General features: G+C 35.2%; 7 protein-coding genes across 9 annotated transcripts in view; 1 reads left to right on the top strand and 6 right to left on the bottom strand.

Annotated features, from left to right (window-relative positions):
• Positions 1-998, bottom strand: part of LOC148570151 (uncharacterized) — a 1227-nt gene extending 229 nt beyond the window's left edge. Inside the window, exons 1-2 of the mRNA XM_088506874.1 lie at positions 573-998; positions 1-245 (exon numbers count right to left, since the gene is read on the bottom strand). The exon at positions 1-245 is cut by the window's left edge and continues 229 nt beyond it. Of these exons, the coding sequence (XP_088363000.1) occupies positions 1-245; positions 573-998 (671 nt within the window). The remainder of the gene's footprint in view (positions 246-572) is intronic.
• A 2046-nt stretch (positions 999-3044) lies between these two features.
• On the top strand, positions 3045-5861 carry LOC107630102 (uncharacterized). Its single transcript, XM_016333143.3, has 2 exons — positions 3045-3807; positions 5269-5861. Exons 1-2 carry the CDS (start codon positions 3355-3357, stop codon positions 5626-5628), a joined length of 813 nt encoding a protein of 270 aa, XP_016188629.1. The 5' UTR covers positions 3045-3354; the 3' UTR covers positions 5629-5861.
• A 359-nt stretch (positions 5862-6220) lies between these two features.
• On the bottom strand, positions 6221-13061 carry LOC107634326 (diacylglycerol kinase 1-like). Of its 2 annotated transcripts, XM_021118557.2 has the most exons (14): positions 12807-12939; positions 12675-12714; positions 11810-12017; positions 11557-11679; positions 11325-11453; positions 10888-10973; positions 10443-10566; positions 9834-9882; positions 9544-9626; positions 8809-8873; positions 8245-8319; positions 7546-7633; positions 7300-7416; positions 6221-6847 (listed from the first exon to the last, which is right to left on the bottom strand). In XM_021118557.2, the coding sequence occupies exons 3-14, from the start codon at positions 12002-12004 to the stop codon at positions 6506-6508; spliced, it is 1476 nt and encodes a 491-aa protein (XP_020974216.2). In that variant the 5' UTR covers positions 12005-12017; positions 12675-12714; positions 12807-12939; the 3' UTR covers positions 6221-6505. The 2 variants fall into 2 exon arrangements, with proteins under 2 accessions (XP_020974216.2, XP_016193346.2); XM_016337860.3 differs by lacking the exon at positions 12675-12714 and having other exon boundaries at positions 12807-13061.
• Positions 13062-35479: 22418 nt separating this feature from the next.
• LOC107632798 (uncharacterized) lies at positions 35480-41316 on the bottom strand. Of its 2 annotated transcripts, XM_021118556.2 has the most exons (10): positions 40669-41315; positions 38771-38890; positions 38561-38657; positions 38143-38178; positions 37610-37776; positions 37425-37527; positions 36839-37035; positions 36160-36496; positions 35988-36081; positions 35480-35874 (listed from the first exon to the last, which is right to left on the bottom strand). In XM_021118556.2, the coding sequence occupies exons 1-8, from the start codon at positions 40971-40973 to the stop codon at positions 36478-36480; spliced, it is 1044 nt and encodes a 347-aa protein (XP_020974215.1). In that variant the 5' UTR covers positions 40974-41315; the 3' UTR covers positions 35480-35874; positions 35988-36081; positions 36160-36477. The 2 variants fall into 2 exon arrangements, with proteins under 2 accessions (XP_020974215.1, XP_020974214.1); XM_021118555.2 differs by having other exon boundaries at positions 36160-37035; positions 40669-41316.
• Positions 41317-57457: 16141 nt separating this feature from the next.
• LOC107632800 (uncharacterized) lies at positions 57458-58753 on the bottom strand. The gene is made up of 3 exons (XM_016336451.1): positions 57991-58753; positions 57794-57915; positions 57458-57673 (listed from the first exon to the last, which is right to left on the bottom strand). Exons 1-3 carry the CDS (start codon positions 58751-58753, stop codon positions 57458-57460), a joined length of 1101 nt encoding a protein of 366 aa, XP_016191937.1.
• Positions 58754-59020: 267 nt separating this feature from the next.
• On the bottom strand, positions 59021-60090 carry LOC107632801 (uncharacterized). Its single transcript, XM_016336452.1, has 2 exons — positions 59962-60090; positions 59021-59677 (listed from the first exon to the last, which is right to left on the bottom strand). Exons 1-2 carry the CDS (start codon positions 60088-60090, stop codon positions 59021-59023), a joined length of 786 nt encoding a protein of 261 aa, XP_016191938.1.
• A 4535-nt stretch (positions 60091-64625) lies between these two features.
• LOC107630103 (centrosomal protein) lies at positions 64626-66176 on the bottom strand. The gene is made up of 2 exons (XM_016333144.3): positions 65841-66176; positions 64626-65105 (listed from the first exon to the last, which is right to left on the bottom strand). The coding sequence occupies exons 1-2, from the start codon at positions 66015-66017 to the stop codon at positions 64929-64931; spliced, it is 354 nt and encodes a 117-aa protein (XP_016188630.1). The 5' UTR covers positions 66018-66176; the 3' UTR covers positions 64626-64928.
• Positions 66177-71375: the final 5199 nt, after the last annotated feature.

The following is a 71375-nucleotide window of genomic DNA, read 5'->3' as shown; positions in this document are numbered from 1 at the left end:
AAATCGGGAATTTTGTTGTCTTTCCTGACTTGATATACTTCTTTGAGATGCCTTTTACGTGAAAAATTTGAGATTCCTCCTTTATCAAACCCTCCATTTATCATATGAATGTGGCGTTCAGGAGTATGCGGGAGATGTTCTTGCCGTCCTCCGTCCTCATCTCTTTTCCTCTTTCTTTGGTCATCTAATCTCTCGGCCAGGTACCTTTCTAACAGATCTTTCCTGGCCTGTTTTTCTATGACATTCTTTAAGTCATAAAAATCATTAGTAGAATGCCCATACAGCTTATGGTACTCGCAATATTCTATCCGACTTTCGGCCTTTTTATGCTTGATAGGTCGAAGAGTTGGAAGCTTTTCGGTGTGGCATATTTTTCTGTAGATATCTACAAGAGAAACTCGGAGTAGGGTGTAGTTATGATACCTTCGAGATTTTTATGAGTTGTACTTTTCTTTTTTCTTAGCTTCCTTCTCCTTATCCCGAGTGGGGTAGGATAGGTTGGGCCTTGGGGGAGACTCCCTAAGTCAAGAATTTTCCTCCATGTTGATGTATTTTTCTATTCGCTCTTGTACTTCGTACAAGAAAGTCGGGTGTCGCTTGGATATAGATTGGGAGAACGGCCCTTCTTTAAGGCCATTAATCAACCTCATTATCACTGCTTCCGTAGGTAAATTTTGTATTTCCAAGAACGTTTTGTTGAATCTCTCCATATAGTCTCGGAGTGTCTCTCCGACTTCTTGTTTGAACCCTAGCAGGCTTAGAGCATGCTTCACCTTGTCATTTTGTATTGAAAATCTAGTAAGAAACTTCTTGACCAGGTCGTCAAAGCAAGTTAACGACCTAGGAGGTAAGTTGTCAAACCATTTCATTGCAGCTTTGGTCAGGGTTGTCGGGAAAGCTTTGCAACGAGTTGTATCAAAAGTATTAGCTAAGTACATCCGACTTTTGAAATTGTTGAGGTGATGCCTCAGATCGGTTGTTTCAACGTAGAGATCCATGTCAGGAGTTTTGAAATTTCTGGGAACTCTGGCTTGCATGATCTCTTCAACAAACAGATTTCACCTCCAAGAGGGCTATTCTCCCGATTTGTACAATTACTTCGTCTTCGGAGATCGGCTTCCAATCTCAAGAGCTTTTCTTCTAGCTCTTTTCATCGTCGTACTTCTCTTCGTAATTCCCGTTCTGCTTCTCGTTGTCGCTCAGCTTCCATCTCGAGTTGTTTTAATCGTCCACTGTGGCCATGAACTAATCCCAGTATTTCCATCGGATGGGGAGGTTCTTCATCTTCGGACGGGTGGACTTCTGAATGAATCCTCCGTGTTTAAGGATTTCCTGACGTTCCTTTCCCGTGGGGGCATTCGTTCTTTCTCGAGGTGCAGGTAATGCTAGTGTTAGGTTGTCATGGTGGGGCTCTGGTTCCGACTCAAACCACGTGTGGCCGTCTTCATATTGGTTGTCCGCCATACGCGGATATAGACTTCCAGGTCTCCGACAACGGCGCTAATGTTCCAGGAATTATCTGAAACAGTAATTTGGATCTGAACGTGAGGTCCAAACTCCTTTTGAGGCAGCATCCGACTTGTGCTGGTGCTGAGATGCTGCTAACCGAGTTTCTTGTGAGGAGGTGAGGGGTGGTACCTATAAGAGACTCCGATGCTTAAGTTAGCAAGGGTTTTGTTTTGAGCAGATTTTTTAGTAGATTGGGACTTGAAATACCTAAAGGGTGTTAGTGTATTTATAGTAGAGTGGGTAACCACCTTTTGGAATAGTTCCACCTTTGTAGGTGGATAACCGTTCTCTTTATTTTGGGAGTTTGTTGAGATCTACCTTCTAGATGAGGTAGAGATAGTAGGAGATATTTAGAGGATGTAGTTACTTATTTAAATAAATAGGGTTGGACTACCTGTGTCCTGCGAATAGGTAGAAGAGGCCACTGTTTTTGGAGAACATTTATCCTTATTAGACATGACTTTATTTTTTGTTGGATAAGGATATGAACAGGTAGTTATTGATATATAAAATTGAATTTTTTAACCTTAAAAATACATACTAATTTTAAAAATATTTTTATAAATATTTTAAAAAATATTTCTAAATTTTTAAAACAAAAAGAATAGGCATATATTTTTTTAATTTACTAAAAAATAAAATATTTATACTTTCAAAAATTAATACATTTTCAAAAGATAAACTTTACCAATTCGAACTAATTTTGAACGTAGAAATCTAAGGTTTATTATTTTTTAGTTTTTATATTTTGCCAAATTTTTAGTTAAGTAATTAGAGTTTACAAATTTATAATTAAAATTTTATACTAGATAAAAATTTATAATTAAATTTTTAAAAAAATAACAATAATTTATTCTTAAAATATTTTATAATTCATCTAATATTGAATAAAAAATAATAAAAACTTATATTTCTTAAATTTTTTAAAAAAGTAGATAAAAATAATCTAATTAAAAATTTTAATTTAAATAAAAAGATTTTATTATAAATTTTTAAAATATAAAAATTTAATTAAAAATTTAATAGAAATTATAAAGATGAACAAATTAATTAAATCGAAATCTAATGCAATTTTGTAGAGATTCGATTAGGTAGGTGATCTGTAATCTCTGTGACTGTGACCTGTTACTTCCCCGCTTCAAAGATTTAGCAGCGCCACCCACATGTAACACTGACAACCCAACGTGCATCCCACCGACTGAACCGTGTCGGTAACGCAAGTGAACCACCATCAGCCTCCACGATACACAGCACAAGAAAGAAACATTCTGTGCATTAAAATAAGAGTTTTTATTAAGGAATCTCCTAAAAGCATTAGTAAAACGTATTATAAAAGATAATTTTTTAACTTTAAATATTAATATGTTAAAAACAAATAGTTTTTTAATTCTTTTAACTAAATAGTTTGATGATAATTTATTAATTTTAATCTCACCTTTAAAATAAAAACAAAAAATTTGCTAACAAGTATTTGCTATTTTAAAAACACTAATTACAAATACCAGCTATAAAAAAATTAATAAAAAATATAGATTAAATAAATAATTCATCCATTCATTTAATCAAAACCCCGTTAGGCCTTAACCCTTTCTCACCCCAAGTTCTTCGCCATCTTTCTTTCTCCAACTTCCATTCTCTTAAAACTTCCCCGTCTAGTATTACCATTTTAGAAAGAAACCCACACGGTACACGCGCACATACTCACTCTATCTTTTGAATCCTCCATTTTTGGTTGATTTTTTCGCGTTCTCACAATTCTTTCCGTTTCTTCTCAACTCACAACCCGATAACTGCCGCAAACTCTTGCGCTTCCACCGCCACCGCGCACTTCTTTCCTTTCTTGCGATGGCGCCGCGTCTCTTCGCATGCTTCAGCAAGGGCGGCCGCAGGGACACTGGCGGAGACGTGGAGAGGCACGTGACGGCGGACCTCACGGCGGAGGAGCAGAAGCGCGGGGGACCAGTTGTGGTGGAGATGTTCTCGTCGCAGGGGTGCGCGACGTCGCCGGCGGCGGAGCTGGTGTTGTCGCGGCTGGGGAGAGGTGACTTCGGGCTGGAGGTGCCGGTGGTGGTTATGACGTTCCACGTGGACTATTGGGATTACATGGGCTGGAAGGACCCGTTTGGGTCCAGCCAGTGGACCGTTAGGCAGAAGGCTTACGTGGAAGCTCTTGGGCTTGATACCCTGCTCACGCCTCAGATTGTGGTTCAGGGAAAAGTTCACTGTGTTGGAAATGACGAGAATGCCCTCATTCATTGCATCACTTCTGCCCCTAGATTCCCTTCTCCTACGTTCCAGGTTAGCAGTCGTATCATTTATTTCTTAATCAACTGAAGATTGAAACATGAGAGGATCCAAATCTAACTTCTACATGCTAGTCCTAATCCTTAAGAATGAGGTGCAAGTATCTTTTTCCATGGGCATTTCTTTTGTCATGGTTTTTTGTGTTATTTTCCGTTTTGTTCTTTTTTCTTGCCATTGTTCTTTCTCCTTTCTCTTGTTCTTTAGTTAGATGCCAAACGTATAAAGCTCATATATTATACCCTTATTGTAAGGCCCTAATAGGTTTTTTTTTCTCAGTGTCGCTCATCATGCCCTGTTTATAGGTTCTACGGATCTAATGTTTAAATTAGCTTAATCAGCTACGATGGAAAAGATATTTAACTTGAGAATGAAATCGAAAATGATTCAAAGTATATCCAAGTAAAGATTTTAGGTAATATTTATGTGTTTGTATTAATAGAAAAATATATTCATATATTTGTTGAAATGGAAGAAGCTTTGCAGCGGACTGGAGCATTTTCCTTAATGAAACATTTTTTTTATGATAATTGTTTCTCAGTTTAATAGGAAAAAATAACAATGTTTTAATAAAATGAACTGCTCATAGTTACTATTCCCAGCCAGATTTTGAAGGAAGATTTGGTTGGGCAAAAACCATTGGTTGAAATATTGTTGATGGTTTGACTATGCCAGTGAATAAGATCAAAATTTTCTTGTCATAATGATTGAAAATTTAAAGATTTCACTGGAGAGGAAATGTCCTAATAGTGTTTTTTCTTTTTTATTTTAATAATGCTCCCTTAAATCAACACCAGCTCCAAAAGGAAAAACAGAATAACAAATGTACCTTAAGAGCCACTGTATCGCTTTGGCCAAAAAGTAAAGTAGAAGGCTTTCTGTTAGGTGATAGATCCTAAACGATGTTGACTTGTGTGATTTTCGATCACAGTTCCTTTATCTCATCTCCCACCGAGTGGTCCCAATTTGCTTACCTAATAAGTAATAATGTCATAGTATCCATGCATGGTTGAGGAAGTTATGTTGTATTTTTCAACACCACCTTCCATGTGTACTCCCTATTCGTTGCACAGCATTGATTCACACTCCTCTACCATAATTTGTCGGACCTATATGAAACTGGTTTCACACATCATTTCGTTATGGGAGAGAACGAATTGACTCGGTCTTTGAAAAAATATTACGAATACCATTTCTCTAATTCTCTTCTGTGAAACTAACCCCATAGCCGAAAAACTTCATAGTTGAAATGTCACAGTATTTGCTCTATAGCATTGAGTGATTCTTTGTAAATGCACTCCAATCCAACTAATTGCGGCAAAGACAAGCTATGTCAATGACAGATTACAAACAGTTAGCCTAGAATATCTTAGTATAAGAAGGAAAAAAATGCAAGCTGCTTTCTTGTTCACTGTTTTGTTTTAATTGTTAATTAATCAAGATTGCTTGTTATATCAGGCTACTTTCACGAGGCCTACACCAGATTCATTGCAAGTGTCTCTAAAAGGAACACTGAGGACCAAGGTGGATAATCAAGGTGCCAATGTGATGGTAGCTTTATATGAAAGTGGTTTGGTCACGGACTGTCCGAGAGGGGAGAACAAAGGGCGTGTTCTATCCAATGACTACGTTGTTAGAAGACTCGAGAAGCTCTGCACTGTCAAAGACATATCCGTGAAAAAGACGGTTTCTGGAACTGTTAATTTTCCGTTGTGGGAAGGATTCAACGGCAGCAAATGTGGTCTTGCTGTTTTTGTACAGAGCAGGTCTTACCAGATTTTTGGTTCACAAAGTTTTCGGCTGCCGGATGGTATATGATGCTGACGTTGATGCATTAGTTGTGTTTATTCTGATTACTATACATTGATTGTTTGGTAGGCTACATATACGTGTAAATAGTGTGTTCCAGTTGTAGGCTACATATTTTGTTGGTTTATTTCCTTAAACTTTGTCATTCCTTGTGATTGATTCTTTAGTTAGGAGATTGAGAGAGAAATTCAGAGTTGTTATCCCATTTTTTTTATTGTTATAACTGGATCTAATATCGAATTCTACGAGTTGCTTTTCCGTCTGATGGTTGCTTTTTTTTGTGTGGAGAATCTATCATCAATGTCTAGTCTGGTATGTGGTTATTCAACAATTTCATATTTAAAAGTAACATGAGGGTGGCTGAGGCATGTGTTGCAGTGGCAAAGATGTTTGTCTCAAATGAAGCCACACCAGGTTCGAATTCTAGTGTAGTTGCTAGGTTAGTGCGTGTGTGAGTGTGTTGTGTGTGTGGGGGGATGTGTGTGTGAGTGTGTTGTATGACCCAAAAAAAAAAAAAAGTAACATTGAGTTCTGAGTTGGCATATACACTTTTAAGAATATTGTTTAATCTAAAATGGTTCAAGTTGTGAGCCATAACTCAGATTAAAGTTGGCAAATACAATTTTATGAAAAATCGACAATGAGATCATAAAGAACCTATAATATAAAATTTTACTCCTAGTCTTATGGTCCTTTATATAACTAGCAAAAATTCCATTTATATCCTAATTAAATCAACTTCTGTACATCACCCTTTTCTCTCCTCCCTCTACTTCATTTTCTACTTGAAAAATTAAAATTGGTAGTTTAAACCAAAAAATAATTGGTGACCCCAAAAAAGTTGAAAACCATGCTTAGATGTTAAATTGCGGTGAGTATAGCAATACTAATCTAACTTAAGCGATTGAATGGCATCGGTATATTTAAATGTGTCAGCTGCACCAAACTTGCGTCGCTGTTCGGAGTTTTCTGATGAAGAGTCATCGGTGGTGCTAAATTCTTCTTCTCCTTGGCTTGTAGCAGGTGTGGAGGAGGAGGAGGGATCATGCATACTTTTACATTGGCATGATGAGGTGGCAAGCATCGTCACTTGTCCATGGTGAGATATTTCAACAACTACTCTGCCATCATCATCCTTAGGGATGGGTTGTTTCCATGGCTCTCCATCAATCCTCATGAATGTGAAGTCCGCTTCACCCTTATGAAACTCGAAACGGATTCTACTCGTCTATGTCATCAAAGAAGGAAGGAAGGAAGGAAGAAAGAGTGAGAATTAAAGAAACCACACATTACCATTTCTTCAAGCACAAAAAATGTAAGAGAAATTAAAAGAATTCTAGAGAACCAAAACAGCTTTACAATGGAACATAATTTTTTTTTTCCTTTTAGGCTGCATCTGGATGCTGTATGTGAGACAGGAATACAAAAGACATAATTCGTTTGGTTGGGGTGACAGAGATTTAGAGATGCAATTTTTCTATCTCAAAGACAAAGACAAGAATTTATGTCTGTCTCTGTCTTTGTCTCGTGTGTATTTCTATCCTAGAAACATTATCCAAACGCAGCCTTTTAATTCCTGATCGACTTCCCTATGGTAGGAGAATAGTTATGGTTTGAGTTTCAAGCTTTTGGAAAGGAAGAAAAACAATGAAAATTATTCCGGTAACCAATGCCTCGTACCTGTGCCAAACGAGTCCCATGCCCCTTTGGTGCAAGCAAAAGAAGACCATGCCATGCGTCTCTAAAACCAACCACCTCAAATAAGCCATCATCCACATAAGGATTAGTAAGGTCCCTCTGCAAGGTAAAAGAATGCAATGATCCAGTCAGTGTCTAGTTCTGCACAAGTTCTTTGATGAAAATTTGTAGTGAAAGATACAAATTGGATGCAGAATTCATCAGAGATGGACAACATTTGGGACTTACGTTAATTGATTTCTTTCTGTTTGGTGTCCCCCAAGGATTTAGTCCACCAGCAAAACTGGGCAAGTTAAGGCAAACAATTGACCGTGTGCTGCAAATAGAAAGTCAAACTCTTACATTAAATTGGTTTTCAAAATTAAAAATAATGTATATAATAAACAGAATCGACAGATTTATTTCCTTTCAAAGTCCAAACACATAATTCGCCAAATTCTACCAGTTGCAATATGCTGAATAAGGCAAATTTGCAGATTTAAGGCTAGTTATTCTAGCAATATGCTGAAGTTTCATGTATAAATTCTGAAACGGATCTTCGGTGGGGAATGAAAGCATTTAAACAAAATTATTCAGAACAGGGCACACAAAAAAGATTTTACGGTATCAAAATATGGGGTGTCCACTGTCTTCTGAAGTACCACTACCTACCATTATTCGCATACAATACATCTATTGAATCAGTTCAAGTGCAACATATTTCGAAAAGAATAAGTATAGAAAATCAATTTTTGATTAGTCAATATTAGCTAATTTTTTTTGTAAAATTATTTTTTTAATTCTGATTTTTTGAAGGTTTTAGGGTGTATGGTTAGAATTTAGGATTAGAATTTAAAATGAAAAAATAATTTAAAAGACTGATTGATATTTGTTGAAAAACATTACTTTTGAGATAATCCGTGAATCTACATTTTAGAACTCTGTTACCTTTGTGGTATATTTAGATCTTCCCACTGACCATGCTTTTTCATTATCTTAACCGTTGCCAGCTGAGCAATTTTCCTGAATGAAAGATTCCAAATTAGACCACAGTGATATAAGGAAAATTATAAAACTAAAATAGAACAAAATTGCAAAAACAAGAAGTGTCCAACAGAAACTATCACCCCAAAACACGATGATATCTGGAACTAGAAGCTATGCCAGTCGCAATTTACTATAAAAAAATCCAAACTACTTAGCTAAACTTGAGTTAATATTCAAAATTTAGCATATCATCACCAATGTTTTATGCTAGACTATATTAGTATAGATATGTTAATCTGGTACAACAACAAATTTAGCATAAAGCATGAGATAAACGAAAGTTTCAAATATCAAATACTCTCTGCATTTCAATTCCAATGGCTGACGACTGAAAATAGTAGGTATTAACCAAATTTAGTGAAAAATCTACTAGTATATAGTTGGATATTATTGTGATAAATAAATTGTACTTATTTTTTGCTAATGAACTAAGTTATAATAACTGGTGATTATTTAAATACCAACCATGCCGAAGATTTCAGAGGAGCGAAGAACCATCCTTGTGTACAACCAAGCCTCAAATAGCAACTCTGGTTACAAAATGAAAAGTAACAGAGAGTAAAACATAAGTCGTATAGCATGAAAAGAATCAAACCATATATGAAGTTTATAAAATAAAGTAAGAACTTGACATATTATCAAGTCACTTTTTTTTTACCAAAGATAGGAGACTCGAATCCGCGACCTCTTAATTAAGTATGGGGAGGAGACTATGCCATTTGAGCTATATCTCATTGGCATATTATCAAGTCACTTGTTAATTGAAATATGTCTTGAATGAATAAATTCCAGTAATTTTATCCAAAATAGACGTTGCATTAAACATATGAACTAAACACTAAGAAACTTAATACACAGATATGACATATGCTGTTTATTAATGTCACGTAAGAATAGTGTGAGAGAATAGGGTGATGCATCCCAACCACAAGAAATTCATCTAACGATGTACTGGTTTGTAAACTAAAGCAAGAAATTGACATTATACTGTCTTGAACGAATAAATTCTAGAAATTTATCTAACTAGACGTTACAGTAAACAATAAGAACTAAAACTTAAGGCACATGTAACATGTGCTTAACCAATTTGAAAGAACAAAAAATGGCAAGAAAGTTGTTGTCAGATCAAACAAATAGAAATAAAAATATTGTGCTTGATCAACTTGAACACTCTTATGTTACATGTGAGTAACTAGGTACCTGATTATATAACTGATGTTTAAACCTTTCAGGATGCAACTTCCTTTCAGAATGAAATTTATATGATACTTGAGCATCCATTCCTGCATGGAACACACACATTAAAAGGGATACTTGCTGCTTACACTAACCTAATACCCTAGATCTCATCTTTTCCCAAGGGATACCCTATTGGCTAAGCAACTTTGGCGACTTAGAATTACTTTCAATGTACACTTATCGAAATTTCAGAAATGCAATTGCGGCCAACACATTTAAACAAAATTATAAGATAAGTTTGATTTTCTTACCAATGCTAAAATAATTCCAAAATCCCCCACGGTAAGTGTGATAACCCTCCTGAGAAAATAACGAGTGACAAATAAGCATCAAAGGGATGGTGGTGAACTTGTTTAGGAAAAGAGAATAACAAGAAATAGCAAGCAAGAAATGCAAAAGAGTAAAGTGAAGTCTGATTTACAGTTCAAGCCTTCCAAGACCCTAACACCCAACGTACCCAAACAGAAACAGAAGAGCTTCAATAAACAGAGAGGGGTCAAAAAATTCCAATCACCAAAATTATTGTTACTTCCTGAAAAACGTCTAAAATGTCTTCCTTAAACGATTTTGCAGTGTATAAATCAGGGACAAGTGTTCTTCAATGGAGAAACAGAGGTCATATTCGAAAGAGAGAAGATATTTCAACAGTGAAGCACTTTTGAAAAACAGAACAAGTTGTCTCATTTATAATAGCACTATTCTATTGCTACACACAACCTCCCAAGAATCTTATATTTTTCTATATTTCCTTCATGGAATTTCCAATTGTTTAATGACAATAAATTCTTGAACTTAGAAGTTTAATGCTCTGCACATGATTTTTCAATGAAAAAAAAAAAAGTGAAGAACAAAGGACTGACCAAGTTTAGTTTATCTGTTGGAGAGACAGGATGACATGTATGCAGAGCATGCGGCAGCTCAACAGGCGCAATATGCTCGCAAGAACCTTCTTTTGGAGTCTTCAATCTCATTATAACATGCCAGCTGAAAATCATTTTGACCACTTAGAAATAAACTCAAAAAAAAAAAAAAAGAACAACACAAAAGGAGAAAAATATCAATAGGAAAATAATTAACATAAGATTCCAGTTATATTAAATTCTGTCATTCTACAGGCGGATAAGACTCCCATTATTCTTTTTGATTTCTTACTACTGAAAATTGCGACTTTGATAGCCATATCATTTTTTCGACTCTTGAAGTAAAGTTGAACAGTTGTTAACATTTAACAATGAACTCAAATAATTGTGCATTTATGTGAAAGGTGTCACTACAATTGGAAACTCAAACAAGTAGGGGAAATACCTGTCTATTTTCAGTTCCTTTGCATCTTTTACTTGATTCAGGAATGACATAACAGCTTCTTTGTCAGTACCAGGATTTTTCCTTCCCTGAACGTACAATAAATCACACTAAACTTATGTCCCAATTCCATCACAGAGTAAAGTCAAAAGTGGGAAATTACTCTTAGATATGAGTTGATTAAGATATCAATCTTGTAAGTCAGGCATTATATATATGACCGCAACCATGAAGAATCTGGTGTCCAAGAAAAAAAACTTGGACAACCATAAAACTTTTTACAAAATGAAAATTGATCCAAGTCTTCATAGTAAGGTAACAAAATGCTCTATGATTTCATATCCAGATGAGGAAAAATTAAAAACAAAGACCATCAGAAAAATCCATCGAGTTATCACCAAATTAGTAGATTTTAGCAGATTGAGAAAATAGGAAATTACCCATCCAAATGAAAAGGGGATATTGTTTCCGGTTCCCAATGGCATTGTTGCAACTGGTGGTGGCCGATGCAACTTAAGATCGGCGACAACTCCGATAATCCAGCTCGCCGTACCATCTCCACCTGCAACCTGATTGCTATGAATATATTAGAGATAAGGAGTAATTGAATTGTTATTAGATACAAAGATTACTACAGCATGCTAAAAATAGAAAGTACATTTATCAACGTACAATTATTCTCAATCTTTTTTGAATTTCAGCAGCAAAAGTATCTCCATTGTGCTTTAACTTTTCTAACTTGGAATAAATCCGATGCAGCACCATATCGGGAGCATTTGATCCCAAATCAAAAACCTTGAAAAATACAGAATCACCTAAATCAATATCAATATAACCAAAGATAATGTGAAAAGTTGTAGCTCAAACAGCATGTCAAATTTAAGTCAACAATTTCAAATACATTGCAACCACAAAAAAAATGTACCTGATTTTTGTTGAGGAGGGAATTGTAGGTAGTAAGAAGCTCGCCACCAAGCTGACCACCACTTTTGGAGTTTATGAAAACTATCAAAGGGCATTCTGGTATGTAATAATCATTGCGAATCTTTGCTCCGGGGACGAGTATGTAATCCGGAATGGAAAAATCCTTCATTCCTCCAATGTTATTCTTGTAAGCCATCAATGTTTTACACCTGAGTAATTTCATCACACAAGATAATATGTATCAATAATCGAAATCAATATTTCCTATCAACCTTTTAGGCCAAAAAGTACAACTGTTCAAATCAATTAAAAAAGAAAAAAGTTCATGAAAAGTTTACTTAACGTTTAAGTCTAGAAGTGTCCAACTCTAAATAATTCTAATAAGGAGAGGATGGATGCATACTTCGAAAAAGAAAATAACTTAGCGGAAGAAAAAGACTTTCGGACACTGAAGTCTTCGTATTTGCGCTTCGATAGTTCAATTTAGTTGAAGTTGATAAACACAACAGACAATTTTTCTTTTATCTTTTTCAGCAACGACGATTGGTGCATTGCTTCATGTCTTAAGCTAAAGACCAAAAAGAAAAAGAAGAAAGTTCCTTTACTGAATCGAAGCACCTCCTAACCAACAGAAAAAATGAAAAAAAAGGCTCACGCGTCTTAACTCTGTCCCTTTGCTCTTTTAACCAACTTGGCGAAAATTCAACAAAGGAACACCGAAATGTCAAGCATTTTATTTGTTAAAAGTTACAACCGACACCAAAACCATCATGCAAATTACGTAAATGCAGTTATTCTAATCGATACGATTCCGCCAAAAATAAAAAGTGAAAGATAAATAAATAAACAAATAAGTTGCAGTTTACTTTTTATTTGTTTAGTTCGCATCAGCCACAGAGGTCTTCGCTGCGATAGTTCAAACAGGTATCGCAGAAAGTGAGACTTAGTTGTAACGAAAAGAGAATCAGATGAATTACAAAAAAGAGAAGATGCTTTACCCAAACTTGATTTTTTTGCTTCTGTAGAGAGAGATATTCAATATCCGACGAATGATCCACGCTAAAATATAGTGTTCTAGTGAATTAGCTCAGAAGTAACTGTAGATTCCTTCTTCTGGTAGAGCAATGCAACCAGCAAGCAGGGAAAAGAGAATTTATTTAAACCAAAAACTGTTTAGCTTTTTGCTCCTTTTATTTGCCTTTCCTTTTTTGGTTTGAAACGAGTTTTGGAAGCTGATTTAGATTTTAAAAATTAGAAATATGTTTTAAAGATAGTTTTTTAACTTTTCTTCATGGTAAAGGGACCCACTGAATATGGAGGGAAAAAAAGAGAATAGATTAAATCGATGACCTGGAGTATTATGCCACGTCAGCAAAATTTTCATATCCGAACGACCGAAACTGTAAAGAGCAATCCTGGTGGTTTTGGGTGGAGTTTCTGACGAAATAGACTAGAAAACTAGACATTAAATAAATAATATTGTTTATGATAAATAATATAACAAGAAAATATTAAGAATATTAACTCGTTTTTATAATTATTTTTTAATTTATAAAAATGTTAAAATTTTACTTTTTGATGTTTTTAAAAAATAATAGATAAATTAAATTTTTTATTTTTAAATATTAAAAAATAATTAAAACTAACCATAATTATTCTAATACAAAATAGTGATATTTCTATTAATATTTAAGTAAATTTAATTATTTTAAATATTATTTATTATTTTTATTAATTTAAAATTATATTTAATCATAAAGTGCAAATATATTATGTCATACTTCTAATTTTATTATTTTTGGGTAGTATTTTGGCACATGTAGTTGTAGGTTTCACAGTCCAACAACATAATTCATAAAAACTAATAACCTGAAAATTTAAGTAAAAAGATTAGATGTTGTGAATATGAATTGATTGTATTCTCACTTTTTAATTTTAAAATGGATGTAAGAATTATGTAAACAGCGTTATTGAAAAGTAAGGTGTTTAACATCATTGTGATGACGGCATAAAGTAAATTAAACGATTTGAGTTGTCAGTGAAATAAATAAACGGTCTAATTTTAGTATGTAAATCAAATTATCTAATTTGTGTACCAAAGTCACCTGTCTTCTATGCAACGGACTGTGTTTCACCTGTGTCGTCTTTCATATTTCTTTCAACAAAAATTCTCCTCTTACACTCTCATTCTCTAAAAGCCAAAGTCACTAACACTTTTTTTCAAAATTTCTTCAAAGAAAGAAATATTTTTCTTTCATAAAAAATATCACATACAATGCCTAGAAGACTCAAAATAAAAGATGTTAATTATCATGAACTTGACATTATTAATTATCTCAACCATCTTAATTATATAAATTATTATTTTTAAATTATTTGATTCAATAAAAACAATAGTGATAATATTATAGATTAAGAAATCACAAAATTCCCAAATCGATGAGTGGAAAGATAGGTTCTGTATAGAGGGGGGGTGAAGAATTAGGGTTCTAACTATGATTAGTGCCTAAACATCGGAGAATGTAGAACTGGAAGTTTTGACGCCCAATTTTGTATTGGACTTAGATGAGGAGAGGAGCCTGGACAGGGGTCATTATCGTTGAAGTTAGGGGCTATAGAGAGGAGTAGTGGGGTCCTTGCCCTCATTGGAGGCCTGCGATCGTGAGAGGTGTGGCGCCAGTGGTTGTCGACTTGGAAGGTGTGCTAGTCGTGGGAAAAAATAGGGGTCGCTCATAACTACTGGTGGTGGTTGTGATAGTGCTTTGAGTGTATCAATTAATTGGCTATGAGAGGCTCTTTTGGCTTTAGAAGTGTTAAAAATAGGGCCACTTAAAATTAGAAGAGGATTGTAATTGGTTCCCTCCACATTAAGGCTGCACACGGATCGGATTAAATCGGATATAATCTATAATTCTATCCGATCCGCACTGCACTCATCGGATAGGATCGGATACGATATCTGCATTTTTTCAAGTTGGATCCGATCTGATCCACATACTTGCGGATCGGATCGGATATCAGATATATCCGCATAATTTAAAAAATTTGTTTTAATGCCTTTTTTACTCTAGAAAATCTAGTTTTTCACCTATTTAAGCCTATTTACTCCTAAAATATTATCAATAAAAGTTCGCTTGAATAACAAAAGAAAAATAATAACACAAGATTTAAGTTTAATTATTCTAAGTTAAAGTACAACATAAAAAATAAAAAAAAAAGATATTATAAAGTTCATAAAATAACACAATAAAATTCATATCACATTAGGGTTTACTTTCTTAAACTATGTTATTTATATGAGATGTGCGAATATGCGGATCTGCAGATTGGATCTGCGGATATCACTGCCAAATCCGCGATCCGATCTTACCATAGTGCGGATTAGATCTGATCTAAACCGATGGCTCTGCGGATCGGATAATATCCATAAAATTCGGATCGGATGCGGATATTATCGCGGATATGCGGATATTATCCGATCCATGTGTGACCCAACTCCACATGAGGGTTGTTAGGGAACGATTGTGCAAAAATCAATTTATTTAGTTTTGAAAAGATGGTTTGTCACTTTAATATGAAAGAAAAATGTGTAAATCATGTTGGTGAATGACTTAATGTGTGGTAACACCAAAAAATTTATCTCACATTAATCTCCGTCAGCTTTTAATTACACGCCTGCATTCATAGTCCTCTTTAACAGGTGTCGTTTATTTATTTGTTAGTCAACTCTTTGGCCATCGTTGGCCACCTCTCTTCTAGCCACTAGAGAACAGACATACATATATTAACATTAGACTGACTCTGATCCACATGAATACTGGTATATATTTATAGCTGTTTATTTTTCCTCTATAAATATCATAAATCTAATTTCCAGTTCTGGAAGTACAGGTTATTTCTTCTTATCATTTATAAGGTAGTAGCAGTAAGACTCGATGTTGGGACAGTAAGGCTAACTTGGTTGTTTTTCTGTAAATGATAAGAACAAAACATTAAAAGTCCTTGGTGGCTATGGATCTGAAAAATTAGTTCTTCAAAAAAAAAAGAGTTAAAATCCAATATTCACTGGCTGAGTGCTAGTCTAATATTAATCGGCATATTCCTATAGAACCAAAGGAGGGCAATAATATCAGTAGTTTTATAAAATGTCTTTTTTTCGCAACTTTTCTCGTCGTTTTTGCACACAGTCCTTCCTCCCACACAAAATCCAACATCCTTTCCGAGAAAGTAACTCGACCTGAGGAACTCTCTCTAAAATATAATATCTTCGAAGAGGAAGTCTGCTTTGAAGATATTAATCAAACTATAGACAACTGAAAAATACCAAATATTCTCCAAGATGAACTATACGTTCCAGAAGAAACCAAACGTGCTGGTAAATATGATTACATAATCAAAATGGCAGAAAACAATATTCCTCTTGGACCAGAGTCCGGTGAGAAATTTCACCTTTTAAACAAACAATCTGTCTAAAAACATATCCGCAAATATAAGTATCTTCATATAGGCTGTGTTCAAGTTGCAGTTAAGCCACTCATTAGAGAAGCTTTAAATGCTTCCATTCTCATGTGTCTAAGAGATGTCAGGCATAATAATTTCCATGATTCCCTCATAGGAACTGTTGAAACAAGTCTAAGGCACGGTCCGATCTATTTTAATTATTTCCCCAACAAAACTGTGAGTTTCTTAGATAGAAATATCTTAGACTCATTCTTTCTTAACATTCGACTTCATGGCCTTGACATGAAGGAAGAATCCATTCCTGCTGCCTTAATCTATAGGATTCAATATAAAGTCATGAATACTTGTAACTCCAGAGTCCTCTTAAAAATAACCGACCGTGAGACAACCCTATTTGTCATGGATATGATAAAGACAAACGTTACTATACCTTGCCTCATCAAATGGGATGAAATTGATCTCCCTGAATCTTGGACTATAGAACGTGCCATACCTACAATGCCTAGACAGGCCCCCAATTACAAGAAACTAAACAAGATGAAACTGGAAAGGTAGAAATCTTCTTTGACAGAAGAAATTCTTTTTCCTCAAGGTCTGAAGCCGCATCTACCTATAGATCTGACTTCACCTCGGCAAGGAGATCTTTCTCTATAAGGTCTCATTCCTCTCTTCCTAATCCACATATTAGGATGACCAACCCTGAAATCAACCTTACAGGGTTACAAACAAATTCTAGTATTCCAAGACCCATCTACCAAAAAGAAGAGGATATAGACGAACAGTCTATCCAATCCCTAACATATTCTTTCTTAAATGATGATGTCCATGTCAACTGAAGAATTTGTTATCAATAGGAAAGCCTTGCGAAGGAACGTCAACTCTGATGAATGGAAACTTCAGAGGAAATGGTACTTGCAAACCTTTAAGGCACTTCAAATTTCATATTTTAGGGAAGAATATTATCATTTCCTCAATCAAGCCAAGATGCACATTCCGTTTTTTGAATGGTTCCATGCTTATATCATAAAGAACAACATAGATTATCCTTTTAAAACAGATATTAGTACATCTCATTCTGCAAATGTCATATCAACCTGAAAAATCCAGGAGGGGGAGTTGGTTAAATCTGAATTTTTTCCAACAGGAAAGTTCATCTTGACAAATAATCTAGATTCTAAACAAAGCCCTGTCATGGCTTTACCCTTCAAAACAAAAAATCTAGACGAACCCATTAGTCCTAAAGATATCAAGAATATCATGGAACAGGCTAATTATACCAACAAATATCTCCAAACTCTAGGTCAAAAGCTTAGCTCCACAAGTTCCAATACTCATGAATCCCTTAAACCTCTGTTTAAACCTTTTAAGATTAGCCAGAAAATTAGACAAAACCTCAAATCTTCTATTTTGAAACAAGAATCAGGAACTTCTGAACTTATACACAAAATAGATCATCTCCTCAGCCAAATGACCATCCCTGACACTCCTCAAACCACAGAATCATCCACAAGAGTTACTAGGCAATCAGCTAAAACATCCATCAATGTTATCCAAGAAGAGTTGCAAGACTCTGAGGATGGCTTAGATTCACCCAGAATCAACCCTATCACGACCAACTCCATTACAAAATGGAAAGATCTTACTAAACCTTATCCACACTATCATCTCTAAATTACTGCTCCTGACCTAGCTTTAGAAGATAGAGAGTTGGGCTTTAACAGCTTCAATGCAAACAACATCTATAAATAGAACATAGATGAAAAAACGGAATACAACATCATGCATATGTTATAACATATGACAATGGTTTGTACGACCTACCAAACTGCCCATGGAAGTTCCGAAGAAGTAATAGCAAATGTTATTGTGTCAGGATTTTCAGGATAGCTTAAAGGTTGGTGGGATAATTATCTCACTAATGACAAAAAAGATGCTATTCTTTTAGCCGTTAAAATCAATGATAATGATGAATCTATTCTTAATAAGAATGGGAAAACCATCACAGATGCTGTTAGCACCTTGATATTTACTATATCAAACCATTTTATAGGAGATCCATCCTTGTGGAAAGATCGGTCTGTTGAGCTTCTATCCAATCTTAAGTGCAAATCCCTGTCCGATTTCAAATGGTATAAAGATACTTTCTTAACTAGAGTCTTCACCAGAGAAGATAGCTAACAATTATTCTAGAAAGAAAAGTTCTTAGTCGGACTCCCAAAATTCCTGGGAGATAAAGTAAGGGATAAGATCAGAAGCTTAACTCCGGATGGAATTATTCCATATGATTCTTTAAGTTACGGCAAATTGATTTCGTATATCCAAAAAGTGGCTTTAAAAATTTGTCAAGATGACAAGATTCAAAGGCAACTAGTCCGCGAAAAGGCCTAAAACAAGAAAGACCTAGGTTTCTTTTGTGAACAGTTTGGCCTACCCTCCTATAGTAAGAGAAAAATAAAACAACCTTCCCACAAAAATTGGTGGCCCGATTAAAACCCACGACAATGGAAACCCAAGAAACATTACAAACCCCATCCTTGACAAAGGAAAGACAAAGAGAAAGAACCTCACAAAAACCAAATTATCTGTTTTAATTGCAAAAAATAGGTCATATTAGTAAGTACTATAGACTCAAAAAGAAGATCAACAACCTCAACCTTGATCCATAGATTGAGGAACAAATTAATAACCTCCTTATCGAAAGCTTCGAAGAGGAATCAGAATATGAATTTTCTGAGAATTTAAACAATATTCAATATGATGACGATATATCATCAACATCTGAGGAGTATTTTGAGGTTAATGTCATCACAAAAGAACAAGATCTTCTTTTCGATGCCATAAATGCTATCTCCTATCCCGAAGAGAGAAAATACTTTCTCCAAAAGTTCAAACAAACTTTAGAAACCAAAAACAAATCCAAAAATTTGGTTATAAAAAACAAGTACGATGTCAAACCTATTTTCAAAAAACTCGAAAAACAAGTTTCTAAGCCTATAACTATTTAGGATCTTCAAAATTGAGATTAATACTCCCAAAAAAGAGATCCATTTTATCAAACAACAACAACACCAGAATTGTTTATCTCATATTTTGGAGGAAGATTCTAATAACATTGAGGAAGAACCTCAGAGTGATCAAACTCTTCAAAACCAAGCTTTTCAAACTACAGATAGTAACCAAATTGTTCAGCTCTCAAAGGATGATCAAGAAGATGAGATAATGAAAATTCTGCGGTTAATTAGTCAATTAACCGTCATAAAATTCTATATCAATAATTGAATTGTCATCCATGATTTTGTTCTAGAAACGGTAGCACTGTTTGATATAGGTGTAGATTCAAACTGTATTTTGGAAGGTTTAGTCCTAACAAAATATTTTGAGAAAATTTCAGAACGCCATAGTACGGCTGACGGTGACTGTTTGCAAATCAAGTACAAACTTTCTGATGCTATAATTAAGAATGGTTTTTTATGGATAAAAACCCCTTTTCCTTCTTGTAAAAGATTTAAAAAAACCAGGTCATTCTGATATCACCCTTTATTAGAACTCTTTTCCCGTTGATGATGTCATACGACGGTATTACTACCTACTTAGGAGGAACTTCAACAACTTTTCAATTTATTTCAACACCCATTCACAAGACCCTCAACATCCTCAAATTCAAAGCTAATCAAATCAACTTCTTAAAAGAAGAAGTCTCTTTTAAGACCCTAAAAACCTAGTTACAAAACCCTAAAACCTAACAAAAGATTAAATTTCTTCTTCAACAAATGCAAGAAACAATATGTTCAGATTTGTCTCATGCATTCTAGAATAGAAAACAACATATTGTGAATCTCCCTTATGAAAAGGATTTTAAAGAAAGCCAGATTCTAACAAAAGCTAGACCCATACAAATGAATGAACAACTCTTCCAATACTGTCAAAAAGAGATTATAGACCTCTTGCACAAAAAGCTTATCAGGCCTAGTAAAAGTCCATGGTCTTGTTCTGCTTTCTATGTTAACAAAGAAGCCGAATTAGAGAGAGGCACCCCTAGACTAGTTATCAACTATAAGCCTCTGAACAAAGCTCTCCAGTGGATTAGATATCTTATCCCAAACAAAAAAGACTTGTTAAATAGACTAAACTCGTCAAGTATTTTCTCAAAATTTGACATGAAATCTGGGTACTGACAAATCCAGATTAATGAGGCTAGACAGATACAAAACGGCATTCACAATGCCATTTGGACAATATGAATGGAATGTGATGCTTTTTGGCCTGAAAAATGTCCCATCTGAATTCTAGAAAATTATGAATGATATTTTCAATCCTTTTTCCGACTTTGCCATTGTCTACATAGACGACGTGCTCATTTTCTTGCAATCTTTGCATGATCATTTTAAACATGTGAAAACTTTTATGCACACTATCAGGCATAATGGTCTAGCAGTTTCTAATTTAAAGATTAGTTTATTCCAAATTAAAATCTATTTTCTTGGTCACATAATTCACCAGGGAACGATTACACCTATAGATAGGGCTATCCAATTTGCAGATAAATTCTCTGATAATATTTTAGAAAAACATCAACTTCAAAAATTTCTTGGCCGCATAAATTATGTAGCAGACTTTATTCCAAATTTGAGCACCCTTTTCAAACTTTTTCATGACTGTCTAGGAAAAAAATCCCTCCTTAGACAAATACTCATACAACGATTGTCAAACAACTTAAACTTAGTGTCAAGGAACTCCCTTACCTTTTCCTTCCTGTTCCCTAAGTTTTCAAAATTATTGAAACTGATGCTTCAGATCTAGGTTATGGTGGCATCCTAAAATAAAAGCTTAATAATAAAGAATGCATCATTGCATTTACCTTCAAGTATTGGAATACTTCCCAACAAAATTATTCGACTATAAAAGAAAAGTTTTAGCAATTGTTTTATGCATTTTCAAATTCCAATCTGATTTACTAAACTAAAAATTTTTTGTTATGGTAGATTGTAAGTCTGCCAAAGATATTTTACAAAAAGATGTAAAAAATCTTGCATTCAAACACATTTTTCCCGCTAGCAAGCAATTTTAAGCATTTTTTGTTTTGAAATTGAATATATTCAAGGAATCTTAAACTCTCTCCCTAATTATCTTACACGTGAATATTTGCAGGGATCACATTTAAATGCCTAAAAAGACATCTTTAGCCTCTTCAAGAGGCAGAGGCATTCGTCTAGCCCTACCAGAGTCAATTAAAAGATCAGGATCAAGTACCCCAACTGAGTCATTTACCCACCAACCTACCTCATCAATCCAACAACCAACTGGGTCATCTATCCAGCTCAAAGATATAGTTAAATCATCAACTCAACAACAAAACACCCAAACAAATCAAAGCCGACTATGTCTTTCCAATCCAAATCCTACTAGCCTTACAAGGCGCGGGGCTAACAAAGTTATATCATAAATCCTAGGCTGACATATGTGATAGCTCAGATGATGAAATTGATATTTCAAACTTACTAACCCAAGCAGCAAATCAACAAACAATTTGCCAGAACCCAAAAGGCAAAGCCATTACCAAAACCAAATTACCCGACCAAACCCATCCTCTAAACCTTCAACCTTCAAAAATCCAAACTACATATATTTCAAAAAAAATGTTCTCAACTGTTTTATTAATTGAACCAAAATTTTGGAAAAAAACACCTTATAAGATAATCCCAAAAGTTTTCTCACCAGGATTTCACTTTAAACCAACAATCCTTACCAACATAATACAATTCTACGAATTTATACTCGTAGATTCTGATTCAGTATTAATAAAACATTACAAAGACCCCAAAGACTCCACAAATATAACCCACTCAACAATCCAAATCCTAAAGGTTCTTATCCCAACTCAATTTGAAAAAAATCCAAACAGTATTACTAAATTTTCACAACCATTTGACCCAATGGGATATTCTTATTGGGATTACATGGATACATGGACAAGAATTTTTTAGTTTCAAAACAAGCAAAACAGGCACTCTTGGCTCATTTATTTCAAAAGAAATGTTTACTATCACTTTTCAAATTGATTTTCTCAATAGTGGGATTATTTCGGCCCACCACCTGAATTTTTACCCCACCTGCCGATGAGGGGATCAAAGTTTTTACAAAAAGATTTGACCAATCAAAATTCAGTATCCCTGTTGACTTGAAGTTCTTCTCTATATTTCTCAATCAAAAAGCCTAGATTGTAGCAGCTCTTGCAGAGTCCCAATCCAAAGAGTCATTTACCAAAAATCTAAGGCATATACTATAGCTACTTCAAACTGAAGAAGACCAAGAAGGAAAGCAAGATCCAAACTCCTCAACAGCCTCTTCCAGCGATTATAATCAAAATGAAGATGACTGCTTTGGAATTAATCTACACGAAGACTAGAATTGTTCACAAAATGTTGTATTCCAATTTGTAAAATTATTAACCAATACTGTAGCTATAGTATAGGTCAACATTACCTAAACTGTAGAAACAGTAAATTTTTAGGTCTATAAAACCATGCTTCAGCATCATTCTGAGGCAGAGTTTAAGAAACACAAGAATAGAGAGAGAAATTAGAGAGAGAGGCTCTGAGAATCCTTTGTAAGCCTTTTACTCTTATCTTTTCTTTCTTCAATCATCTTCAATAAAAAATTTTCAGTTTTTCATTTTCGTGTTTTCAATAAAGTTTCTGCATCTGCATATGTGTGCGGACTACCGCCACATCTAACTTCATACTAACCTGCATATGCATGCGAACTACCGCCGTATCTAACTTCATATTTAATTTCTGCTCTTGCATCTGCATTCATATAATTTAACACTGTTAACTATATCTTCTTTCTTTCTCCTTATCCCTCCTAGATCCACTTCGGGGCGTCTCTGGTATGTATATATATATATATCTCATTTCACTCACATAAAGTTACTATTGTTACTTTTTATTTTATTGAAAAAAAATTTTTTGTTCTCTTCTCCCTCTTTTTTCTTTGAAGAACAAATAGAAGGATCCCTTTTGAGGGTCGCTGTCGCCACACCAACCACAAATCAGCGGTGGCCCTCTCCCCTTTTCTTCCATTTCTCTCTCATTCATTCTTTCTTTATCTCTATTCTTTGTTTCTTTCTTCTTTTCCTAATCTTTGATCCTTCTTTTTCCTTCTCTTTCGTCCACCTTTCTTACCTTTCTTTTTTTTATTTCATTTCTTCTCCGTTCTTATTCCTTCCTTCTCTTCTTCTTTTTCTTTCTCTTTCTCTCTTTTTCTTTCTTCTCTCTCTTCTTTTTTTTCTTTTTTATCTATTATTTCTTGCCTGATTTTATCACTAGATTTTAGTTTTTAATAATCTTTTTTGGTGTTTCATCTTTCTTTTGTGATATTTTTTTATGGTGATTTCTAGTATAATAGAGCATTTTTCTAGATCTAGAAAAAATATATTTTGAAAAAAAAATTTTGTTCATAAAAATATTTTTAGATTCGAAAAATACACATACCTATTCAGACAAGAAAACATATCCTATATATTACAACACATTTGTGTTGATTTACAATGAGAAAGACTCCAACTTGTCTTTATTTCCATTCATTAAGATTTTTTATAATCAAATATTATACCTCTTTTCAGTTTATAGTTTAACATAAAAGATATTTATTTATTTTTTTTAAATTTAGAATTACTATTTTCTCTGTTATCTTTAAGTATTATTTAACTATTTCTATGAATGAAAATATTTTTTAAAATTTGTACTATTTAAAATAATACTCTTACCATAAATAATCACATAGCTGTGAAAAATAAAGAAAAATGTATACTTTGTTACAATGATAAATTTAGTATTATGGACAGATAAAAAAATAATATACAGATTATATTATTCATATAAGCATTTAAATTTTATTTAAAAGTATATTATATTATTAAAAAAACTTAAACATAATTATTTTTATCTTTGACAAACATTGTTCTTTTAAATTTGATAAATTTTAAAATCAAATTAACTTTAATTTATGAATTTCAAATTTTAAATAATTTAAAACAAAAAATCAAAAATTCAAAGAAAAAAAATCAATTTTTCATCTTCTTCTCTTTCTAACTTTGAGCAACTAGGGGTGTACATGGGTCGGGCTACACCGGGTTTGGCTTAATCCAAACCCAACTCGAAATATAGACCGAGTCTAATTTTTAGACCCTAACTCGATCTTAGACCCGATGAAACTTACGTACATTCGGGTCGGGTGAAAATCGGATAAAAACCGGATGAAAATCAGGTCTTTATCATGTAAAAATCATCTAATCTCCAACCATTATTTCACAATTCACATAGTAAAATTCACTTAAAAAAATATAACAAGAACCAACATTTTCTAAAATTAAAGCATAACCATAATCAATACTAATATGGTCTAATAACACCAAATATTTAAATCAATACAAATAACACAATATTATGCATTAGTCTAAAGTCTTATACATTTTAAATATAAAACATTAACTAATAATCTTATAATAACTAATAACACAAAATATTAAGGTTTACAATATTTAAATTACACATAAGAATAGTCATCATCCATCACTAATAACACAAAATATTAATTGTGTATGACGACCGGGCCACCGGATCGAATTCGGGTGACCCGAACTATGGCCCAGATTCAACCCGAAATAATGATCGGTCTATTTTTGAGATCCTTACCCATTCTTAAATCCAATGAAATCACACTAAATTAGTCTCTAAAATGTTTGAAATCGGATCGGGTCTTCGAACTAAGTCGAACCATGTAAACCCCTATGAGCAACCATAACGGCCTTCGCAATGGAAAAAGAAGAATCTGTGAAAATCCAAATAACATTATCACATCTCTAGCAATCTAGCACAAGGCTGAGTGCATGTGTTGTCTCTGCCGCCAAAGCTGTGGTGGTGGTTGCGTCTTTAAAGTTAGAAAGGAGATGAAATGTTTGTTTGTGCGTTATTATTTTGATAAAAAAAAATTTTTTTTAATAAAAAAAGATATTTTTTTATATTTTAGTGTGTTTGACAAATTTCTAGTAGTAAAAGTAAAAGCACTAAAAAATTAAAAAAAAAAACATCTTTTTTGAGAAGTTGTAATTTACATCTTTTTTTAAAAGATATTTTTTTCTTAAAAAAATATATATTTTTCATGTAATAAATAAACAAAAAAATACTTATATATTGTTATATCCAAACATAATTGATAGATAAAAAGAATTTTTTGTATGAGATACCCAAACATAAAATTACTTTTACTTTTCCATAAGATCTTTTAAAAGAAGATAACTCGAAAAAAGATCTTTTCTTAGAAACTCACCCAAACAAGCTGGATAATTTCTTTCTCAAATTATTTTTATGTTTTTCATTCTAAATTATTTAAAATTTGAAATTAAAATACTTAAGTTAATTTAATTTTAATATTTGTTAAATATAAGAGAGTAGTGTTTGTCGAAGATAAAAAAATGTTTTAATTTTTTTAAGTAATTAAAAGAATATTTTTTAATTAATTATAAAAATATTTTAGTATCACTACTATATATATTTTTAAATAAATTAATGAAATACTAATGTGAATAATATAATTTATTATATTATATTTTTATTTATTTATATTTTTATTACACTTATCGAAACAAACACAAAAAGGGATAATGTTTTAGCTACAATAGAGAAATGACGATGATAATAAATTTCCACCCAAAATATATATTAGTGATCGATAACAATATACTAACTTAATCACCTCAACCGATTATCATTCCTATATTTAATTATCAAAATTAATTACTTTCTTCTTTTCATATTAATTAATTTTTTTATGTTTGTTTCTATATTAAATTAATTGTTTTTTAGAGATTCGAACCCACAAAATCTTAAGTGAATATGAAGAGATTATATCATTTGAACTATAATTTATTGACAAATTAATTGTTTCTTTTAATTTTAATATTATTAGTTAGTTTATACTTATTACACTTCTTAGATATTTATTAAATTGCAAATATTAGTAAAGATCATAATTATAAAGAGAGAAAGTATATTTTTTTTTTGTGACTAGAGAAAGTATATGGTGATTAATAAAAGATATTTTCTTTTAAATTTATAAATAATTAATAAAATTTAATAATTTATATAACTAAAATAAGGAATATTAATTTGAAAAGAAGAGGTTATTTGAATTTTGAGAGTTATTTTCTCCCCTAGTTTGGTTGAAAGTTCGAAGAAAGAGAAATATGTTTCTTTGTTAAATTGAATACACGAATGTAAGGTTGTTTTTTTTTTTTTTTTTTTTTTTTTTTTTTTTTAATTTTAAAGTGCGTCTCGAAGAGTACATTAGGAAGAAAAAGAAGGAGAAGAAAGTAAGGCTTTTTGCCTCCTTCATCATTCCACGTGAATACGTCTGTTGGTGAAAAATCATTTAAAATAACAACACTCCTTTGACGCGCTTAAGTCTAGACGTATACACGTTTAATGACTTGCTAAATGCCGAAGCCGGATAAGCACTCCAATTCCCCTCCCTCCAGTCCTGGGACTAAGCTGATGTTGTTCAATCAGAGTGGCAAATTGGTAATTGTAGTTGATTGGATAGCAGTGGTTGACAAAAATAGTACAATGTATATGGGCTTTTAAGTCACGTGTTGATCTCTCATTTTTCTGGAAGCAAAAATGTATACGTGTTTTTTTTCTATATTTTTTAGAATAAAAAATAAATGATAAAAGTTGGTGACTAATTTTTTTTATATGAAAAAGATATTAATGTTTTTTATTAAAAATGAGATTATTAGGTGTAATTATAGATGGATGGATTTTGTAGGTAAGAAATCAATACACGGGGGCGCGTTGCAACACGTGGCAACATTTCAGCCAAATTGCGTATTGAATATTTTCACAATAATGTAATACATTTCAAATTTCAATATTCAAATAAAACATTATCTCTACTTCCATATTAAAAATAATTTCTGAAGTTTTGGAATTTTTTATTTAAATAAATTAAAAAATATTTTATTTATTGAAATAAATAATTTTAAAAATATTTACAAACATACGTAACATGTCTTATCTCGTTTACACTAGATGCGGTCTATATATACATGTCGTTCACCGCGATATTCCGGGTCTTATTTTTAACTTTTCCACCACTTTCTCCTCTCTTCTATCCTTTTCTGACCATATTGTTGAGTAACACTAAGATGATGCGCGTAAATGCACATGATCCGAATATCAATCGACTGAACGCGACATGACACATCGCCGAACAGCCTACTTCGCAGTTAGTTTTGTTATCTTCACGTTGTTATTGCATATATGTATAGCTATGGCTAGCATACTTGCTAAGAATTAGAATATAATTTATGGTTTAGGTGGCTGAATGTATCGTTAGGAATAGATCACTAATAAGGTATAATTTTAGGAATGTGGTTCTATTTTTTTTTGTAATTAAGTTATTAAGTACATCATTATTAATTTAGATATTAAAATTGTGGTATATATTTTTCTTGAAGTTAATTTATTAATTATATGTTTCTTAATTTATTAATTTAGTTATTAATTATTTAAGTAAAAGTTATTTTTTAAGTAAACAATGATGTAATTTTGTATTTACCTAAATTAAATTATTAAGTAAAAGTTTCTTCATTAGATTATTAATTACTTTAGTAAATATTTTTATTTTAATTAACGTATTGAGAAAATGTTTATTAATTAACTTAGTAATTATTAACGTAAAAGATTTTATTTAAATAAATTCAGTTAGTACATATTTGTAAATTTCTATTAAATAAATGTATATAATAGTTAACTCAGTTTGTTATGTCAATACTCATTGGAACTTTATTTTTTTAATTGTGATAATTTAATTTTTGTCAAAGGTCTCGCCTATTTCTTTCTTGATGAGTGAGTCACACACTTTCACCACTGGACGCCATCGTCCCGTATTTGAGAGAGGCTGGCTTCGGCGACATGACACCTCTCAGGGACTTCGTTTTTGACAACTCCCTGATCATGGCATTCATGGAGCGCTAGTGTCCGAAAACCCACACGTTCCACCTATCATGGGGTGAGAGCACCATCACCCTACAGGATGTTGCGTACCACCTCGGGCTACGCGCGTACGGGAAACTAGTGGGGGATGCTACTGTGATTTCTACAGATGGTACGGTACTGAGACATGGGAGTTCTTGGAGCGACTACTTGGTGCCAGGCCTCCAGTGGTTCAGCAGCAAGGAGCTCAGAGAAAGGAGTCTTTCTCGTTGAAGCTGACATGACTTCGAGACCGAGTCCGACATATGTCTGACACTACTGATCCAGACACACTCCGACGGTATGCGAGGTGTTACATCATGTTACTGATTGGGGGTTACCTGATGACAGACAAGTCGAACAATCTGGTCCATCTATGGTGGCTGCACTACTCGCCGACTTTCAGACGTGCTCTGGTATGTCTTGGGTTTCGGCGGTGCTTGCATGGACCTACCATTCTCTGTGCTTTGTAGCACACCGAGGCACGACAGACATAGCTGGCTGCACTCTGCTGTTGATGTCTTGGATATACCAGAGATTTTCGCAGTGGTGTCCACCTGACCGACAGGTTTATATGTATCCTATGACAACGAGGTAACCATCCTTTATGGTTTGCTTGTGTTCAAAATTTGTAACTCATTATGATGTTCCGTAAATTGAATTCGCGTTATTCTTGCAACTGTTGACAGGTTGATAGGGTTGACGCAGCAGAGCAGGGACCAACACGAGATGAGGGTCCTTCGATGTCCTCTGTCGCTAGATCAGTTATTGATGAATGAGGTTAGCACTAAGATTTTACTCTCTTGTAATTCCATGAATTATTTAGCCTTTGATGTAGCTTGTATTACTTATGATTATTTCACAACTATCGTTACAGTTTGTGTGGATGCCGTACAATGACCCTATACTGCATGTTGTGTGTCCGCCATGGTTTATTGATGAGGCAGAGTGGGGCACATGGATGTCTGTTGTCTCCCTCGTCTGCTTCAACATTGTCGAGTTTCACCAGGTTGACCGGGCGAAGTGCCAATTTAATGGAGAGCAGCCGGTGTCGGAGGCACCGATCAACGTCAACAGGTTCTTGACATCCATCGGACGAGACGAGGATGTCTGGTGGCCTGACAGACTTGTCGACTGGTATCACTGTTGGAGGACATGATTCGCAGAGGACCACAGGATCTCCATTCAGCCGTGCTTCAATTATAGACCTACACAGGAATATTGGGATTGGTACCGGGACGCCTGTGTTATGCACCTCTCAGGCCAGAATGTACTTGATGATCCCAGACTATTCTATTTACTTGCTGATGTCCAGTCTACTGCCAGTTAGCCAAGGGACGTTCTTCACCTTCCTCGGGACGTCCCCAATCGGTGTCGACGTACTAGGGAGGTTTGGGAGGACACTTGGCGGCCTACTAGGAGAGAGAAGGGTGCCAAAGAGCGCGGAGCAGCCGCAGGGACTAGGAGGGATATGGTCAGGCCTCGCAGGGAGCTCTTGGATGTGGTTATCTATTCACATATGATGATATAGCTACATCTTGAAGGTCTACGAAACAGACTATAGCAGCAAAATTTTCTAATCATGCTAAAATACTTGCAATACATAAAGCAAGTTGCGAATATTTCTGGCTTAGAGGTTTGACTCAATACATTGAATCGTCATGTGGACCATCTAATAAGAAAATAACTTCAACTATTTTGTATGAAGATAATGCAGTATTGATGCGTGAGTATCTTTCTCTTATTTTCTGTTTATTTTAAGTTAGAATTTAATGAGTTTAAGTATATTTTAGTGTTAAAATCCTCCTTGGATGCTACTTTGAGTTTTTTTAGTGTTTTAATTATTTCACGTGAAGTTCGGATCAATTTGGCAGAGTTTTGTGCAAGAAAAGAGAAGAATTGAAGCTGCCTACTAGGGCACTAAACGCCAAGTTGGTGTTTAGCGCCAGCAACTCAGCAACATTAGAAGCGTTCTGTCCCCTTTTAGCGCTAAACGCCAAAGCTGGCGTTTAGTGCCAGGCAATCCGGATCACAACCTCATCAAAGGAGCATCTTTAGTTGGATTTAGCTTTTAATTACTCTGTTTTATTTTATTTCAGTTATTTTTATTTACAAATAAAATCTTTTAGGTTTAAAATTTATTATTTTATTTTAGTTTCAAATCAAATTAAATTAGATATAAAAGGAAAAAGATTCACCCTTCAGGAAGATCTTCTCACTTCCGCACTTTCATACTTTCTGAACCCTAGTTTTCTCTCTGAAGCATGAGCCACTAAACCTCCTTGGTTAAGGTTAGGAGCTCTGTTTATTTTTATGGATTGAGATTATTACTGTTCTATTTTAATGAATGCATTGATTCAGTTTTAAGGATCACTTTCGTTCTTCATCTTATGAATCTAGGTAGATCGGAAGAATAACCCTTATTCTATATGCGTTCTTGTGATTCTTGGAAGAGATATCTCACCTGAACAACAGCTTGAAAGTAAATTCCTCCTAAATCATTAATTACTTGAACTAATCGGAATACGCAACATATAATCCTCTTAGCTTTGGCTAATTAGGATTTTTGTGGCCATAAACTAGAATTGAACTTAACCCTCTAATCGAAATTAAGTGACCAAGACATTGGCGGTTAACTAGGTTAAATGAGACTAAATCACTAAGACATTAGGGTTTAATCACTAACAGTTTGCCATGAAATGAATCTTGCATGATTAAAATAGTTGGTAAGAAAACTTAATCCGAAAAAGTAAACATCTCTGATACCTTAACTACTTTCTCTCGTATATTTCACACCACTCTCACTGTTTGTTTTCTTATTCTCTGAAGTAATGTTTAATGCTTTTTGAACCCCAAAACATCACTTTCTGCTTGCCTAACTAAGGAATCATTCGATCATTGTTGCTCAGTCCATCAATCCTCGTGGGATCGACCCTCACTCACTTGAGGTATTACTTGGGACGACCCGGTTATAATTGACATCATTACAGCTCTTGCTATCATCACGATGTGTGTTCAAGAGCAGCTCAACATACGGCCGGTTATAATTGACGTTGTTACAGCTCTGAACTACCTCGCATCGCAGAAGTACGATCCTCAAAATTTATCCTGTACAGGGCTCTAGAAGCGGTCCAAATTCTTCGAAAGCGAGAAGGGACGGTGACAGTAATGAGAATGAGTCAGAGAAATCTGTAAACTAGGAAAGGTAGGTTAGATTGGTATATTTTTATTTGTTCATAATGTGATTGTCAGAAAATCCTTGCACTTGACAGAGCCAAGAGTGACAGACTGGAGCCCCTGCTAGACGATCAAGACAGCAATGAAGGAGATGAGTCCATGAGGAAGAAGGAAGAGGTTTTGGTGGGGTAAAAACTTAGGTGCAGTCGACTTCACGTGAAGTTGATAGCTGAAAGTAGTTAAATGACTTGACTAATTTGACTAAATTTTTATCTAATGACTCTCAGTTATGAACTTCACGTGAAGTTGACTGCACCTGAGTTTTCACCTTTGGTGGGGACCAAAGAGGGAATATAATTTGATGATGATAGGAGCAATACGACGTCAAAAATTGGAGAATCTTCTTTAAGGAAGAGAAAGGAAAAGGCTCCCACAACCGGTCCGTTTGATAACAACCGGTTCAGTTCCAAAATACATGAGGACCACTTCCATGAGATTGTGAGCAAGAAGAGGGTGATTCCAGAGGCCCGATTTAATTTGTAACCGGATGAGTATCCAGAAATCAGGGAGCAGATTCTGAGGAAGGGTTGGGAGTTCCTGTACAACCCTGTGACTGATGTAGGTGTTCTGATGATCAGGGAGTTCTATACTAATGCTTGGGTGACCTACAAGCATATCAAGGACGTAAATCCTGAGTTCAAGACCTGGCTTACTATGCTTCGAGGGAGGATCTTAGAGTTTGGTCCAGAGAGAGTGAGGTAGATACTTCAGTTACCACCATCCAGAGAGGACCCTCACTCTTACTCTCACAGGCTCACCAGTGATCAGAGGCTGGACCAGATCCTCACGGATATATGCCTCCCTAGAGCACAGTGGAAGAGAGATGCTAGAGACCAGCCATACCAATTGGGGAGGCCTGATCTGAAGTCGATTGGTAGGGGGTGGGTGGAGTTCATTCAGTGCTCCATCATCCCTACGAGTAACCGATCCGAGGTTACTATTAACTGAGCTGTGATGATTCACTGCATCATGTTCGGGAATAAGGTGGAGGTACATCGTGTGATCCCTCTGGAGTTGTACGACATAGCCGCAAAGGCCTCCACTTCTACTAGGTTGGCCTTCCCTCACCTCATCTTCTGCCCTTGTGAGGCTGATCGCGTCCGCATTGAGCGAGACACCCCTATTGACATCGACAGGCCGATCACTAAGAGGGGGTATGGAGTATGCCAAGGAATTTGGGCGAGCACCGCCTCAGGAGCCAGTTTCCCCTCCTCGGCAGGAGCAGTCTGAGATGCCTCAGGGATCTTATTTTTCCCCTCGTGACTATTGGGATCAGTTGACAGCATCTGTGGGCAGCTGACGTCTCTGTTGACCAGCTGAGGATAGAGTATCAGAATCACTCGGCCCTCCTTCATCATCTAGTGGAGGAATAGCAGAGTCAGAGGAAAAAAATTGAGGAGCTGAGACGCTGGAGAGGATTTTTGGGAGAAAGCAGCCACCAGGACTGACGTGATTGAGTTTCATTATCTGCTGCTCTACTTATTTTCTGTCTTTCAGTATGATTTCATGTTTTCTGTTATTTGTTTAAAGCTTTTGCATGATCATTAGTAGTGTCTTATTGCTTTCTAGTTTACTTATTTGTTTTTATATTCTTTGTTTAGTTTAAAAAATGTCTCATGTATTGCTCACTGAGCTTGAAAAATAAAAAAAAAATAAAGAAAGAAAAGAAGTAGTAAAATGCATGAGACTTGAGTTATATATATTCTGAGTGTTCTGGTTACTTTGATGTGGTGGTATTCTCTATAATTTTGAATGTATGAACTGAATAGTGTATAATTGATATTGAAGTTAAGAGTGTTGACTCCTGAGGTATAGGAACTTAGAGAAATATTATGGATTCTCTAAAGTGAGTAAAAAATTGGTCCTTGAAGCACAATAAATAGCAAAAAAAAAAAAAAGGTCCAAGACGGCATCAATGGTTAGGAAGGTCAAACATAATTAAAAGCTCAAAGAGTTGTTTTCCTAACCATATGCTTGTGATGTAAATGTGTCAAGTAACCCTTGAGACAGAGCACTAAGAGTCAAGACCAAATGCAATTACAGAATATGCCAAAAGGCTCTGAGTACTACTGGCTGGGATAAATTAAAAGAAAAATTAGACTTCAAAGAGCTCTCTAGTTAAGTGTTTGTGGTGTTTTTGTGTCAAGCTAAACTTGAGACAAAATATTTAGAGTCACGGCTAGGCCCAAGGTGCAAAGTAGCAAAGGAAAGAAAGGAAAAAGCTGCGTTCAAGGATCAATCAGATCTTAAGGAATAAAAGAATCCATAATATCATCCGAGTTCTAATTTTGAAGGATATCAATATTTCTGAACTTCAAAGGATAATGAGATGCCAAACCTATTCAAAATCACAGTACCATCAACTCCACTCAGTAATTGGACAAGAACTTAAATGAACACTCAAATCTTAGGCATTTTCTCTTCTCAATCCTATACCGTTTTTAGTTGCTTAAGAACAAGCATCTTTCTCTTATTTTCTATTTATTTTAAGTTAGAATTTAATGAGTTTTGATCTTATTTTAGTGTTTTGAACCTCTTTGGATGCTACTTTGAGTTGCTTTGGTGTTTTAATTATTTCAGGTAAAATTCAGATCAGTTTGGCAAAGTTTGTATGGAAGAAGAGAAGAAGAATTCAAATCTGCCAAGCTGGCGCTAAACGCAGACCTGGGCGTTTAGCACCAGCAACTCAGCAGCGCGGGGAAGCTTTCTGCTTATTAAGGCGTTAAACGCCAAGTCTGGCGTTTACCGCCAGTAAGCCAGAGACGAATGGGAGCTTTCTGCCCACAAGGGCGCTAAATACTAGATCTTGCGTTTAGCGCCAATAATCCGGATCACATTCTCACTAATAAAGCATCTTTAGTTGGATTTATCTTTTAATTACTCTATTTTATTTTATTTTAGTTATTTTTAATTACAAACAAAATCTTTTAGGTTTATAATTTATTATCTTATTTTTAGTTTCAAATCAAATTAGGTTAGATATAAAAGGGAAACGATTCAGCCTTCGGGGAATCCTCTCTCTTCCGCACTTTCACATTTTCTGAATCCTAGTTTTCTCTTTGAGTCATGAGCCACTAAACCTCTTTGGTTAAGGTTAGGAGCTCTGTTTATTTATATGGATTAAAACTATTATTTTTCTATTTTAATTAATGTATTGATTCAGTTTTAAGGATTGCTTTCATTCTTCATCTTATGAATCTGAATAGATCGGAAGAATAACCCTTATTTTATATGCGTTCTTGTGATTTTTGGAAGAGTTATCTCACTTGAACACTAGTTAGAAAGTAAATTTCTCCTAGATTGTTAATTACTTGGACTTAAAGAGATATGTGACATATAATTCTCTTATATTTGGGTAATTAGGGATTTTGTGGCTAATAAACTAAAATTAAACCTAACCCTCTAATATATATTAAATGACCAAGACATTGGCGGTTGTGATCTTTTTTAGCTTCCATCCCAAAGCGATGTCGTATTTTATTGTGCCATGTTAGCATTTAACTGTACATGTCAGCACTATTAAAGAGATATGTGACATATAATTCTCTTATATTTGGGTAATTAGGGATTTTGTGGCTAATAAACTAAAATTAAACCTAACCCTCTAATATATATTAAATGACCAAGACATTGGCGGTCGTAATCTTTTTTAGCTTCCATCCCAAAGCGATGTCGTATTTTATTGTGCCATGTTAGCATTTAACTGTACATGTCAGCACTATGTTAACGATCGTCCAATTAGAGACCAACAAATATTTACATTTTGCAACTTAAAGGAATTTATTTAGTTATTTTAAAAAATTAAAAAACAGAAACACTTTAAAAATTTTAAAGATCATTTTGGACATTACCTCTAATTATATATATATATTCTCTCTTTTATTTTTATATTTACTTCTCTTCTCTATTTATTTATTTTACGACACTTAATATTATTAGAAAATTCAAAAGCAAATTCTATAAAAAGTTACTGCATGAAAAAGAATATGATCACATTTATTCATCCTGCTATCTACACATTGACCCCTATGACACACATTCACCGCCCACATCAACCCGCTATTTATTTACATAAACTTGTATCCTTCTTTTTTTTCATCATGCTGGGAAGGAACGTCTTCTTCCCAGAGCCTCCTCAATGCAAGCTCTACCGAACGCAAGTAAAAAATAATGACTGGTCCTTCATTTGCAATTTCTATATCTGCAGAGAGCTCGCCTTTTATTTCCTCATTTTGCTCCTCTGCTTTGCTGATATCTGATGGACCTTCCGGTTGCACTTTCAGTCTTTGGATTACTTCTTCTGAAGTGCCACCAGCCTCAAAAGCAGCAACCACTGCAAACACAAAGCAATATCATCCAATCACCACCACAGTTTCTTTCAAATATCTTGGTTACATTTTCTGGTTGTGCAGCACTGCTCTAAATTAAACTAAATAAGATTTGTACCTCTTGATCTTTCAAAACCCATTTGTACAGCTTTTTCAATTGCAAAATCTGTTGCTTGTTTCTGTCTCTCTCTTTTCATGGACTCAATATCAGCCTTCATTCATGGCGGTGAGAGTCAGTAGAAATATATTTTAGTAATACGAATTTGTTAACACATAATACTAATAGTAACCTGTAAAGTAGAAATAGTTTCTGGATTTTTTAAATCATCCAATGCTTTCTGCTTATCATTTTCATTTCTTTTAAGGGCTTCAGCCGCAAGCTCCTCGTCAACCCTGCTATATTTAGCAGTATCAAATAGGACAAATATACTATTAGCTAGTGGACAAACCTGCCAAAATACAAATGTGCAATGATAATTATAAATTATATGCAACATAGCTGTTTTGGGCTTGGATCCGAGATCTCGTCCCAATACTCGGTTAACACATCTCCTCTAAGCAAGGAATAAATATTTCTTGAACTCAATAATTTTGCTCCACAGGAGAAGCTAGAGTCCATCATTCATCCTGTCCATGTTTAGGTAGGTTAGAATCTTGAACTGTTGTTCTGATCAATAACCAATTGAACATAAATAGCTACTGAAAAGTTCTTGATATATATTATGCACTAGATATTTTGGTTTAAATTACAAGAATAACTGCTTCACATGTTACCAGATACCAGAGTACCAACAATACATTTACAAATCATACTCGCCCAAAGGAAACCAATGCTTTCAATCTCTTTATATTCACAACTTTATTTGAAGGTGTCAACCCGTACAGCTTTCCCTCTCTGACGAAGGAAGCTATCAAGAAACATAGAAATACCTTCAAATTAGAAATTAATAAATACTAAGTGACACCCACCAAAATTTCTTTCTTCTCTGGCTATCATCATTGCATTTTTGCACTTCCTTTATTTCTTCCTCAATAAGGAAGTCAATGGCAACCCCCACATCTCCATTACACATTTTCAGTGCTCTATTTGCTTCCTTTTGGGTGAAGCCAAACCTTGCATCATCAAAGCTCATAAGAAGCATTATGGGGTCAACCGGGCCTTGATGCTGCCATAAAACGAAACATTGTTTTACAAGAAGAAATAAAAGGTATTTGACTAGCTCTTTCTCCCCTTATTTAAAAGAGAACACAGTGGTGTTTATATTAATCAATTACATCACACATGATAATTCCAGATGTAGAATTCTTAATGCTACTGACGGTTGAGCTTCAACTGGTCTTTGTGATAGGAGTTCGGGAGAAGTAGGCTTTAAGCATTATAAATCGAAGAGGTGAGTATCTTTTTCTATTACATTAACCTTCAAAATCATAAATTGGGCCCAGTTTGCTTATAACTCAATTCCCCCTTTTCCAGTCAGTACAAGTAATGCCGTGATCAACAAGTTAATGTTGAAGTTTTTCCAGACATGATTATTTCAATATGTTATAGACAAACCTGGATAAATTTTACTTTTGCAGAAAGTAATGCTTTTCTTGATTTCTCTATCTGGCCACTATGATATGCCACAACCCCTTCAAGCAAATCTAGTCTCAAATGCCTATTTACAGAGTACCTTAAATTAATCTCATTTTATAATTTCTAAGGAAAAAGAAGTTGGAAGATATACATAAGCAACTCACAGTTTTTCTAGTAGTCTGCGGCAAACAGATTTCTTCACTTGATCGCGTTCAATTCCTGTCCTAGCTATCTCAAGATGCTTTCCTGCATCCGAGAGCAACCTGATGTCTCCTTTCATAAAGTAGCACCACACCATGTTTATGTGCAGAATCGGAACAATATAAATAAGCTGAGATGACAGAGACAGGAAGGATTTCCAATTCAGAATGAGAATATGTAGAGGGAAATACTTAAAAAGAATCAATGGGAAATAATTACACAGTGATGTTAAACAATGTTTCCATGGTAATATATTAAAAGTTGTTAATCATTTTGCTTCAAATGAAACCCCATCTACTCAATCTTTAATGATTGAAAGTTTTATTATAAATGCATATCTGCAACAAACTCACTGATCTGGTGTCCACAAAGTACAATCTAATGTCAATAATGCAGTTAAAAAGTGACACAAAAATCGCACTATGTCATGGCTTGTCTTAAATGATAACTGGCAACTGAATTCTTTTATTTTCTCAATATATACTGGGTCACTCACCTTAATGAGATTTGGATCACAAATTGAGAATGCCTCCTACATAATAAAATAAGTCTTCAATGACGGAGTTAATTGTATTGGGTAAACAACAAAAAGAAAAGAGAAAAGAAGTAAATGATTGAGTTAATATCTTTCAGGAAAAAGAAAAGTAACTTATTTCAACTGAGACGCCAATTTTTGCAGCTCCATAATAAATTCAACCATATTAATCAAAGAATCAATGGCGTTAAAATTTAAAAGTTCTATGCTACATATCAAATAAAGATTGCATTTTGTTCAGAAACTTCTTAGCCTATAACCTATATCTTAATGAAGGCAGATAATAAGAGAAGACAATACTTATGCGAAAATGTGCACTATGCCAATTTTGAAAACACATTTGTAACCAATATACTGCTCTTGTTCATCAGGAACTGACCTCTCCTAAGCTAAGCGCTTCTACTGCACTATTGTAAAGTTCACATCCAATAAGCCTCACCGCTATTGCATGAAGCCTCACTCCCATCATTACTGCCCTGCCATATGAGAGCTTTAAGTACATAAATGGTGGAGAAAGAATATGGGCTTTAACACCCGACATTTTCAAACAATTCATTATAGAAAGATGAAAATTCCCAAGATTAAATACCTATGCTCCATCTCAGAACTTATATGCACTAACTCTCCACTTTGATCTTCAGCGTCTCTGTTGAAGTCCTCAACAGGTATTAAACATGGATGCTTTTCCGCCATCACAATTGCAGCTGCCCTGTATTTTGCATAATATATTAGAATCATTTAGCATTCATTAGAATCATTTAGCACATCTGAATATTTATTATAAGATATTATGTTTTTATTATTTCGATTCTCTTAGCACCTATAAATCCCCTTATCTATTGTATTATCTTACACAACTTGAATATACACAAATCTTTTCTCTGCTGCTCTCTCTTACCTTTTTAACAGCATCAAACGCAGCTAAGCTTCGGAAAAATAGTAATGCATTCAATGTAAAATAATAGATGAAAGTTGATTTGCTCAACAAGACAAACACCAAGAGATTGATCATTGCAGTTGGTGCAGAAGAAACATCACTGGAAATGCAGAGATGCTTCTCATTGTTTATGAATAATTAGACATCATGGATTAGCTTGAAATATTAACAGCTCACTCAATTGCACAATTAGAATTGTGATAAAAGAAAGTATATTCTAACTTGTATACAGCATATTGATTAATGGTAATGCTATGGAGACAAAAAAAAAATCCAAAACTTGCTTTATTTAGAATTTATTAATTGTAACGACAATTAATAAATGCTAAATAAGCCAAGTTTGAGCTGTTTTGGCTGATTTTTTATTGTCTCCCAAACATGTCAAAGTTCCCGCTAAGACCACACATCCAACAATCAAGCGTTTGTCTTTACGATGAATCAAAATTAGATTGACAAGAAAAGAAACATTGTTATTCAGAAAATGTACTACATACTTTTTTTAAACCCTTATTCCTCAATGGTGATTGACAATCCAGAAACCAGGTGTACAAACAACAACTGTCAAAGATTCTCACATTACACAAGCTCAAGCACCAGTTTTGATTAGCTGTCGTAACACATTATCTGCATTATGTGCCCAAAAAAGGAAAGAAAGAAAGAGGTAACAACACTGGGAGTCATGCACTTTTGATTAAGTTTATCAAAAGGTCTCTGCTCATTGCCTTGATCCATATTTCTCAGTTCTCACAAACAATTTGATAATGCATCATAGAAAATTTTTGGAACAAGGCTTGTATCCACCACAGTATTTAGTGATAGTCATATGACATCATAACAAGTAGCTTTACATATAGGATAAGAGGGAAAACAAAAGAAACCTATGTTCCAAAGCAAGAATTCATGCAGAGCAAAGAGGGGTTTCATAAATGTGGGACTCCCATTGAAGCAAAAAATTCAGTAATGAACAAGTTGGTTTCCTTGCAGGATAAAAAAGTGGTATTCTTTGATTTTCTTGGTTCAGAGCTATTGTCTCCAGCAATGATTTTAATAAGGTTGATTTCTCTAACGGTGGTGTCGGTATCTAAAAGGAAATCATGATCAATTAATAAAATTTATCCAGCCTAGAAAATCGGACAGAAGGCATTCAATTTTAGATTTTAACCCGCACCGAAAAGCTTCGTGTTCCTCTATTTTGCCGGTGATAGAATTAATAAAGCTTTAATTATTGCTCTTTCAATCAAACCATACAACACAAGAAAATAAAATAAAATAGTTCAATTCCTTTCATCCTAATGAGGGATTCTTTTCCGATGCCAGCTGCACCTCAACTCTCAAGAATCATCCTTCCATCCTAACATTGAGTTAAAATCTTCCATGTCTACATTAGTCATCAAGATGGGCACGAAATGCCTAACATTGAGTTTGAAAATATCTATTTGGTAACAAGAGAGAAGACATGCGCAACTCTTAGGAGTAATCAAGAGTCGGAAAATCCCTAAACTTCTGAACAAAACAATTAAAGAAGAAGAAGACATGATTGTGAGGGGTACCTGATTTCCTCAAGCCTACTAAAAAGTTCTTCTTCTCTTCTGAATGCGTCGCTTTCTTGAGGAGAGATGCGAGAGGCGAAGATCTTAGAGTTGATCTTGACGCCCAGACTGGCCAAGTTTCTAACGTGGCCGGCATCGGCATCGTAGTCCTTGAGGACCATGCCGGCGAATGTGAGGTTGATGCAGTCAGGGGAGCAGTTGGCGCGCATGGCCACCTCTTCCCGGAGCTTTGGTACGGTCCAGGCGTCGACGGTGACGTCTTCCAGAACCCCCGACCAGGTCCCTCTAATCTTCAGTCTCGCCATCCCAAAAAACTTCAATCTGAAGGGGTTTTTGAGCAACGGGGATGATGATTCCTTGTTTACTTTTCTTATGCTTGGTGTTTACTGGGAGAGAATATCGGTTACTTGAAGGTGTACTCCCAAGCTCGTAACTTTTTTTCTGTGAAAATTTCCCGCGCAAACTGCAAGCATGAGATGTCGTTTGGTTAGTTGGTTTACTACCGACTTAACCGTATTCTTACTTTTTACTACCACCTTTTTTCAAAGGCTTAAAATTAGCTAAGCACTTGATAGCAGATTATGAGTGTTGATCGAAAAAGTATTTTCTACAAGAGTGGGTCAAATCAAAATAAGCTAAGTATGGTGTTTCAAGAAGACAGGCGTGGGTTTGAAGTTAAAGGTAATCGGTGCTGGTGTGGATTTCGATTGTGTTGTCAATCGAATAAGCTAAATCGAATAGAAGATTTTATTCGAAGGGATGAATAAGGCTTTCGAAAGAATTGATCGATCAGCAGTAAAAGTGGGAAGTTAATGACTTTAATTACACGAAGAGTTCATGGAGAATAGCTACAATCATGCAGCGGGAACGGTTAGCAAGACTGCGCTTCAGAATTTGAAATGCCATATTTAATTATAATTAATTGTAAATTAATGAACAGTTATGTAAGATTAGCCTATAAATACTAGGAGTTCATAGTGAATGGGAGTTGGAACTTTTACTCAAAAAAACACTCTAGCACTCTCACATCCCAGCAAATCCCTGCAATCAAGTTTTCTTTTTCTGTAAGGTTCCTTCCACCTTCTTCTTTCTTTTAATTTCAATTTTATTTGTAAACTTCATATTTCACTTAATCATATTCACTAAGTGTTATTTACATTCTTTATCCTCGCTGTTTAATTTATCTTTCAAAACTAAGTGTTATTCACTAAGTGTTATTTACTAAGTGATATTTTATTTTTATTGTCAAAACTTGTCTAATCGAAGACGCTTTAATGCACTTTTAGAATCGAACCACCATCGATTTGCTAAAAATCGACAAAACAATGACCAGTAGTCAATAGATGATGATGATGATGATGATGATGATGATGATAAGAACAACAAGACTAGTGTGTGTCTATATATATAGCTATTAAAATCGGTTATTAATATATCTCTGTATAAATATATATCTAATTTAATTTATTTTTAATAATTTTTTTATTTTTTGATATATATTTTATATTAATAACTAATTTTAATATATATATATAGTATAAAATTAGGTGAATATTATCCAATTCTCTCTAAAATAACATGTAATTTACCTTTTATGACGTGTCAATTTTTTATTAGTTGATATTTTAATTTAATTACTAATTATATTAGTAATTTAATATAAATTACTTAAATTTAACTAAAATTAATATTTTAACTATAATAAAGACTATTTATGATTAAATTATTATTTAAAATAGATCATGATATAATTTTTAAAATATTAATATAGAAACTCTTCTGTAAATCTTTTTCGCCGAAGAAAAAACACTGTTAGGAATAATATCGATAAAAGAAATTATTGAAGAACTATTACAAATTTATTAACTTAAACATTGGTTCTAATTAACAATTAATTAGGTTATATAGCTAGAACAAATTAAAGCATAGAAAACCCATCTCAGCACGAAGGTATTTTAGGTACAGTTTCAGAGACTTTTCAAGGTTTCGATTTGATAAAAGAAACAGTGGCCAAATAAAAAAAGAAAGATCATTCTTAAGGAAAGAAATAATTCATCCTTCATATGTATAAAAAATTGTTATTATAATAACATTTGGTACAATATCATATTTAAAAGTACATCTCCTTTCAATTTGATAATTTTATAACAGTAAGTGTAAGTTCTAATTTTTGCAACAATAAAAATTCATTATTGCAAATGATGTTAAAATGGAGTAAAACTCATGAGAAAGAGATAAATTTTAAGTTATTAGTATAATAAATTAAAATATCAACAATAAAAAATTAACATATTAAAAATGATAAATTACATGTTATTTTAGAGAGGGATGGATAGAATTCACCATAAAATTAACATATATTATATATATATATATATTAGTATAATAAATTAAAATATCAACAATAAAAAATTAACATATTAGAGATGGTAAATTACATGTAATTTTACAGAAGGTTGGATAGAATTCACCATTTTATATATATATATATATATATATTAGCCTTGTATGTACCCTCTACTCAAGCCACACACATGTAAATATTTTTATTAATTTTATAAGGAGACTTTGCCATATAGAAGTAGAAGTGATGATATACTTTAATATTATAATTTTTTGTGTTTTTTAAAACTGTGAAAAGTACACAAATGGGAGGGTCCGATTTCTGAACTTCAAATTTTTAAATTTTTTTTTAACACAAATCGGATGATCCGATTTGTGTACCTCTCAGAAATTGGACGGTCCAATTTATGTACCTCTACAAATCGGACGGTCCGATTTGTGTACTTCTAGAAATCGGACGATCCGATTTTTATACCTCTAATAAATCGGACGGTTCAATTTTTACTTCTCTAGTTAAACGATTTCACATTTGAGTATAACACCCCAACAATCCACATTTTAAAAAAACACCACTACTACTCCAATATTAAAAATAAAAAGTTCTACATACAACTTCAAATCATTCAATTGAAGCAATAGTCACACGGTAAAGGTGGCAGCGTTTTATCTCCTTAAATTTTAATTAAGAATTTAACTAATATATATTTTTAGGACATATTATAAATTTATTATTAGTAAAAAATTTTAAATATTTTTTTTAATAAATATAAAATAAATATATTAAAAAATTAAAATTTTTATATTTTTAATAATATTTTTTATTTTTTAATTTTAATATATATCTTTAAAATATATGATAGATAAATCTTTTAATTAATTTTATAAGGTAATGTTGATTATTGATCGCTGTCATTTGATTTTTATATTGAAGAAGTAGATTAAAAAGTACTTATTCTTTGGATTCAAGCACTTTTTTTTTTCTTAATTTGCCTTTTTCTTTCTCTCTCTTTCTCTTTTTAAATTTATAAAAAATCAGGTACAGTTAATTTTATATAAAGTTGATAGTTAAAGATCATTAAATAAATTGACTAATTTGACTAAATTTTTATCTACTTTATGTAAAATTTACGTAAAATTAACTGCACATAAATTTCCTCCTTTTAAATTACTTATTTTATCTTCTTCTCATATTATTCAACCATTCTATAATATAATTATTTTTTTCTCTTTTTTTAGATATTATATTGGATATATATTAAAAATTAATTATTAAATTAATTACATATATTTTATACATATATAAAATTATTAATTTATCCTTTTTCTCTCACCATCATCTATCATATTTTTCTCATCCTTCATCCATTACACTCTGTTCACCTTTTCTGTCATCCCCACCTCCACTACAGTCTACAGGCACTACTACTACAACCCCAATTTTCATTTCACTCGCTACTACTCCTAAGTCTCCGTTATTGCACACGACACTACAGCAATCACACCCCACAAATCCTAAACCAATCTCTCATACTCCATTCAACATTCACAACGCTTTCATTCTCCACACAAGCTCTTACTCTATCGTTCGTCATTAATCGTGTCCGGACATCAGCCATCTGCATTCACCAAGTCTCGAAATCCACCGTCCATGATTCATCGCGCCTTAAGGTCTACCATCTCTTGTCTTCTCGAGCATCGCTACCTTCGACTGGCCAATGTCACGACTGACCCATCTTCTATTTCTTTGAGTTTTGTGTTGTTGTTCTCTTTTTTAATCCTCCTCTTCATGGTATCATTTTTTGCTTTTATATTTTTTGTTTTTTTTTCTTGGTATTCTTGTGTTTTTTGAAAGTTTCACAATATCAGTTCTAATTTAAGATGAATATTTCCTAAATGGTGGTGATGAAGATGCTAGTGATATTAGTAGGTGAAGATGGTAGAATGGAGTGGTGGAAGAGAGATGGAATAGGGCAAAAGAAAGAGGTGGTTTGGTATTAACGGTGGTAACGATGATGCAGTGGATGATGTTGGGTGCGCACCTGGGTGGTGGCAATGGAATGCAATTAGGGAAAAGAAAGATTTAATTACTCTTTCAATCTCTATATTTTTTTTAATTTTCATTAGATTTCTATACTTTTTCTTTTCAATTAAATTCTTATTTCATATCAGATTTTGTAATTAAATCCTTATTAATAGAAAACATTAAAAAAACGTTTATAAAATATAAATTTACTGATTTACTCATATCCTCTACTATCTACCCTCTTCCATCCTCACCACCCTCACCATTCCCCCATCTACCATCTCCTCACCTTCCTCTTCACCATCCTCTACCAACAAGCTCCTTTTCTTTCATAGTAAAATTTTTGCCATAATTAACACAAATTCAGAACCAAAATTTATACCATAGTCAACTTTTAACATAATAAAAAAAAAAGCAAAACACATAATCAGAACTCAAGTTAGAATTTTTTAACATAATAAAAAAATAGCATAATCAGTGAACAGAAATAAAACCAATTCAAAAACAGAAGTAGTAGAATGAAACATAAACAAAAGTAAGATGAAGTGTTGAATTCGATTCTCCTGGAATCTGAATCGAGACTTATAGGTCCAATAGCATCGGTCCAAGCCGCAAGAAAGCTGACACCAGGAGATTTTGTAGTAGGGTTTGCGGTAGATGGGATGTGGGATTTGATCATGTTGCATTCATCTGAGTCCACGGTGCATGTCAGGATGAGGTGAGCGTCGTTAACAAGACCTTCACTGTTGGAGATTCCATTTGTGAGGATCATTCCAACTCCACCAGCTTTTTTCACTACCAAACCCTTGGCAATCCTAGGGCTACTTTTCCGATCGCAAACCACGATTTTGCCTCTCACTAATCTCGGATTCAATGAATTTTTTATGCAGAGTGAATCAGATAGAACACCAAATTTTTCAGGATACACTACTTGGTACATTTTTCCCTTCAATGGAGCTCTAGCACAGAGCAAAACTCCGAAAAATATCTTTTTGTTGTCAAAATTCACCATTTATGCTATTGTTCATACCCTGGCCCAACGATTAAGGCCCAGGGTCCAAGTAAAAAGGCCCAACCCAAAGGGTTGAACCTCACCCAGCACCAAAACAGCTGCTACAAAGTCGGTTCGCGCCACGACTTGCTCTAAGGAAGTCGAGAACGAGGGTTAGCTGGCAGATAAGCACTCATTTGAATGAGTAACTGCCCCTAGAATCTCTCTAACCACTTCCACGAGCCATATCTTAACTTCCCTAAGATAAAGGGACGGTTAACACCCTAGAAAAGTGGCACTACTCCAACGGTGGTTATTGGTTCACCACTATAAATACACTGACACTTCTCAGGTATCTCTAAGTTCCAATACATTCTAAACCTGCTGATACCCTTGCTGACTTAGGCATCGGAGTGTCCTTGCAGGTACCACCCCCCATTCATTCATACTCGCAAGTCGGACGGAGGCCCCCGAGACACAGACTCTTTCAAAGGCTTCCTCCCTCAGACGATTGGGCCAACCAACGCCATCCAGCCCATTAATCTCCGGTTACCCATCGTAACATTGGCGCCGTTGCCGGGGACCCGAGAGATCAACCAGTGATGGCAGAGAGATCCCCTGAAGAGGGTCATGTAGAGACAGATTCTGAACAAGAGAATCTGAACACCGGAAACAATGAGGCAGACTTGACCCTTCACCAGGAAGCCAATGACCAACACAGGGAAGGCACCTCCGGAATAAAAAATCCGAAGGTGAATTCTTCAGAAGGACGCGAATCAGAGAAAGAGGGACCATCCCATGCAACTGAGCTCATGGGGTTAGTCCACAGTCGCCTCGAACAGTTAGAACAGGAACGGGAGCGACAAAAGGAAACTGAAAAGAACCTAAAAGAGGAGATGAAGCGACGAAAATAGTTAGAAAAAAAACTCTTAAAGTTAGAATCCTCCCTCAAAGGTCAGAACTCCCGTGACTATAGAGAAGAGTCGCCCTTAGGGGGGAAGATCCTTTCAGTGAGGACATAATGAGGGCAAAAGTTCCGAGAAACTTTAGAAGCCTCGATATGGACCTCTACGACGGAACCACTGATCCGAAGCATCATTTGAGCAATTTTAAAAGTCGGATGTATCTGGCTGACGCTTCTGATGCTACGCGATGCAAAGCTTTCCCGACAACCTTGTCGAAAGCAGCAATGAAATGGTTCGACAGCCTCCCCCCGAGGTCGGTTACCAGTTTTGAAGACCTCTCAAGGAAGTTCTTGATGAGGTTCTCTATACAGAAAGACAAAGTAAAACATGCACCAAGCCTCCTGGGAATAAAACAGGAGGTCGGAGAATCCTTACGAGCCTATATGGAAAGGTTCAACAAAGCATGTTTAGAGATTCAAGACCTACCCACAGAGGCAGTCATAATGGGGTTAGTCAATGGGCTCAGAGAAGGTCTCTTCTCACAGTCCATATCCAAAAGACACCCCATCTCTCTAAGTGATGTACAGGAAAGAGCTGAAAAGTACATCAATATGGAGGAAAATGCTAAGCTGAGAGACCTGAGTTGGCGACCTGGGCACCCTCCCGCAACAAAAGAGAGGGAGAGGGAAACCAAGAAGAAGGAAGAACTCGGTCTCGATAGACCAAGAAAATATCACTCTTATACTCCTCTGAAAGTTTCTATAGTGGATGTATACAGAGAGATTTGTAACACCGAAAGGCTGCCACCCCCTAGACCCATTAAAAATAAAATGGGGGGGGGGGGAGCCGCAGCGACTACTGTGAGTACCATAAAATATATGGTCACTCCACAAATGACTGTTACGACCTCAAAAATGTGATAGAAAAGCTGGCTAGAGAAGGTCGGCTTGACAGATATCTCATAGAAAGGTCGGACAGTCATGGGAAGAGAAAGTGAGATGATATGGATAGAAGAGACCCACCACCACAGACCCCGGAGAGACATATCCATATGATCTCAGGAGGGTTCGCGGGAGGGGGACTTACCAAATCCTCTCGCAAAAGACATCTCAAGAGAGTCTACCAGGTCGGAGGAGAGTCATCCGACCTCCCCACCATTTCATTCACAAAAGAAGATGGGCAAGGAATAATCCCTGGACACGATGATCCAGTGGTAATAACTATGATCCTAGCAAATGCCCATCTCCACAGAACCCTAGTAGACCAAGGAAGCTTAGCGGACATTCTTTTCAAGCCCGCTTTCGACAAACTAGGGTTGGATAAGAAAGAATTAAGAGCCTACCCCGACACCTTATACGGACTAGGCGACACGCCAATAAAGCCACTAGGATTTTTGCCCCTCCACACCACTTTTGGAAAAGGGGAAAAATCAAAAACTCTGAGCATAGACTTCATAGTCATCGATGTAGGGTCAGCATATAACGCTTTAATCGGCAGAGCTACCCTTAATCGACTTGGAGCAGTGGTATCCGCTCCTCACCTTTGTATGAAATTCCCGACCTTAGCGGGGATAGCAACGGTAAGGGGAGATCAGAAATTGGCAAGGAAGTGCTACAATGAAAGCCTAAACCTGAGAGGAAAAGGCAGAGAAGTTCACACAATAGAGCTCGGAGGCGCAAGGGCCAAAGAGAAGCTGCGTCCACAACCGGGAGGAAAAATCGAGGAGATATAGGTCGGCGAAGAGGAGGGAAAAAATACTCACATAGGGGACAACCTAGGGGAAACCCTAAAACAAGGGTTGACTAAGCTCCTAAGAGATAACTCCGATCTCTTCGCCTGGAAGGCCTCCGACATGCCTGGGATAGACCCCGAGCTCATGTCCCATAAGCTCTCGGTTTACCCGGAGTCCCGACCTGTACAACAAAGAAGACGCAAGCTCGGCCCAGAACGAGCCCTAATAGTAGAAGAGCAAGTACAAGCGCTCTTAGAAGCCGACTTCATTAGAGAAGTCAAGTACCCAACATGGCTAGCTAATGTAGTGCTAGTCAAAAAACAAAATGGTAAATGGAGAATGTGTGTCGACTATACCGACTTAAATAAGGCCTGTCCCAAGGACCCTTATCCACTGCCAAGTATTGACACCCTGGTAGACTCCAGCTCGGGGTATCAATACTTGTCATTCATGGACGCCTACTCAGGGTATAACCAAATCCCGATGTACGAGCCAGACCAGGAGAAAACATCATTCATCACGCCCAGAGCTAATTTTTGCTACGTGGTCATGCCGTTTGGATTGAAAAACGCAGGAGCCACATACCAGAGGCTGATGAATGGGGTGTTTGCCTCTCACCTTGGGAGCCTAATGGAAGTATACGTCGACGACATGCTAGTAAAGACCAAAAAAGAAGTCAACCTCTTGGCAGACCTCTCACAAGTCTTCGACACCATAAGGTTACATGGGATGAGATTAAATCCCGCAAAGTGTGCCTTCGCGGTAGAGGCAGGAAAATTCCTAGGGTTTATGCTAACACAAAGAGGGATTGAAGCTAATCCCGACAAGTGTAGAGCTATCCTGGAGATGAAAAGCCCGACTTGCTTAAGAGAGGTCCAGCAGCTGAATGGCCGACTTGCAGCCCTCTCCAGATTCTTGGCAGGATCAGCACTAAAATCCCTTCCACTGTTCTCTTTATTGAGAAAGGGATGTCAATTTGAATGGACTCCTGAATGCGAGGAGACGTTCCAGGAGTTCAAAAGATTCTTGAGCCAACCTCCTATTCTGACCCGACCTGTAGCTGGAGAAGACCTCGTCCTATACTTATCTGTAGCAGACAAGGCCGTCTCATCGGCCCTGATAAGAGAAGACGAGGCCGGTCAGCACCCTGTATATTTCATCAGTAAAGTCCTACAAGGCCCTGAGCTAAGGTACCACAAACTAGAGAAGTTCGCCTACTCCTTAGTAGTAGCCTCACGAAGACTACGGCCTTACTTTCAAGCTCACACAATAAGAGTCCGCACGAACCAACCCATGAAGCAAATCCTCCAAAAGACGGATGTTGCAGGGAGAATGGTTCAATGGGCAATTGAGCTCTCCGAGTTCGACTTGAAGAATGAAACTCGGACGACGATTAAAGCCCAGTGCCTCACCGACTTCATCGCAGAGTACGCAGGAGACCAAGAGGAAAAACCAACTACATGGGAACTCTATGTAGATGGATCCTCAAACAAAACAGGAAGTGGTGCAGGCATAATACTGGTGGATGAAAGAGGAACCCAGATAGAAGTTTCCCTCAAATTTGAATTCCCAGCTTCAAATAATCAGGCAGAGTATGAAGCCTTGATTGCTGGATTGAAGCTGGCGGAAGAAGTCGGTGCTACAAAAGTGATGATATACAGCGACTCGCAAGTAGTGACTTCCCAGATAAGTGGAGAGTATCAGGCAAAGGACCCAAATATGAAAAGTTACTTGGAAAAAATTTTGGAACACCTTGGGCGCTTTGCAGAAACCGAGGTCAAACACATAACTCGGGATCTAAATAGCAGAGCAGACGCTCTATCCAAGTTGGAAAGTACCAAGCCAGGAGGGAATAACAGAAGCCTGATCCAGGAAACTCTCCAGAAACCCTCCGTAGTAAAAGAAAAAGACAAGCAAGAGGTCCTTGAGGTAGTCGGATTAAACCTCGGATGGATGAACCCCTTGGTCGAATATATAAAATTCGACATCCTCCCCGAGGAGGAGAAAGAGGCTAAGAAGATCCGGAGGGAAGCACAACATTACACTTTGGTGAGAAATATCCTCTACAGAAGGGGGATATCAACACATTATTAAAGTGTGTACCGACCTCAAGAACCACCGAAGTGTTGGAAGAAATCCACAGTGGGATCTGCGGAAATCATCTCGGAGCAAGGTCACTAGCCAGGAAAGTGATCCGAACTGGATTCTACTGGCCGACCTTGCAGAAAGATGCCACGAAATTTGTGAAAAAGTGCCAACCATGCCAGATGCATGCAAATTTCCATGTGGCTCCCCCGGAGGAGCTCATCAGTATCACTTCTCCATGGCCTTTTGCAAAATGGGGAATGGATTTATTAGGTCCTTTCCCCCAGGTGCCAGGACAAGTCAGATACCTGATCGTGGGAATAGATTATTTCACAAAGTGGATAGAAGCAGAACCATTGGCCACCATCACCGCACAAAGAATTCGGAAGTTCCTCTACAAAAATATCATCACAAGGTATGGGATACCCCATTCCATTACTACAGATAATGGAACCCAATTCACCGACTCTACCTTTAGAAGCCTAGTAGCCAGTATGAAAATCAAACACCAGTTCACCTCGGTGGAACACCTGCAAGCCAACGGGCAAGCCGAAGCGGCCAACAAAGTCATACTGGCAGGACTGAAGAAAAGATTACAAGATGCAAAAGGAGCCTGGGCCGAAGAGCTCCCACAAGTGCTATGGGCCTACAGGACAACCCCCCAATCCGCCACTGGAGAAACACCCTTCCGACTAGTCTATGGCGTAGAAGCCATGATCCCAATAGAAGTCAATGAGCAAAGCCCAAGAGTGATTCTCCATGACGAAATCGGAAATATACAGGGACACAAAGAGGAGCTCGACTTGCTCCCCGAAGTCCGAGAAGAAGCTCATATAAGAGAAGCAGCGTTGAAACAAAGGATGGCTACAAGATACAACAAAAAAGTTATTCGAAGAGCATTCGCCCCGAACGACTTGGTATTGATCAGAAACGACATTGGAGTCAACAAATCAGGGGAAGAAAAACTCGCTGCAAATTGGAAGGGACCATACAAGATCAATGAAGTCTTAGGAAAAGGTTATTATAAAGTAACCGACCTGAACGGAACCGAGTTACCAAGGTCATGGCATGCTTGTAATATGAAAAGGTACTACAGCTAAAAGCGAACTCTACTCCCTGATGTACTCTTTTCCCAACTTCATGATTTTTTCCCAAAATCAAAGGGTTTTTTCTGGAGAATGGTTTTTAACGAGGCATCATAGTAGGGGCTAAGGGAAATAGATTGTCAAAAACCCTTAGTAGCAATGAAGTACCTCCCCAATTAATAAAGATCTTTTTTCCATCTTACAAATATCTCTTATAAATTCTCTTTTGTTGTTTTCTCTTCTTTTCGACGAAACGCACCGACTTAAGCTCGACAAAACGTGAAAGTTCCATGAACCGACCTAGATGGTCGTCAGGATAAAACGACGAGGTACAAGTCGGTGTAAAGAGGTTATATAAGTTGATCATGATAAACTCGGAAATATCCCGACTCATAAGTCGGAATGGGAAACCGAGTAAAACAAAAATGAATCACGAAAGTAGCCTAAGTCATAAAAGCTCAATGAAACGAAAATGAGTACTAGGAATAAAAAAAGAGAGATAGGAAAAAACCCAAGAAAAGGATTAAAAGGCTGTCCTAAAGACCCTTAAAACAAAAAGGGTCAGAAAAGCAGACAAGCCAAAGAAAAGGTTTTTTCAGAAAAGATCAAGGGGAATTCGAAAAAATCGCAATCAGAAAAGCATGCACGCATAAGGTAACTTAAACCCTTATCCAAAAAAGGGGTACTTATTTCTTAACTTAAACCCTTATTAAAAAGGGCATTATAAAGTGTTTTGTTTACGGCCTTAAAAGGCCAAAAAATTGTTCAAACACTAACAAAAACAAATAAAGAGTTTAAAAAAGAGGGGACCCACAGGCCAGGCCCCCAAATAGCCAACAAATCACTTTTTTGCAAGAGGAGTAGACAGATCACCACCACCAGAGGCAGGAGAAGCACCACCAGGACCGGGAAGAGAGGCATCCATAGGAGATGAAGAGGAAGTCGGAGGAACTGTAGAAGAACTCGGAGCGTCCTTAGAGCGAGGAGGGGACTCTATAATTCTCTGCCCCTGAGTCTTCAATTCTGACTCGGAAATAATCTCGGGGACAGGGGGATCCACAATGGCACCATCAATGACAACTTTATCAGGATCTAAAGGGAAAAGATCCAGGCCAGGAGCAATGACTCCGACCTGCTCCCTAAAGATCCTCCAAGCCTCCTCAGCACCATCAGCAATAAAGTCCTCCAACTCGGTATAGGCCCTCTGAGAATTCAGCAGCTTATTTTTCACAGACACAAGATCGTTAAATAAACTTTGGTAGTTGTCCTGTGCTGTCTTCCTCAAGCTCACCTCCATGTTGCATTGGGCTTGCAACATCCTCTCCTTTTTTCGGAGGCTATCCCTCTCCTCCTTCAACTTGGAGACTTCCTCCTTCAACTCCCTCTCCTGCTCTTGATATAAAAGAAGCCTTCCTTCCAGCTCCTCGACCCTCGAGGTCATCCCTAAAGAGCTGAGAGGAGCCTTCTCAAAAATATCTAAGAGTTTGCCATAAACCCCCGCCGCCTTGAGGCTCCCCTCAACCAGAGTGGTAAGGTGGCGCCGAACAGAAACATCATCCATGCTTATACGAGCATGGGGATAGATGTTCTTTCGGACGAATGCAAGAACATCCGCCTTAACCTCACCAGAAGAGCTAGACTCTAAAGTCTTGCGCTTCTTCTTCTCTGGCTCAGGAGAAGATCGGGCGGAGGGGGGCAGCTGAGAGAAAGCTGAAGAAGAGATCACAATAGGCTGAGAGGGAGTCCCAACGTTCCGAGGAGGAGGAGGAGGAGAGATAACCGCCCTGGCACCACCAGTCCTGGCGCGAGACCTTGCTTTAGCCTCCTGGACTCTCTGGTAAGACTCCTGAGCGTTTGTCTTCGTCATCTCTGGAAAAACAATAGATAATAAATTAAGACAAGTCGGAAAGGTCAATCAGACAAGTCGGTAATCTAACAAACAAATAAAAGCTACCTAGCTGTGCCTAGACAAAGGTCGGAGACCCCTGGAGAAACTTTTTAGTGTCTAAGTATGGGGCCCTCCCCCATACTTCTCGGAGGAACCCCACAATGGCCGCTTCTACCTCATCCAGGTCATCCAGACCATATTTCTCGCAGGGGGAGGCCTCTAGCCAGTACAAAGGGAAGCGGGGAGAAGAATTATCATCCAGAAAAAAGGGGTGGTGACCCTCTAGAGCTTGAACTTTGAAAAAGTAATTTTTAAAATCATGGAAGGATTCGTCAAAAAGGGTAAAAACTCTCCGACCCTGTATGGCCCGGAAAGATACCTACTGTTACTTATTGTTCAACCCACTGAAGGGTTTGGTCATGTGAAAGAGATAGAAAAAAATCTTCAAAGAGGTCGGAAACTCCAAAGCCTGGCTAATAAATTGATAAATTTTCAAAAAACTCCAAGAGTTGGGGTGAAGTTGGGTAGGAGCAACTCGACAGTGATGCAAAACTGACATCTCAAAGTCTGAAAAAGGAAGAAAAACACCTAAACGGGTGATCATACACTCATACATAAAGAAAAAATGAGGGGCCACCTCATTAACCCTCCCAAAGCAAACCCGGTCTTCAGGACCCGGGACCACCAACTCATACTTCGGCTCATCCTCCTCAGAAGTACAAATTCGGTGGTGAGTACGAAGGTTGGTGATAAACTCAGTATCGACTGAGGGTTCCTCTCCTAGGACCGTGACATCAACCCACTGAGAAAGAACGTCTACGGAAGCCATTTCTTTTTCTTAAAAAGGTAACAAAAACCTACAAGGGAAAAAGAAAAGGAAAATCAAAAACACGGTCTCTAAAGGGAGGGAATACGGAACTAAAGTCTACAAACCAACCTATCTAAAAAATAAAGGCATGCAAACAGAAAAGCATGTTACAAAAAGAACTAACCTTTATCTGAAATAAGGGTTGGAGGAAACGAAAGCCTTCGAAGATACAAGAACGCAGCACGAATGAATGAAGGAGGAATTTGAAAAATTGCAGAAACAAAACAATGAAAGAGAGGGAAAGTATTTATAAGTACGTTAGGGGCACAATGGTAAAAACGGGACAGTCATTAATGAAAATGCACCGTTACCAAGACCATCAATCCCTACGCACATCCCTAACGGACACGACACTTGATTAGACGTAACTGTCAGAACCAAAAGGTCACGAAAAGACACGTCGGTTTCAGAACATCACGTCGGTCCTCCAACAAGTCGGTTACAACCCCGAGTAGTATACTCGAACCCAAATCTTAAAGAGAAATTGGGCTCGAGTAGGGGCACTGTTCATACCCTGGCCCAACGATTAAGGCCCAGGGTCCAAGTAAAAAGGCCCAACCCAAAGAGTTGAGCCTCACCCAGCACCAAAACAGCTGCTACAAAGTCGGTTCGCGCCACGACTTGCTCTAAGGAAGTCGGGAACGAGGGTTAGCTGGCAGATAAGCACTCATTTGAATGAGTAACTGCCCCTAGAATCTCTCTAACTTCTTCCACGAGCCATATCTTAACTTCCCTAAGATAAAGGGACGGTTAACACCCTAGAAAAGTGGCACTACTCCAACGGTGGTTATTGGTTCACCACTATAAATACACTGACACTTCTCAGGTATCTCTAAGTTCCAATACATTCTAAACCTGCTGATACCCTTGCTGACTTAGGCATCGGAGTGTCCTTGCAGGTACCACCCCCCATTCATTCATACTCGCAAGTCGGACGGAGGCCCCCGAGACACAGACCCTTTCAAAGGCTTCCTCCCTCAGACGATTGGGCCAACCAACGCCATCCAACCCATTAATCTCTAGTTACCCATCGTAACAGCTATCAAGTTTTTCCAATTGCATCTTTATTTCTAAAATAAACTATTGATTAAATGTTTTGGTCACTTTACCAGACAATATATATATTTTAGGGGTCATTTTATCAGAAACAAATGTTGAGGTACATTTTGTCAAAAACTAAATTTTTCAAGTACCAAAATAACTATTTACTCACAATAAAAAAATACTGGCAGGTATTGAAGAGTAATCAAGTGCAAATCTAATACAATGACCACGATAACGCAGAATTTTAGTCCTTACGAGAGCACAACAAAGTACAAGAATTGTTTTCTACAACTGATGTGACCCACAAAAATAAAAATGTAAAAACCAATATCAGATTCCACGTTTTGCAATTAACATTCTACACCCTATCGTTATTTTTTGAGGTTCCTAACTTCCTACACAAGAAACGTAAATTTAACTGAAACTGGAGTCCAGCAAAGAGAGAAAACATATAAAGTTCATGTCTTAAAGAGAAATTACTCGTGAAAAGAGAATGATTCATTACTTGCTTTTCCAATTATAGTTAGGAATATATATACATTCATGAGTTGTGCTAGCTGGCATACAACTAATTGTAATGCTAAAACAGAACTAACAAATTAACTAACCTGACTACATCATCAACTAATTATTAACTAACCAATTTATACAACTAGTTAAATTAAATGTGGTCCACAATATTCCTACTCAAATTGGCAGGTATATATTGAACATGCCAAGCTTGAAACCAAGCTGCTAAATTGAGCTAAAGTCAACGGTTTAGTGAATACATCAATTAGTGATGGATTCTAATAATCAACATGAATGAGCTTGATGAATCCTGCCACTACATTTTCACAAATAAAATGGCAATCAATCCCAATGTCTTTGGTTTCTTAATGTAGGGGTGAAAACATATAAGGCCTACAATAAAATTTACTGTCCTAAACTTGCTATTGGCTATTCACCATGTATTAAGTCTAACCGCCTATTATGAAATCTAGTATGGAGCCTAAAATAGTAAAACCTATTAAAAGATCTGATAATTTTAAAAAATAAAAAATAACAAAATAAATAAAAAATGAAGAAAAAGCAAAGATATTACATAATTAAAATATAAAAATGTATATATGTAAATTAAAAAGACAAGAGCCTAGTGGATAAAAATATTTAAATATCATAAAGGATACTAGTTCAAAATCTCATTACATATATATTTACAGATTCAAGCTGCCCTAACAGGCCAAACAAGTTATTCCGTAAGTCGCCAATAAGTTATAGCTCAAATGGCATAGTCCCCCTATACTCATTTAAGAGGTTGCGGGTTCGAGTCTCCTATCTTTGGTAAAAAAAAAGTTATTCCGTAAGTCTAGATCCGACCTATTAAAGAATTTAAGCTTTTAATGTGTGTTTGGATTACAGTTTGCAAACGGGAGTTTGCATAGAATTGATTTTGCAAACTTGATTTTGATGAAAAGTAAGTTTGTGTTAAAGTGATTTATGTTTGGCAATCTTTATGTCAAAATGGATTATAGTAAAGTAAATGTTGTTTGGATTATACTACTCAAAATCACTTTTAGATGAAAAATTACTAAAATAGACATCAATTAAAATAATTTTTTATATTATTCTTTTATTTTACTTTAAATATTTGAATAAATCTTATTAATTCATTTTATAATAAAGTTAATATTTACTTATTAAATTAAAGTAACATATAAAAATTGACAAAATATATTTTAATACATAAAACACTAATAAATATTAAATTAAAATATAAAACACTAATGAAATACATAAAAAATAATATCTTATACAAAATTAGTACATAAGAACACTATTATTTCTACTGCATGTGATTAATAATTTGATCCCTAATCGAATCTCGAACACGGTCCATTTCTGCAGAAGAGCTAATGGTTAGAGTTTGATCTGAACTTTCACCAACATAACTATTATCTTCTCCATCAAGAATGTTTGCATGTTCATATTGATTAAACTCCATATCGGTTTCAGAATGTCTTCTAATAAAATTATGAATAGCCATTGTTGCACACACTATCTGCACTTGAGTTTCAATTTTGAACTTGGGCATGTGTCGCAAGATAGCAAATCTATTTTTTCACACTCCAAAAGTCATTTCTATTGTGCATCTTAAGCTTGAGTGATAATAATTAAATACTTCATTATGATTTGTAAATCCAGAAGAACGCCTAAAATCTGCAAGATGATAGCGCTCACATTTATATGGACCAATATATCCTTTCGGTGTTGGATAACCGGCATCTACCAAATAATATTTACCTAATGAAGAAAAAAAATAGTTACATGATAACCAAGTAAATATAGTTTATTTGTAAGAAAATGATAAAAATTAACCTGGAGGAGGATGCGGAAAATTCATGGTAGGAGTTGTAATAGCATTATCAAATACACGAGTATCATGCGCAGTGCCTTCCCATCCAGGTAAAGCAAAAATAAAGCACATGTCCCAATCACATATAGCCATTATATTTTGTGTTGGATATCCTTTTCTTCCAATAAATTTGGGTTGATCACTTGGGCTAACCACACATGGGATATGAGTACCATCAATTGCTCCTATAGCATTTTTAAAAAATGGCCAATATCGTTGGTCATTTTTAATTTTGCCATGAACATTCTGAAACTCAGGATCCGATGGCTTAATATATTTAATAGATAATCTCAAGCAAGCAACCAATACCTCATGAAAATGTCTACTAACTGTCTCTCCAAAATGTTGAAACCTTTCTTGTATCATCCTATTACCCACTCCATGACCAACCGTATTTAAGAACATTGCAACCATTTCCTGAACTCCCATTTGTCTTGTAGATTTTAATCCTTGTTCAACTAGTTCATCACAAAATTGAAAGAAAACATGTTTTTCCATCCGAAACATTTCATAACAACGAATGCCATGGCCACATAAAATTTCTTGCACCCATAAATAACCTGTTTGTTCACTAGTTCTGCATGGTTTTTTGCACAGATAATTGACTGTATATTGACTAATTAATGCAGAAACATTTTCAATTTCATCTGTTTCTTCTTCTATAATGGAAAGTAATTTTGATTCTTCATGTTGTTCTTTTTCATACTCTTCAAACAAATACTCCATGTTCATTCCAAATTAATTAACAAAAATTAAGTCCTACATAAGAATATAAATAAATTCTTATCAAAACCAAGCTAAGAAATAAATTATATATAATAAAAATAATAATTAAGTACCACAAATATTATATAAAATGATAAATAACTAAATAAGCAACACACAAATTTTTCTATTATCTTATCCTAGCATAACAAAAAATTCATGGATAAATTAAAATGAAGTACAATAATAACTTAACTAGTTTTGCATAAAAATCACAAAAAAAAAATATTAATTTTGCATGAATGGTAGTGGATTATATGCGGCATGTTTGAGCCAATCCAACAATCTTTGCTCATATCCTTTTAAGGATACAAACATTTCTCTAACAGGTTTAAACATCATTAGTTGACAACAACGACTATGAAAATCAGGATCACTAGTGATCATTTCCATCTTTTGAATCTCAGCCATTACTTCCCCAATAGATGCACCGGGTACTAGAAATGTGGACACAATAGTTGAGCGTGATTCAGATGCAGAGACAATTCTACTTATTGCATTCGCAATTTGCTTTGAGGCAGGGACTTTAAAATTTTTTTTCTGTTTTGTTGTTTCACAAACCACATCTCTCTTTCTTTTTCCGGTACTCTTTTGACTATTATTTTCTTGAGAAGAGCTAAGATTTATGTGTTGAAATTCAGAATTAACTCCCAAACTAGCATCTATACCTTCTTCACTATCTCCGGAACCTTCTTCTATATCAACATGACCTTCCTCAAAGTATGGTCGATATCCATCACCATATTCTTCTATGCCACTAGGTAACATCCCAGATGAGGGAGCCCAAGCAAATTTACCATCGGCTATAATATCTTTAAATAATATAGTTAACTCATCTTTAAAAGGAAGTCCTTTATTTCTGAATTTTCCATATAAGGGATTTTCCTGCATGTGTACAACTAATCAACACAAGACTTATTATCAAAATTAAAGTTAAAATTTTTGCTTTAATAACAAGTTACTACGTACCAATTGTTTTCTCTCCCACCATTCATTTGGTGCATCAACGGTATGTTTAGTATAATCCCATCCTAAACCCGTTTCTTTGCCAAAAAGCTTGTACCATGCTGACCATTCTTTCTTAAGATTGTCCCACTTATTTTTTAATTGAATCTTATCATATTGTTTTCCAGTTTTTTCATTAAATTGAGACAAAGCATCTTTCCAACCTTTTTTTTTGTAAGAGTGGTTCCATTACGTTGTTGTTTAGCAACTTGATCTAAACATGCTTGGATAAATTGTTTAGTAGTCTCCATGTTCCATGCTGCTTTTGTCTTTAGAGATTCATTGTTACTCATTGTTCTATTAGAAAAAAAATATAAATTTTAGATATATATATATATATATATATATATATATATTTAGTCAAATATGTTAACTTTTTTTTTAAATTTCAGGTAATAACGTGAGAATATTAATTTAATATTATTTTTATACCGTACTCTCAATAATTTTATTTTTATAAGATTTTTTTTGGCATCCAACATTCATAATTTTATTAATACTTATGAATAATTTTTTATTTAATTTATCTTTTTTAATGGGATCAATTAATCTATCTTATAAAAAAAGTTACAATAAAATATAATATATGAGAATTATAATTATAAATTTTACATAGTCGAATAAAAAAAAATTTCAACCGAAACAAAAATAAAGTATAATAAAATATAAAATGAGAACTCACGTAAATAAAAAACAATAAAAATTTTATAAAACCAATAATATATATCATATGAATAAAAGAAATATAATAAAAGATAAAAAAAATTTATATGAACTATATCAAATAAAAAAATAAAATAAACTTCGCATAAGATATAAACACAGTGTATAAAATAGAAAAAAAATAAAATTCACATGAACAATAAATAATAAGAATACCATAAAAAAAGTAATAACATACCTGAGGGCTGAGGGATTAGAACACTGAAAAAACAATATAAAAAAAAGTCAATGATAAAAATAAGTAAAAAATAAAAAAGAACAAAGTCAAATAAAAATAAAAAAGACACTTTACATATTAAACATAAAGAACAGTAAATAATAAAAAAAATTCATATGAACTACAAAACAATAAGAAATAAAAATATAAAAGGGAGTACTATACATTTTATAATATTAAATAAAAAATATTTTATAATTTATTTTAGTGTCGTTAGTACTCTTTAATTTAGTATCATTTATATAAATAAAAAATAATAAAAGTATCATAAAAATTAATAAAAATAAAAATTTATATCAACAATAGTTGTCATATAAATAAAAAAATACATAAAAATATAACAATAGAAAATTAAAGATAACATCATAATACTAAAAAATGATATGAAAAATATTTATCATATAAATAAAAAATACAATAAAAAATATAAAAATCAAAATATGAAAGAAAGAATTAAAAATAATAAAAAAATTAAAATCTTTACTTTAGCAGTGATGAAAATAAATCTGGAAAAAAAAATCTATAAGAAAGAACATACAGAGAAGAACGAAGAATACACAGAGAACTAATTGTGAAATGATGTGGTTATGTGCATCCTTTTTATAGAAGAAATGAAGGGTACAGTTGGTAGATATGGAATAAATTTCTTACCTAATTCCTCCAACGGTAATTAATTTTCCCAACATGAACGCAGAAGCTTGAATTTCTAGCTTCACGTGAACGTACGTTCAGAGGTGAAAGCACTTATGGGTTAGGGGTTCCAAGAAGTTGCCAAACATGATATTGGAGCGTTCAAGACGCTCAAACGTGCTTTTTTATTCCTCAACGTGATCCCCAAACACACCCTAAAATAGATTGGATCTAAACCTACTTTCTGTCATACCAGGCCAAACACAAGCTAGACTAGAGGCTTCCTAGCAAGTCGCCTGAACTTTTTCCGCCCCTACATTCATGGAATTTTGGATTAGACGCAATGTGGAGGATGGATTGGGAGTCACAGAACAACATGGAAGACTAAATCTCGACCTGAAAATCCAAGAAGAGTCCGCTTAGCCAAGTCTGTTCAGCAGCTACTGCTGCCATGGCCCGATACTTAGATTCAACAAAGTACTTAAAGGCTATTTGCTGCTCCCATGATCTCCATGATATGATGGAATCACCAATGAATACAAAATAACTTGTTACACTGCTCCTTGCGTCAGGGCACCCTGCCCAATTAGAATTAACGTAGGCCATAGCCTTATTTTTTATTTGGCAAAAACAAGTCCTGTCCAGGTGTCCTTTTAAGGTATCTCAATAAATGGTGCTAGGTCTAAAGGTGTGTAGTGGTTGGCCGAGACATGAATTAACTGAAGGTGGATACTTTGTAAGTGATATCAAGGTGTGAAATAATGATATACATCAGCTTCCAATGATTCTTCTACAGCTTACAAGATCCTCAAGCAAATCCCTAGTAGATGCACTCAATCTCAGGTTAGCTTTGTCTGGAAGAGTGGTAGGTTTAGCTTCAACAAAATTAGTGTCTTCCAGTAGGCAGAGTGTATTTGCTTTGAGTTAAGGCAATGCCCTCCGAAGATATAGCCAATTCCAATCCCAATAAGTATTCGAAGTCTCCAAGAATTTTCAATTTAAAAATTAACTGAAGCAATCTCTTTACCTTGTTCAGCATGTCCTTGGAAAAGCTAGCTAGGATGAATTATTCACATATACTAACAAGTTTCTCTAGTGTCATGGGAAGAGAGAGTAATCATGCTTTGATTGATTGATGTTGTTGTTGAGAAATGCTGGGGAGAATTCGCAAAATCATTGTCTTGAGGCTTGCTTCAAACTATAAATTAATCTATGCAACTTGCACACAAGACATAGACCTGTAACCAAGTAGCATATTCATATACAAACAACAAACAACAACAAAGCCTTGTCCCACTAAGTGGGGTCGGCTAGCATATTCATATACACTTCAAATAAATCTCCTTCAAGAAAACGTTGTTGACATCAATTTGGTGAAATACGGTGAAATTGTTAAAGATCCTTTGTTCAAGGTCACGGATTCAAGGTGCACTGCTCTGAGAAAAATGAGTCTTCAAATCTTGCAACAGTAATGCAATTGAACTAGATGATGCTCGCTGCAATATGCCAATATCCTTGGAAATGGAATTCAGTAACCAAATTGTGATGATATCGTTCGTCCATTGCCATGTTTCTGTAAGCACCGGATCTAGAAACCGAATCTGGCTTCACCAAGGAACCATCAATAAATCCAATTTTGCCCTTCCCATAAGAACAAGTTGCATGGATTAGCACCATGAGGTTTAGTTATCTTCTTGAAGAGGCTACGAGACTAGCACAAGCCCTAGATAATCACTGGACTGGAGCACCTAAGCCTCAAGAATTGGCGAGGCAAGCGTTGCAACTGAGTTGACGAGTTCCCATAAGAAGGATTGCACCGGAAGAGGTGGACATGGAGCAAAGGGAAGAGAACGAACGGTAGGGGAAATTGAAGAGAGAGAACATTTTTTTTCCCCATAAAGTTTGCTTTTGAGGGAAAGTTGCAGAAACGGGAATGGAAAATTTCTTCTGAACCAAATTGAGACTAAAACTTGTGAAAAGAGAATGTGTTACTTGCTTTTCCAATAACAATTGGGAATGTATATACATATATCAGAGCTGTACCCGTTGGCAAACAACTAATTGGTATGCTAAAACAGAACTAACAAACTAACCTGATTTCATCGTCAACTAATTATTAACTAACCAATTTATACAACTAGTTAAATTAAGTGTGGTCCACAATACGCATGACAAAAAATTCATTTGATTGTAGTGCTTACACAATCTTACAGCTTTAATTTTAGATAATTGGAGGATCACCAAGCCTGAAAAAGATGGTGATAGACGTTGCCACAACCTAAACAAGATCATAGAGTCACAAGTTCAAAGTCAACACACATATATAAAGACATGGCTTTACATGATTCTAGATCACCAATTTCGCATAACTTCCCCCAAACTCCATGATTAGGGGCGCATAGTTAATGCAGAAAATTTATGAGCACCAAGAATATTAATCAAAAGATAGCAGCAGCAATGATCAAGATAGTCTGACTGCACATCTTAATGCTATACACGATTCATGGTTCTTACACAAGCCTCTGTTTTACCTATTCAATTTTAATGGCTATACATATGACCAAAAAATCATACAATGCTGCCAAGTAAAAACACTATGGACAAGATGAAAAGTTCTAACTTCAAACCCTAATTATCACCAAACCAAAGCACAATATAAACAAAGCAATTAAACACTGCAAAAGCTAAATTTAAAATTTAATGAAAGTCATTCCTCTGTGAGCAAAGACAGAAACAGCATTGGAAGGAGAAACAAACCAGATAAGTCATGGTGAAAGGGTTGAACTAAAAAGGAGAACGGCAATCAAACACATTGGAAGATGTGGAGAGAAGCAGATCTAATGGCAAAGAGACCCGCCCCAAAACAAGAGAATGTCAAATCAAACCTCAGCTCATCAAAATATTGATGGACAATAGGAAAGAGGTGTAATAGATTTTTGGAAATGTGTTTGTAAGGAAAGAAAATCCAAGAAAGTTGAATGAAAATGGTAAAATAAATGAGTTCATCAAGAACCCAGAAAGGTGCGGAAAAATAGAAGCTTCAAGGAGGATGGAACATTTGTGATACCATGTTGAGAATTAGGTGATTAAGGAAACAGAAATTTCACTAAATGGCGGAAAAGGTTCAATATACGAGTGCACCCTTATATAGGATGGTAATGTAACGAACTAGTAACTATTCCCAAATATCTAACTAACATTATAACATGTCTAAAAGTCACGTGCGGTGTTGCAGGCAGTAAAAGGCAAAATGATCCAGACGACTGAAAAAAGATTGTATTACGCTCAAAGAGAATAGTAGAAGAATTTCATAAAATCACTAGCCTGAACCTAACTAATATATTGTTTGCAGAGAACCCTGGGCACTCATTCCCATCTAACAACATCTGCTTTGGTTTATTGCTTAAACAAACAAATCCAAGGACAAAACCAGAGAAAACTAGAGCAGAACAGCATCAGGTACATAATAAATATTTGAAGCCTTTCTTCCAAGTTCTACATAATGTACAGATAACTCAAAGTATTTGCAATATCTTGCAATAAAACACTTATCTACTTCCGCTAATCCTTGCTGGAGCCGGTGTCAGTTTTCTCTGGTACCGGTTGAATCCTCACATAAGGTTTTCTGGTTAAAGTCTCCCCTCTTAGAGCAGCAACATAACGATCATTCGTGTTCTCCTTCCGCTGTAGCTCTCCAAGGTATTCTGCCAGTCTCTCTTTATTTACTTGTCCCATCATCTGATCCGAAGTACAGAAAACCCAGCATCAATAATAACACACATAGAAAACTGAAGAGATAACTGAAAATTGTGCCACATTGCAGGAAAAAAAATACGAGATCTTGTTTTCATAAAGCAAATAAAGAGATGACACATTTCAAGAAACAGATAAATATATAGCTGAATGTATAGCCAAACAATGCTGTCCCGGACCAATATAACATTAACCGATAACTGGCAGTGATTCCTGCAAGTTCCGCATATTTGATGCAGTTATGCTTAACTATTTGTTTTTCCAATCTTACTCCTTCACCAATTTTCCGGAATAGTATGCTTGTGCACCGGGGCAGTCGTTTTATAAATAGATGATTCCAACTCATATAAGAAAGATAGCCTTAAAGGGATTCATCGAACCAATTAATCCACATATAAGCTTCAATAAACAAAATAGGAACTTTACTAGTAGATTGCCATATCTGCTAATAAAGAAGCACATTTAACATTGGTTCTCCTGTAAACTTCTAAAAGTAAAATGGAAATCCCTGTTGAGTGGTGCTGCCCAAATCAAAGACTTTGAAACAGGGATCGAGAGGTGAATTACAACAAAAATACTGAAATGAATAATTTTGTTTTCATTTCAGCAAATTGACCATATCATATAATGTAGGTTAGGTTAGGGAATCAAATTAGAGGCTCGTTGTGAAGCAGTTTGGAGAGAAATAAAGGGAAAAGGTGAAGGTAGAGAAGGACTTGCCAGTGATTCAGGGCGAGCACTTCTGCGAAGGTGGGATTCGAGCTGTTCGTTACGGGTGTTGGTTGCCTGCATGACGCCGTAGCCGATGACGCCCGGAACGACGCCGCATACGGTGGCAAAGGCTAGGAAGAAGGGTTTTGATTCGCGAGTCCTTCGAACGATCCATCTCCACGCCATTGGCGTCTCGTCACTTGAGACGGTTGGTTAGTTTTTAGGAAAAAGGGAGTTTGCGCGTTGGAGAGGGGTTACGACTTACGACTGATGGAGTGGGCTTTTGCTTGGGCAACAACAGCGAAGGCGGTGACCAAGTGGCAAGTGCTTATATTTGTGCATTCCACGGTACGCATATTATTTTAACTCTCACTCGAGTTATTATTAGTTCATTGATTTATTAATTCAACGGATAAGTAATCAGTTAAACTAATAGAATCAGTCTTATATAAAGAAAAATAATAATGTTTTATATTTATGTAAAAAACCTAATCAAGTTAAATCTCAGTTTAATCTTTAAAATTTGATCTGATGTTTAAAATAATCCCACAATTTGGCTCCAATTAAAATCCCAAATTTGCAATCGTAACTCTAGTTTGTCTCTGCAATCATTTCCGTTACTGAAATGCTGATCTGACACAATTACATAATACGGTGGACACTACTTAAATGACGACGTATTGATTTCGCGCCAAAACTTTTTGGAGACTACGTCATTTCAGTTTTTTGTGGGTTAAAATTCTCTTTATTCCCATTACGACGATCATAAATTGCAAAACATTAAAAAAAAACCTTTACACTTCTTCTTCCTCGTTCTCCCTGATACGTTGTTGTGAAATTTAAAGGAGCTCCTTGTAGCCATTCTGAAAATTTATGCAAACTTAGGGTTTTGGCAAGAGTGAAGAAACCACAAGCACAAACATTTATTGTTCACATAGATTTAAAATGTTTGTGCTTGTGGTTTTTCACTCTTGCCAAAACCTCAAAGTTCGCATAAATTTTCAGAATGGTTACAAAGAGCTCCTTTGGATTTCACAGCAACGCATTAGGGAGAACGAGGAAGAAGAAGAAGGGTAAGAGTTTTTTTTATGTTTTGCAACTTATGATCGTCATAGTGAGAAGAAAGAAAGTTTTAACCCACAAAAAATTGAAATGACATGGTTTTCAAAGAGTTTGGGCGCAAAACCAATATGTCGTCGTTTAAGTAGTGTCCATCATGTCATGTAATTGCACCAGATCAGTATTCCGGTGACGGAGATGATCGCAAGAGCAAGCCGGAGCTACGATGCAAATTTGGGGGTTCTAATTGAGACCAATAAAATTGTGAGGGTCATTTTGAGCATCAGGCCAAATTTCAGGGGTCAAATTGAGATTTAACTCGACCTAACCAAGTCATTCAAACACTTTTTTGTTAACGCGCTCCCTCCCCCAAGTTATGTGAAATACACGCGCATCCCCTCCCCCTCCTATTAACGTAACAGAATTACATAAAGCTTCTTCTTCAACGTAAACATTCTTTAACGTTAACGATCCGATTGCAATTTTCGGATCTGCTCTACTGCTCGTCGTTCTTCTTTTTTTTCTTCTCTGCTGCTCGTTATTCTTCTCCCTATTCTTTTTCGTTTTTTTCTTCGATGTGGATTTATCTTCTTCATTTTCAGATTTCAATAGGCTATCAAAACAATGAATGATTCAACTTCAAATAAGTTGAATGAGAGCGATTTGGATTATTCTTCTTAATCGAATCAAGCGAACAAGGTTTTTATTATTGAATTGAATTGAATGAAATTGATAAATTCTAGATGTAGGTGTTTTGATTTGGATTGAACTGAATTCAATTGAATGGAATGCAATCTCTGAATTCTAGATGCAGGTAATTCAAATTTAATTATATGAATAAATGACTATTTGTACCCATAAAAGATGAAAACGCTGACATATATACCCATACTAAATCGAAACTAAACTTGTACCCACGCAAGATGCCTTTCGTGTGACAAAAGTATCCTGTCTTTAGAGGGTTGGAGTGCCACGTAGGGTACTTTTGTCACATGGAGGGCATCTTGCATGGGTACAAGTTTAGTTTCGATCTAGTGTGGGTACATATATCAATGTTTTCATCTTTTATGGGTACAAATGGTAATTTATTCTAATTATATATATACAATGTTCGAATTTGAATTTATATAATGGATAATATTCCGTTCATTTAGTAATATACAATGGTTTCACTTTAATAACATGTTCAGTTCATTATGCAGACAGTTGTTTGAATTTGAATTTATATAATGGATAATATTCCGTTCATTTAGTACTATACAATGTTTTGCTTTAATAATGTGTTCGGTTCATCATGCAGACAGTTGTTCGAATTTGAATTTATGTAATGAACAATGTTCCGTTCATTTAGTACTATACAATAGTTTCGTTTTAATAATGTGTTCGGTTCATTATGCAGACAGTTTTTCGAATTTGAATTTATGTAATGGACAATGTTCCGTTCATTTAGTACTATACAATGATTTCGTTTTAATAATGTGTTCGGTTCATTATGTAGACCAGGTGTGTTGTGGATGAACAATTTGTCCCAAAGGTTGGTATGATTTTCAAGACACTAGAAGAAGTTGGAAAATTTTACAAAGATTATTTTAAACTTGCCAGTTTTTCTACCAAAATAAGGAACACGACTCGGAAGGGAGATGAGATTAAGAATCAACTAATCGTATACAGTAGAGAGGGGCTCTTGATGTTTAGGTGTTTCTAAAACTAAATACTGATATAAACATTTTTTTCAAATTAGGTTTCTGCAATAGTGCTATATACACTTTTTTCAGTTCATCTAGTGTATTAATTTTGGTTCATTTTTGTTTTTGGGACTCTTGATGTTTGATAAATACCCTGAATCTATTCACTGTGAACCTAGAATAAAACAGCAACCCAGACAGTTCCAACAAATATATACATTAACATTAGATTTTTCATTAACATTCACATATATACATTAACATTACATTTCTATTAACATTTACATTAATATATATATATATATTAAAGAAGAAGTGTTTGCTTTTTTAAATAAGTTAAACAAATTAGTGTTAATTACAACGAGTTAAAGAAACTACAACCTATTTACTATCTATATCGCCAGATGTGAATTTACAAAAAGGGCTTGAGAGGGCAGCAGATAACTTGGAGAGTCTTATGGCTTCAGATGCCTGAATTACTTGGTTTCTTATTTTGTTAATTTTGTTCGTTGACCGCTGAGCCTGATATATTCTGCTTCAACTCCCTCTTCGTCCTCCATCAAGGGTTCTACCCCAGCATAAACCCTCATTTGGGATATTATTAATCCTTGAAAAGGATATAAAAAATAAAATCAAGCATAAGAAGTGATTGAATAAAACATGATAAATATTCAATCAGTAAAAAAAATATTTTTTGCATGCAAATGAACTCAAGGGAACACTTAACAATCAAGTGAATCTAAATCACCACTCCAATGAACCGAACTCCTTTCATGTTTGAATAAAACGTGATAAACATTCAATCAGCAAGAAAAATATTTCTGCATGCAAAAGAAGTAAAGAACTCAACTGAACACTTAACAATCAAGTGAATGTAAATCACCAGCTCCAATGAACCAAACTCCATTCATATTTGAATAAAACATGATAAACATTCAATCAGCAAGAAAAATATTTCTGCATGCAAAAGAACTCAACTGAACACTTAACAATCAAGTGAATCTAAATCACCAACTCCAATGAACCGAACTCCTTTCATGTTTGAATAAAACGTGATAAACATATTTCCATTCGTAAATCACCAACTCTAAAATATTTCTGTATGCAAATGAACTCAAGTGAACACTTAACAATCAAGTGAATGTAAATCACCAACTACAATGAACCGAGTTATATATCACAAAAAGCAAATAACAATACATGTCCATTCGTATGCCCTAGTTATGGAGAAAAAAATAGAATAAGAATAAGTCGTTATACTAAATGCACTAGCTCAATCCACTAGACCTTAAATCGAACTAGGAGAAACGCGAGTTTTGCACGAAATTAAATGAACATAATAACAATAGTTTTTTTCATACCTTGGGGAGTCTATTCTTGTTTTTGTTTATTTTTTCTTCTTCCTTTCGAAAGTTTGATGCGATTCTGGAGTAGCGGCAGTTTCCGCAGAGAACACGAACGAGGTTTGAGAGATTTTGAGAGAGATTTGAAATTTTTCAGTAATGGTTTCGACAGTGAAGAATGAACATTGTTTCATATTCAAGCGCGAATGGTAACATTTGGGGGGGGGGGGAGGAGTTCCGCGCCTGTATACACGTTTCATTTAATGAGATTGGATTTTTTTTTGTTTTGGGACTGCTTGGATGGACTTGGATGAAAAATTGCTTGGATGTGTAGCCCAACTGAAATAAAAAATATAAGATAGTCAAAAGTCTAAAATTAAAATTTAAAATAGATATCTTCACTAATATTTTAAAAACAATTAAACTTTAACAAATTATAATCAACAAGTTATAATTCAGTTATTCTTAAATAAATATATAAAATTCTAGTATTTTTCATAATAAAATTTTTTTAATTTTATTTTCATACTAAAGTAATTATTTTTTATTTCAATAACTAACTAATTAGTTTATATTTATTATATTATTTTTATTAAAAAATAATATTTAATAAATATCATATAATCATAAAAATAATAATGATATTTTAATTAATAAAAATATTTGATATTTTTATTTATATATGTTTAATAATATTTATATTAATAATTATGAATAATAAAAATTTCATTAATTTAAATATAAGTGTGTAAAAAATTAAAATAATATTAACAAAATTATTGTATGTTTTTACTATATAATTAATAATTAGCATATAAAATAACAAAGAATAACATAGTTTAGTGACAAAAAAAATATACAATAACAAAGAGGACCTAAGTTCAAGCCACATCTTTAACAATTTTAGAATTTTCTCAACTCTGCTTAAAATCCAATATTAAATGTTAATGGTAATTTGTCCTAGGGACAAAGTGGGGCGCGGATTCGGTGGGCAGCCTTTGTTTGTGGCATCGCGCCAAAAAATCGGTGCACATTTTTTATGGAGTAAACTACCATTTCTACCCACGAAAGTTAAAAACGCTGACATATCTACCCATAGAAAAAGAAAATTACCATTTATACCCATGAAACATGGGTTCCATACAACAAAATTATCCAAACACTAAAAAATCACATAAAAACCCCAAATTTCCCTTATTATCATTGTTTTCAACTTTTCATTGAACTCAAAACAGAGTGCTACCACCTAATGCCCCTGCAACGAATCAATTGCCAAACTCAAACAGGCCATGTGGGAAATTGAACGAATTGAGCAATCCTCACCTGAGCCAAACTCTGAGAGACAGGGGTGAACTTGTTCTGTTTCAACTCTGTTTCGGCGAGAGAGACTTAGCTACAGTAGTTACTCTGAAGGTTCGACGACTGAGAAGCTGATGATGATGGTGACATCGCCGGCA

This window comes from Arachis ipaensis, chromosome B3, assembly GCF_059453495.1.
Source record: "Arachis ipaensis isolate K30076 ecotype BB chromosome B3, ASM5945349v1, whole genome shotgun sequence".
NCBI classification, from domain to species: domain Eukaryota; kingdom Viridiplantae; phylum Streptophyta; class Magnoliopsida; order Fabales; family Fabaceae; genus Arachis; species Arachis ipaensis.
Note: the sequence above shows the minus strand (reverse complement) of the source record. Positions and strands in the feature narration are given on the sequence as shown.

Coding starts and splice junctions, on each gene's coding strand:
- LOC107630103 (XM_016333144.3), bottom strand. CDS start 66,017: ATGGCGTGGAGATGGATCGTTCGAAGGACTCGCGAATCAAAACCCTTC. Junction 65,106..65,840: donor GTGCTCGCCCTGAATCACTG/GCAAGTCCTTCT, acceptor ACTTCGGATCAG/ATGATGGGACAAGTAAATAA.
- LOC107632798 (XM_021118555.2), bottom strand. CDS start 40,973: ATGGCGAGACTGAAGATTAGAGGGACCTGGTCGGGGGTTCTGGAAGAC. Junction 38,891..40,668: donor AGTAGGCTTGAGGAAATCAG/GTACCCCTCACA, acceptor TGCAAAATACAG/GGCAGCTGCAATTGTGATGG. Junction 37,036..37,424: donor CAAAAGTAAAATTTATCCAG/GTTTGTCTATAA, acceptor GTTTTATGGCAG/CATCAAGGCCCGGTTGACCC.
- LOC107634326 (XM_016337860.3), bottom strand. CDS start 12,004: ATGGCTTACAAGAATAACATTGGAGGAATGAAGGATTTTTCCATTCCG. Junction 10,974..11,324: donor TCCCCTTTTCATTTGGATGG/GTAATTTCCTAT, acceptor TTGTACGTTCAG/GGAAGGAAAAATCCTGGTAC. Junction 9,883..10,442: donor CAACAGATAAACTAAACTTG/GTCAGTCCTTTG, acceptor TTATTTTCTCAG/GAGGGTTATCACACTTACCG.
- LOC107632800 (XM_016336451.1), bottom strand. CDS start 58,753: ATGGAGTATTTGTTTGAAGAGTATGAAAAAGAACAACATGAAGAATCA. Junction 57,916..57,990: donor TTTTCCGCATCCTCCTCCAG/GTTAATTTTTAT, acceptor TTTCTTCATTAG/GTAAATATTATTTGGTAGAT. Junction 57,674..57,793: donor GATTTACAAATCATAATGAA/GTATTTAATTAT, acceptor ACTCAAGTGCAG/ATAGTGTGTGCAACAATGGC.
- LOC107630102 (XM_016333143.3), top strand. CDS start 3,355: ATGGCGCCGCGTCTCTTCGCATGCTTCAGCAAGGGCGGCCGCAGGGAC. Junction 3,808..5,268: donor TCCCTTCTCCTACGTTCCAG/GTTAGCAGTCGT, acceptor TTGTTATATCAG/GCTACTTTCACGAGGCCTAC.
- LOC107632801 (XM_016336452.1), bottom strand. CDS start 60,090: ATGAGTAACAATGAATCTCTAAAGACAAAAGCAGCATGGAACATGGAG. Junction 59,678..59,961: donor CCACTCTTACAAAAAAAAAG/GTTGGAAAGATG, acceptor GTACACATGCAG/GAAAATCCCTTATATGGAAA.